Raw genomic sequence first — 72,089 nt, 5'->3', positions numbered from 1 at the left:
ATTGCAAGACTAAATAAAAAAATGGATTATCTTATGGAAATTAAAGAAACTGTTGACCAAATTAAAAAGATTCTGGACACTCATAGTACAGGAGTAGAGGAAGCTGAACAACGAATCAGTGACCTGGAAGATGACAGAATGGAAAATGAAAGCATAAAAGAAAGAATGGGGAAAAAAATTGAAAAAATCGAAATGGACCTCAGGGATATGATAGATAATATGAAACGTCCGAATATAAGACTCATCGGTGTTCCAGAAGGGGAAGAAAAGGGTAAAGGTGTAGGAAAAGTATTCAAAGATATTGTTGGGGAAAACTTCCTAAATCTTCTAAACAACATAAATACACAAATCATAAATGCTCCGCGAACTCCAATTAGAATAAATCCAAATAAACCCACTCCGAGACATATTCTGATCACACTGTCAAACACAGAAGAGAAGTAGCAAGTTCTGAAAGCAGCAAGAGAAAAGCAATTCACCACATACAAAGGAAACAGCATAATGCTAAGTAGTGACTACTCAGCAGCCACAATGGAAGTGAGAAGGCAGTGACACAATATATTTAAAATTCTGAGAGAGAAAAATTTCCAACCTAGAATACTTTATCCAGCAAAGCTCTCCTTCAAATTTGACGGAGAGCTTAAATTTTTCACAGACAAACAAATGCTGAGAGAATTTGCTAACAAGAGACCTGCCCTACTGGAGATACTAAAAGGAGCCCTACAGACAGAGACACAAAGAAAGGACGGAGAGACTTGGAGAAAGGTTCAGTACTAAAGAGATTCGGTATGGGTACAATAAAGGATATTAATAGAGAGAGGGTAAAAATATGGCAAACATAAACCAAAGGATAAGATGGCTGACTCAAGAAATGCCTTCACGGTTATAACGTTGAATGTAAATGGATTAAACTCCCCAATTAAAAGATATAGATTCGCAGAATGGATCAAAAAAAATGAACCGTCAATATGTTGCATACAAGAGACTCATCTTAGACACAGGGACACAAAGAAACTGAAAGTGAAAGGATGGAAAAAAAATATTTCATACAACCTACAGCCAAAAGAAAGCAGGTGTAGCAATATTAATCTCAGATAAAATAGACTTTAAATGCAGGGATGTTTTGAGAGACAAAGAAGGCCACTACATACTAATAAAAGGGGCAATTCAACAAGAAGAAATAACAATCGTAACTGTCTATGCACCCAATCAAGGTGCCACAAAATACATGAGAGAAACACTGGCAAAACTAAAGGAAGCAATTGATGTTTCCACAATAATTATGGGAGACTTCAACACATCACTCTCTCCTATAGATAGATCAACCAGACAGAAGACCAATAAGGAAATTGAAAACCTAAACAATCTGATAAAGGAATTAGATTTAACAGACATATACAGAACATTACATCCCAAATCACCAGGATACACATACTTTTCTAGTGCTCATGGAACTTTCTCCAGAATAGATCATATGCTGGGACATAAAACAAGCCTCAATAATTTTAAAAAGATTGAAATTATTCAAAGCACATTCTCTGACCACAATGGAATACAATTAGAAGTCAATAACCATCAGAGACTTAGAAAATTCACAAATACCTGGAGGCTAAACAACACGCTCCTAAACAATCAGTGGGTTAACGAAGAAATAGCAAGAGAAATTGCTAAATATATAGAGACGAATGAAAATGAGAACACAACATACCAAAACCTATGGGATGGAGCAAAAGCAGTGCTGAGGGGGAAATTTATAGCACTAAATGCATATATTAAAAAGGAAGAAAGAGCCAAAATCAAAGAACTAATGGATCAACTGAAGAAGCTAGAAAATGAACAGCAAATCAATCCTAAACCAAGTAGAAGAAAAGAAATAACAAGGATTAAAGCAGAAATAAATGACATAGAGAACAAAAAAACAATAGAGAGGATAAATATCACCAAAAGTTGGTTCTTTGAGAAGATCAACAAGATTGACAAGCCCCTAGCTAGACTGACAAAATCAAAAAGAGAGAAGACCCATATAAACAAAATAATGAATGAAAAAGGTGACATAACTGCAGATCCCGAAGAAATTAAAAAAATTATAAGAGGATATTATGAACAACTGTATGGCAACAAACTGGATAATGTAGAGGAAATGGACAATTTCCTGGAAACATATGAACAACCTAGACTGACCAGAGAAGAAATAGAAGACCTCAACCAACCCATCACAAGCAAAGAGATCCAATCAGTCATCAAAAATCTTCCCACAAATAAATGCCCAGGGCCAGATGGCTTCACAGGGGAATTCTACCAAACTTTCCAGAAAGAACTGACACCAATCTTACTCAAACTCTTTCAAAACATTGAAGAAAATGGAACACTACCTAACTCATTTTATGAAGCTAACATCAATCTAATACCAAAACCAGGCAAAGATGCTACAAAAAAGGAAAACTACCGGCCAATCTCCGTAATGAATATAGATGCAAAAATCCTCAACAAAATACTTGCAAATCGAATCCAAAGACATATTAAAAAAATCATACACCATGACCAAGTGGGGTTCATTCCAGGCATGCAAGGATGGTTCAACATAAGAAAATCAATCAATGTATTACAACACATTAACAAGTCAAAAGGGAAAACTCAATTGATCATCTCAATAGATGCTGAAAAAGCATTTGACAAAATCCAACATCCGTTTTTGATAAAAACACTTCAAAAGGTAGGAATTGAAGGAAACTTCCTCAACATGATAAAGAGCATATATGAAAACCCCACAGCCAGCATAGTACTCAATGGTGAGAGACTGAAAGCCTTCCCTCTAAGATCAGGAACAAGACAAGGATGCCCGCTGTCACCACTGTTATTCAACATTGTGCTGGAAGTGCTAGCCAGGGCAATCCGGCAAGACAAAGAAATAAAAGGCATCCAAATTGGAAAAGAAGAAGTAAAACTGTCATTGTTTACAGATGATATGATCTTATATCTAGAAAACCCTGAGAAATCGATCATACAGCTACTAGAGCTAATAAACAAATTTAGCAAAGTAGCGGGATACAAGATTAATGCACATAAGTCAGTAATGTTTCTATATGCTAGAAATGAACAAACTGAAGAGACACTCAAGAAAAAGATACCATTTTCAATAGCAACTAAAAAAATCAAGTACCTAGGAATCAACTTAACCAAAGATGTAAAAGACCTATACAAAGAAAACTACGTAACTCTACTAAAAGAAATAGAAGGGGACCTTAAAAGATGGAAAAATATTCCATGTTCATGGACAGGAAGGCTAAATGTCATTAAGATGTCAATTCTACTCAAACTCATCTACAGATTCAATGCAATCCCAATCAAAATTCCAACAACCTACTTTGCAGACTTGGAAAAGCTAGTTATCAAATTTATTTGGAAAGGGAAGATGCCTTGAATTGCTAAAGACACTCTAAAAAAAGAAAAACGAAGTGGGAGGACTTACACTCCCTGACTTTGAAGCTTATTATAAAGCCACAGTTGCCAAAACAGCATGGTACTGGCACAAAGATAGACATATGGATCAATGGAATCGAATTGAGAATTCAGAGATAGACCCTCAGATCTATGGCCGACTGATCTTTGATAAGGCCCCCAAAGTCACTGAACTGAGTCATAATGGTATTTTCAACAAATGGGGCTGGGAGAGTTGGATATCCATATCCAAAAGAATGAAAGAGGACCCCTACCTCACCCCCTACACAAAAATTAACTCAAAATGGACCAAAGATCTCAATATAAAAGAAAGTACCATAAAACTCCTAGAAGATAATGTAGGAAAACATCTTCAAGACCTTGTATTAGGCGGCCACTTCCTAGACTTTACACCCAAAGCACAAGCAACAAAAGAGAAAATAGATAAACGGGAACTCCTCAAGCTTAGAAGTTTCTGCACTTGAAAGGAATTTCTCAAAAAGGTAAAGAGGCAGCCAACTCAATGGGAAAAAATTTTTGGAAACCATGTATCTGACAAAAGACTGATATCTTGCATATATAAAGAAGTCCTACAACTCAATGACAATAGTACAGACAGCCCAATTATAAAATAGGCAAAAGATATGAAAAGACAGTTCTCTGAAGAGGAAATATAAATGGCCAATAAACATATGAAAAGATGTTCAGCTTCACTAGCTATTAGAGAGATGCAAATTAAGACCACAATGAGATACCATCTAACACCGGTTAGAATGGCTGCCATTAAACAAACAGGAAACTACAAATGCTGGAGGGGATGTGGAGAAATTGGAACTCTTATTCATTGTTGGTGGGACTGTATAATGGTTCAGCCACTCTGGAAGTCAGTCTGGCGGTTCCTTAGAAAACTAGATATAGAGTTACCATTCGATCCAGCGATTGCACTTCTCAGTATATACCCGGAAGATTGGAAAGCAGTGACACGAACAGATATCTGCACGCCCATGTTCATAGCAGCATTATTCACAATTGCCAAGAGATGGAAACAACCCAAATGTCCTTCAACAGATGAGTGGATAAATAAAATGTGGTATATATACACGATGGAATACTACGCGGCAGTAAGAAGGAACGATCTGGTGAAACATATGACAACATGGATGAACCTTGAAGACATAATGCTGAGCGAAATAAGCCAGGCACAAAAAGAGAAATATTACATGCTACCACTAATGTGAACTTTGAAAAATGTACAACAAATGGTTTATAATGTAGAATGTAGGGGAACTAGCAGTAGAGAGCAATTAAGGAAGGGGGAACAATAATCCAAGAAGAACAGATAAGCTATTTAACGTTCTGGGGATGCCCAGCAATGACTATGGTCTGTTAATTTCTGATGGATATAGTAGGAACAAGTTCACAGAAATGTTGCTATATTATGTAACTTTCTTGGGGTAAAGTAGGAACATGTTGGAAGTAAAGCAGTTATCTTAGGTTAGTTGTCTTTTTCTTACTCCCTTGTTATGGTCTCTTTGAAATGGTCTTCTTTTGTATGTTTGTTTTCTTTTTAACTTTTTTTTTCATACAATTGATTTAAAAAAGAAGGGAAAGTTAAAAAAAAAAAAAAGAAAAACAAGGAGAAAAAAAGATGTAGTGCCCCCTTGAGGAGTCTGTGGAGAATGCAAGGGTATTCGCCTATCCCACCTCCATGGTTGCTAACATGACCACAGACATAGGGGACTGGTGGTTTGATGGGTTGAGCCCTCTATCATAGGTTTTACCCTTGGGAAGACGGTTGCTGCAAAGGAGAGGCTAGGCCTCCCTATAATTGTGCCTAAGAGCCTCCTCCCGAATGCCTCTTTGTTGCTCAGATGTGGCCCTCTCTCTCTAACTAAGCCAACTTGAAAGGTGAAATCACTGCCCTCCCCCCTATGTGGGATCAGACACCCAGGGGAGTGAATCTCCCTGGCAACGTGGAATATGACTCCCGGGGAGGAATGTAGACCTGGCATCATGGGACGGAGAACATGTTCTTGACCAAAAAGAGGGATGTGAAAGGAAATGAAATCAGCTTCAGTAGCAGAGAGATTCCAAAAGGAGCCTAGAGGTCACTCTGGTGGGCACTCTTACGCACACTTTAGACAACCCTTTTTAGGTTCTAAAGAATTGGGGTAGCTGGTGGTGGATACCTGAAACTATCAAACTACAACCCAGAACCCATGAATCTCGAAGACAGTTGTATAAAAATGTAGCTTATGAGGGGTGACAATGGGATTGGGAAAGCCATAAGGACCACACTCCACTTTGTCTAGTTTATGGATGGATGAGTAGAAAAATAGGGGAAGGAAACAAACAGACAAAGGTATCCAGTGTTCTTTTTTACTTCATTTGCTCTTTTTCACTCTAATTACTATTCTTGTTATTTTTGTGTGTGTGCTAATGAAGGTGTCAGGGATTGATTTAGGTGATGAATGTACAACTATGTAATGGTACTGTGAACAATCGAAAGTGCAATTTGTTTTGTATGACTGCATGGTATGTGAATATATCTCAATAAAATGAAGATAAAAAAAAAGTATACATATTACATTTAGAAAATCTGAACATCGACTGGATATTTGATGATATGAAAGGATTATCATTAATTGTTACTTTTTAAAGGGATGATGCCTGTATTTTAATAGTGTTACTTAAAAAAAGTATTTTAGAGATAGAAACTGAAATATTTTTGGATCAAACAATATCTCTAGAATTGACTTCAACATAATCTGGGCTAGGGAAGTGGCAAAGGCTTATAGCATACTTCCTCCTTTTGTCTGTACTTGCACTATCCCTTACTGCAAAGTTTAGAGTAAGCAAAAACTCTCTTTGTCCCTTCAGGGGTGGCCCTGGCCCTGCCAGTGGCTCAGGGTGCGGTTCCCACAGCCATCAGGGAGCTCTCCGGGTTTGCTCTTGGGGGTGGCCCACCTCGCCCTCCTGCTGGCTTCACTTCCCAGGAGCAATAGCAGGCTGTGAGGCAGGAGACCCAGGTCCTGGGACCCCTGAGGCCACCCAGGCCCAGCTGATGAGATGAACAGCACCTGGCCATGTGGGATAGTGCCCTTGGAGCATTTGATCACCTGGTCAACAAAGAACATCTCACTCTTGTTGGAGGCGGAATGGCAGAACTCGTAAAGGGAGGAGTTGGCCGAGGCCGGCTTGAGGAGATAGATCTTCTCACCCTGCCAACAAGAGGCCATTAGCAGTGCCCCCATCCTGGGGATGCTGGGATCTTAGAAAGCTTCTAGGTATACGTGACCCCAGCAGGAACTGGGCAACACCCCATAATCACACATGCCCACATTTCTGCAGCCCTCCAAATGGACATGTGCCCCAAAGGGGTACATAAACTCTGTAACTGAGGGAGTTATAAGAAGCTCCACTTTTTGGAACTGTTGTATCTTGGTCTGGGTTAAGGATGGCCACTACTTCCATGGTCAGCATTTGCCAGGCCCCATCATGCTCTACACCCTCACAACAGTGAGATGCCACCCAGTGAGATGGGCCCAGAGGGTGGCCAGGGTGACCTGCTCAGAGCCTTGCAGAGTCAGGATCAGAAACTGAGCCCCCAGTTCACACACCATCTATTCTGGAGAAAACCAGTTTGGGGCTGGTTGAACCCCAGACTTTGGGTCTCATCCCCCCCACCCCCAAGTTTTTTCATCCTGTTGCTATTTACATCACGTTTTTCCTTCTGGCCTCCCTAATTTTGCCCCAGTGATGAGCCTCTCAGCTCTCCTCTGATTTGTGAGTGTCCCCAGCATCCCCACCTGGCTGGTATCTCTAGCACCGATGCCACGTTTCCTGGATGTGGCCCTTGCATGCCCCTGGGGGGAATAACACCTTGTCCCCACTTCCAGGAAGTCTCCCCAACACCCTCCCTTGGGTACTTGGTCATTTCTCAAGAGGCTTTCACCAAATCATCGCAGGTGCCTCTGTCTCACTAGATGAAGGAGAAATGGCATGTTCTTCTCTGGTCTGGGGAGGCACCCACCCCTCCATCTACAAAGGACTCCCTGCCATCCCCAGTGCCTGAAATTCCAGTCCCTCCGGTGGCGTAACATCCCATCTTAGGCCCCACACATTTAGAGTACATGTGGTCTCCAGACCATCTAGTGGTTGGACTATGGGCTTGCTGAGGGCCTGGGCAGGCCAAGGTCCTGAGGCTCACCTTGAGCACGTGGAACCAGGCAGAGACACCTCATGAACCGATGAGGAAGTCAGTGTAGCTGTCCTTCATACACATAAGGCCGGACTTGGGCACTTTGGGTTTAGCCAGCAAAGCATCATCAGGCCAGTAGTTTTCTCCCCAAGGCTGTTTTTTACAACGTCAGGAGGTTCCATGAAGCTGGACCTTCTGGTCATGGGGAGAGAGACAATGGTCAGTGATGACAAGAATGTTTACCACCGTTTTGGAAGCAATGGGATGTGAAAGGTACTCTATGAAGTCCTTCCTGCACTTTACGTCACTGCCTGGGAAGCAGGTGCCATTGCTTCCGCTTCACAGATGAAGAGACTGAGGTTCTGGGAGGGCAGGAATGAGCCAGGCCACAGAACTGACTGTTGGCTGATGGATACAAAGCACAGAAGACCAGATGAGGAGAAGCCTAGAGAGCCCAGCTCTGGGCTCAGAAGAGAAAACAGCCATCCCAGAGTAAATGTATCCTTTCCAGGTAAACCAGAAAGCAACCATTTCCAGGGCATCCTCCATGAGTGTGATGGGCAATTTGCACTAAAAGAGAATATTGTTTCTCCTGCACAACACAAGCACCTCCCAGAGTCTCTGCAGCAAAAGTCGCTGCTCCCCAGGGGACACGGCAAGGTGTACACAACTACCACCTCCGTTCACTCTCAAATCCACCAATCCACCTCCAGGGAGGATGGAAAAGGTTAAGGGGTCTCTAATTCAATGAAATGCCACTGTCTTGGATGAAATAGTTTTAGTGGCTGAGAGATTTCAGACGGAGTCGAGAGGTCACTCTGGTGGACATTCTTATGCACTATATAGATAACACCTCTTAGGTTTAAATGTATTGGAACAGCTAGAAGTAAATACCTGAACTACCAAACTCCAACCCAGCAGTCTGGACTCCTGAAGATGATTATATAATAATGTAGATTACAAGGGGTGACAGTGTGATTGTGAAAACCTTGTGGATCACACTTCTTTTATCTAGTGTATGGATGGATGAGTAGAAAAATGGGCATAAAAACTAAATGACAAATAGGGTGGGATGGGGGGATGGTTTGGGTGTTCTTTTTTCACTTTTATTTTTTATTCTTATTCTGATTCTTTCTGATATAAGGAAAATGTTCAGAAATAGATTGTGGTGGTAACTATATGATTGTACTGTGAACAGTTGGTTGTATACCATGGATGATTGTATGGCATGTGAATGTATTTCAATAAAACTGAATTAACAAAAAAAATCCCAAGTACTGCATTATAAACATTCAAGTCAGCAATACCTGTGGAGAGACCAACTGACCATGGCTGAGAATCAGGTCTCAGTGTCCTCGGGCAAAAAGGACACTGGCAGGTCTCAGCCTCCACTCCAGAAATTATGGTCACCATTGGTCAAAACCACATCAGCTCAGGCAAGACAGTGAGAAATCAAAAGCCAGGACCTGGCCCCCCCGTAACCCCAGCAGCCTCAGGTACAGCCACTCTTCATTAAAACATCTGTAGGTTCCCATCTGCTGTCACTCTCCCTCCCCAAGGAGCCCACATCTACCCACGATGTAGCCTTGTGGCCCCTCCTTCCTCCCATCCATCCTGGAACCCCCAAAGGCCCCAGAAGAGAAGAGAGTCCACCTTCCCCAGCCAGCCTGGCACCCTCACAACGCAGCCACACCCTGTATCCTCTCCCATACTGTAGACCCCTCACAGAGACCCCAAAAACCCCTTCCCCTGAATCTGAGTCCCTGCCTGGACTGCTCATCAGACATCAAAGCCAGCCTGTTCTCCTGTGCACATGCTGCTGCTCCCTGCACCCTCCAACAACTAGGAGGGTCATCTGCCCATCTGTGGAAGTCATCCTACGTTTCCTGACCTGCACCAATCCCACTGCGCATAGTCAGGGCTGGAGGTAAAGCCACAGGGAGTTGAGCATGTGGAGGAGGGAGACACCCTTAATGCTGTGGGGACCACACTGGTCCCTGTGGGTCTCCCGCAAAGCAGCAGTGCCCAGGAAACTCACAGCACTGACCAACAAATCCCCATCCCCATGGGAGGAATGGCTCTGATGAAGGAGAAACACCCCCCACCTGACGTCAGATGATACTAACAGAACCCAGAGAGGTTCCTGCTGACCCTGGCACTAGCCCGTTTAACTGGGCATAATTGTGAGTAAGTGTAAAACCAATGCTGTAACAAGGCACTCTCAGAGTCTTCCAACTAGACCAGGAGACCCAGAAGGCATCATGAATTCTGCTGGCCACTGGGTGGCAGGGAGAGGCCCAAAGGAAAACAACAGGCCAAAAAAGTATCCCCCTTTAGCTTCCTTAAACAGGCACCTGTCTGTGAAGGCCTCTCCTTGGCAATGTAGCATATAAAATTCATGTTGACATGATCCAGTGTGATCTCTGGTATCAAAGCAACACAATCCTCAGAACTCAGCCTTGGAGAAAATCCATCTCACCCACATGCAGGCAGGCTTGCTCTCATCCAACACCATAATTCATCCCATTTCCCTTTTTTCCTTCACTGCCAGGATGCTCAAACAAAATCCATTGCCCAGGTACACTATCTCCTTGTGACTCACTGTGGGTTTTGATAGCTCTTTTACTTTTTGCCTCCCTGGCCTTTTGCACAGGAGCTTTTGTTAGGTCAAGTGGTTGTGGGAAGTAGGCAAGGTGGAAAGGATCATTGCCAGCCACTGAGTGTCTCTGCCTTTTACCAAGCAATCAGCCGACTGGAGCAGGGATTGATGGAGATGGGGCAAGAGGGACTCGGGGCTGGTGCAGGCAACAGGGGCAGGTCAGATGTGAGAGGTAACAAGGGCAGGGCCTGCTGTCCTGGGGAAGTAGAGAGGAGTACCAGGGGCAAACTGCCAAGCTGGTGGCAGCAAAGCACATATCCTCATCAGTGGGATGAGAACCTGACATCGGACTGACCTTTGACACAGAAGAGCCACACACCCTACTAACAGCAGGGACCATGATGCTGATACCAAAAGGCAACACTTTTCTTTTCAGAATTAACTAGTGCTGATACCAAGAACTAAATAAACCAAGACCAGGAGACCACACAGCCTGAATCCCATGAGTGAACAGTGCAGACGGCCTGAACCAGAGGAAAGGCTCAAGTCTGGTAAGTGGCAAAAAGCTGATTGCAAAGAAACTGGAATGGTGTGGTAAGATTCCCATTTCTTAAAGGTACAAATTAAAAGGATGAATGTGAGTGTGTTTAGGTCTGTGAGTGAGTGCATGTAAGTGTGAAAGTGTGAATGTGTGTATGGGTGTTAGCAAGTGCATAAGTGTACATACCTAAGTATGTGTGTCAATGTGATGCAGGGCAGTGTGGGAGCATGTATGCCTTTGGGTGTGTGTAAATGTGAACAAGTGGCTGTAAATGCATGACTATGTGAAGGTGGCAGTATGTCAGTAAGAATGACACGTGAGCATGCAAGTGCACCACTGAGCCTGTCATGTGGGTATCTGAGTGTGCCCATGTGTGTTTGTGAAGGTACCGGTGTTTTGGTGTGCCAGTACGTCAGTGAGTGTGCTGGTTTCAGTGAGTGGGAGTTTGTAAGAGTGTCACGTGCCAGTGAGTGTATTAATCTGTGTCGTGAGTTTTGGTGTCTCAATGTCAGCAAGTACGAATGTGTTGGTGAATGTGTCAGAGAGTATGTGCCATGGATATGTTGGTGTGTTTGTGAATAAATGTGTCAGCGAATGTGAATGGGTTGGTAAGTCACTCTTAGTGAGTGTGTACAAAGTGTCATAGGAATGTGTGTTGAGTTTGTCACAGTGAGTGGGAATCTGTGGGTGTATCATGAGTGTGTCTGGGAGGTATTGCCACTTGTGTGTCTGTGTCTGTGAGTGTGTCAGTGAGCGTCAAGTATGACACGTCCATAAATGAGTGTAAGTGTGGGTGAGGCAGTGCCTGAGTATGTGTCAGGAAGGTGTCAGCGAGTTTGTCAATGTCATGGTTGTGACAGTGAGTATGTCTGTGAGAGGCAGTATCACGAGCATGTCAGTGAGTGCACGGTGAGTGGGTGTGAGCATGTGTACTTCTAGAAGAGACCATACTGCACTGCTATCAATGGTTCTTTCTGGGGAGTGGCTAGGGAAACAAGCCAGAGGATTTGGTTTTCCACTCCTGATTTTTGTTTGTATTTTTCACAATCTATCACGTTTACAGATTAAAAGGGAACCAGCAGGAGCTTGGGCAAGATGGCAGCATAAAGAGGAGTGGAAGCTAAGTAGTACCCCTGGAACAACTAAAATAAACCAGAAACAACTAGTAAATAATACAGAATAACTGCGGGGGGACAAACGAGACCGTCCACTCATCATACACCAAACTGAATCGGGAGGAATGCCCAAGATCACAGCATAAAATCTGTGAGTAAAACCTGCGGATCCAAGTCATGAGACCCCCTCCCCCACAGCCCGAGCTGCAAAGCCGCGTGGTGCCACAGAGAAGCTCTCTCCCAGAAAGCGAATATAGCTCAGCTGAGCTCCAACTGGGGTTTTAAGTAGCGAGTGTGAACTGCTCACTACAGGTACGAATCCCCAAAAAACAGAGAGAGGCTTTGGGTGAGGACTGACCTGGGAGAGCCAGAGGGTCGCCTTGGACTAGGTCTGAAGGGGACTATCCACTTCTTTTTCAGCTCAGTGGAGAAAGCCACACTCATTTTCAGTTTCCAGGGCTGTGACTCAGAGAAGGGTCGAGACCGCACAAGCAGAGAGAGAGACCAATGAAATGCTAATGACCTCCCCCTAGGGGGTCTGTCTTCTCTAGGAGGAAAGGGGTGGGGCCCTTTCCATTCAGAACCAGACCCCAGAGCCTGGGGGAACACGGCCATACCTCCTCACACCAGTCAAGAATTATAGGCTAACAGGCACCACCTGCTGGGCAGAAAAGCACAGTGACCTGAGGCATCACAGGGTGGAACAATTTTCTAACACACACCCTCAGGGAAACCAGATACTGAATATTTCTTCCCTCTGGGACCTGAGCCTGTTCTGCTCTGGGAAAACCTGATTTGGATAACCAAGGAACAATGCCTAGATGACAGAAAATTACAACCTACACTAAGAAAAACAAAGTTATGGCCCAGTAAAAGGAACAAACATACACTTCAACTGAGATACAGGAATTTAAACAACTAATGCTAAATCAATTCAAAAAGTTTAGAGAAGATATTGCAAAAGAGATAGATGCTGTAAAGAAAACACTTGACATACATAAGGCAGAAATCGAGAGTTAAAAAAAACAACTAGTAGACTCTATGGAAATGAAAGGCACAACACAAGAGATGAGAGACACAATGGAAACATACAACAGCAGATCTCAAGAGGCAGAAGAAAACACTCAGGAACTGGAGAACAAAACACTCGAAAGCCTACATGCAAAGGAGCAGATGGAGAAAAGAATGAAAAAATATGAGCAATGTCTCCGGGAACTTAAGGATGAAACAAAGTACAATAATGTATGTATCACTGGTGTCCCAGAAGGAGAAGAGAAGGGAAAAGGGGCAGAAGCAATAATAGAGGAAATAATGAAAATTTCCCATCTCTTATGAAAGATATAAAATTACAGATCCAAGAAGCACAGCATACTACAAACAGAAGAGATCTGAATAGGCCTACACCAAGACACTTAATAATCAGATTATCAAATGTCAAAGACAAAGAGAGAATCCTGAAAGCAGCAAGAGAAAAGCCATCCATTACATACAAAGGAAGCTTAATAGGACTATGTGTGGATCTCTCAGCAGAAGCCATGGAGGCAAGAAGGAAGTGGTGTGATATATTTACGAAACTGAAAGAGAAAAACCGCCAACCAAGAATCCTATATCCAGCAAAGCTGTCCTTCAAATATGAGGGAGAGCTCAAAATATTTTCTGACAAACAATGAGAGACTTTGTGAACAAGACACCCACCCTACAGGAAATACTAAAGGGAGCACTACAGGGTGATAGAAGACAGGAGTGCGTGGTTTGGAACACAATTTTGGGAGATGGTAGCACAACAATGTAAGTACACTGAACAAAGATAACTATGAATACAGTTGAGAGAGGAAGGTTGGGAGCATGTGAGACACCAGAAGAAAGGAGGAAAGATAAAGACTGGGACTGTGTAACTTGGTGAAATCGAGAGTGTTCAACAATAGTGATAAAACATACAAATATGTTCTTTTACAAGGGAGAACAAGCAAATGTCAACCTTGCAAGGTGTTAAAAATGGGGAGGCACTGGGGGAGGGATGTAATCAACATAAACTAGAGACTGTAACTAACAGAATCATTGTATTATGCTTCCTTTAATGTAACAAAGGTGATACACCAAGGTAAATGCAGATAAGAGGGGGGATAGGGGAGGCATGTTAGACACTTGACATTGGTGGTATTGTCTGATTCTTTACTTTGATTTAAGGTTATTTTTCCTTTTGCTTCTTCCTAGCTGTCATTTTTTTTCCTCTTTCTTTTGCCTCTCTACCTTCTTTGACTCTCCCTCCTGCCTTGTGGAAGAAATCTAGATGCCCTTATATAGATAGTGGTGAAGGTGGTGAACACATAAATATGTGACCATACAGAGAACCATCGATTATTTACTTAGGATGGAATGCATGGTGAGTGAACAAAACCATATAAAAAAAATGGGTTGATGACAAAACCTTGAGGGCAATATACTGAGTGAAATAAGCCAGACACCTAAGGACAATTACTGCAGGGTCTCACTGATAGGAACTAATTATAATATGTAAACTCATAGACATGAAATATAAGGTATCAAGATACAGGACGATGCTTAAGAATGGGGAGCGGTTGCTTAGTATGAGCAGAATGTTCAACTAGGATGAACTTAAATGTTTGGAAATGAACAGATATGTCGGTAGCAAGATGTGAGACTAACTAACAGTGCCGAATGGTGTGTGAATGAGGTGGAAAGGGGAAGTTCAGAGTCATATATGTCACCAGAAGGAAAGTTGGAGGTCAAAAATGGGAATGTATAAAACTGAATCCTATGGTGGGCAATGTCCATGATCAACTGTACAAATACTAGAAATCGCTTCCATGAACCAGAACAAATGTATGACAATACAATTAGAAGTCAATAATAGAGGGGCATACAGGGAAGAAATACATATCTATTGCAAACTATATACTACAGTTAGTAGTATTTCAACATTTTTTCATAAACAATAACAAATGTACTATACCAACACTACGAGTCAACAATTGAGGGGGATTGGTTATGGACAGGGGAGGATTCACGTTTCCTTTTCTTTTTTTCTTTTTTCATCTTTCACTCTATTTCTTGTCAGGAGTAATGAAAAGTTTCTAAAAATTGAACAAAAATTAAGTGTGGTGATGGATGCACAGCTGTATGAGGGTATCTAGGGGCAAGTGATTGTACACTTTGGATCTTTGGATAATTGTATGGTATCTGAACAATTCCAATAAAAATTAAAAAGGAAAAAAAATGTACACTAGAAAAAAAAATGGATTAATCATGAAATTGAGGAACAGCCCCCCTACACTCTATAAATTATGACCTCTATAAATTATGATCCTGTGGGAATTCCATACAGTAAAAGCCACCCTTGTTTCACACACACATAGACACAGAAATACAGTCAGGTTTTCAATATATGTCTTAATATATATAAATGATAAAAGACAGTATCAGAATATAAACTGTTTTTATACAAAGTGAAGAAAAAAAAAAAGGCAACCAGCAGAAATAAATCTGTGCCCGTGTACAGTCCCTGGGACCCTTGGCACATGTTTCCTCAAGGACAGATGCAGCCCGACAGCAGCCCTGCTCCCCATTCAACCCGCACCCCTGTGGCCCCCCACCAGCCTGGCCCCTGAGGCTTGGAGGGCAGCCACTCACCTGGTGTCACAGAACTCGAGGCTGGTGAACTTGAGGACCCGCTTCAGGTTGGTGCTGTAGCAGTAGTGCAAAAACTAATTCAGCTTCATCTAGCAGTCCTTCTGCTTGGTGATGTCCATCATGTCCACACTGTGCTCAGGTCCCAGGGAAGCTGGCGGGTGGTGCTAAACCATTCCTGGGGTAAGCTCACCGGGCCGCTCAAGGGGGAGCCCCGTGAGAAGACGACCACAGAGAGCAGGTGCGCGAGGGCAGGGCAAGCACACTCGTAGCCGCTGGGTTCCCAGGCTCCAGGTCCCACTTTCCAGCTTTCTCCAGTGACAAAGCATTTTACACCCTACCTCCCTCAGACTGCCATGAGAACCCCATGATGTAGGCACAGTGATGAGACTGGGCCTCAGGTGGGGGCCACAGATGACCAAATAAAAACCCAGGATGCCCAATAAATCCAAATTTCAGCTCAATGACAGTTTTTTTTTTCTGTTAAGTGTGTCTGAAATAATGCATGGCATAAACACTTAAAATCTTTCAAAAATAACCCTGCAATTCTAGGGCACTGACTCATTATTCTGAAAATGGGTAAACTGGTACATAAAGGAAAAAGCACTTATCCTGCATTTTCTGCAGCTGATGAAGACAAGTTCAAGATAAAAACTGCTGAGGAAAGAAAGCTCAGAATAGCTAAATGAAAAAGGAGGAAAAGTTCTTTTTACAAGAAGAAAGAAGGGGACAGTCCTTCGGCAAGGATCCTTGACGGCTGCTCTACGTGATGCTTGAAAGGTTGACGGGGACTCTGCGGACAGGGGAGGCTGGGCCACTGGCCCAGGGACCCATCTTGACATCCCTGAGAGAGGGTGGTGGGGTCCTGTGGGCCTCCTTATGGAAGGAAGCACCCAGCCCCTGTGACAGAATGCTGCCTGAAAAATGAACATGAATCCAACCAAGCCGCTAACTGCCTGTTTGCAGGAAATAACAGGACACCACAGAGAAGCCGTCAACCAAATCCAGTGTGTGGAAATGAAAACCGTGTTTTCCCAAGAAATCAATTGAATGAAAAAAGGCAGGGGCATATGGTTAAAAGATCAGTTGTTGCCCTGGGTTTCGGGGAAAAGAGAAAGGGACAAGAACGGGAATACAGGGCATTTTTAGGCCAGTGAAACTATTCTGCATAAAACCACAATGTTACATCAGGACGTTTGGCATCTGTCAAAACCACAGAACTGTACATGCAAAGAGTGGCCCTACTGTAAGCTATGGGCTTTAATTATAATAATGTCTCGGTGTTGGGTCATGATTGTAATGAATGTACCCCACTAATTTAAGACCTTAATAATCGGGGACACTGTTTAATAATTGGGGGGAGGGACGAAGGGGCTGGAGAATGGGAAATCGCAGACTTTGTTCTTTCTGAGCAATTTTGCTGCAAATCAACCTGCTATAAACAACGCACTATTTGAAAAATAACGTGAGGTGTTTAGCACGTAAAAGAGACTAAAGAAAGATAAAAACAAAACGTGGTGTGCAGCTCTTGTTTGCATTCTGATTTAAACAACCAAAGGCAAAAAAGATATTTTTGAAGTACCTGGAAAGAATTATGCTAGGTCTCACATGATATTACAAAATTATCATTAGGTCATAGAGTGTAAGAATGGAACTGTGATTATATTTTTAAAAGTATACCAGAATTTTTTACATTCTGATGAAATGATGTATGCACTTGAGATCTGCCTTAAAATACTCCAAGGGAAAATAAAAGGTGGGGGAGGCAGCAAAATGGCAGGAAACTGGTGGCCTCAGCTCCTGGTGAGGGTGCAAAGGGGTTCACTGCCTATTTCTCTCCTTGTTTGAAAAGTTCCATAATAAAAAGTAAAATGGAGAGGAAAAAGAAAGAAAGTAAAAACTAAAAGCCTTGCGTCACTTCTTCCCTGACGTAAGAAGGTGTTCCCCTCTACCATAGGGCCAACCGTAGTGGAAATGGGGGAGCACGTGCCACCCTGGCCCAGCCACTGGTGGCTGCAGGGCCTGGAGCCTCAGGGGCAGAGCAGGGTCCGCACCCCCCAGGTCTGTGACCAAGATGAAATCAGTTCACATGTGTGAAGAGCTTAGAAAACTGCCAGGTGCTTCACAGGTCTCCTAGAAATATTAGCCATCATCATTACTGCCACAGGCCTGGGGGACATGGGCATCTGCCCACTGAAAAAGTGAGTCTTAGTGTGAGAAAGGGAGAAGCAGCCCTGACAGCCAGGGCCTAGCTTCCGTGTTGTCTTGCTGACAGCCGTCTCACGGACCCAACCCAGACAAGGCCAGTCTGTGGCCACCACAATGGAGAAAGACAAAAACAAGACCCTCTATTATCATGTCTGAAAACAGACAACACAAGGACTGGATAAGCCAAACAAAGGACCTAGCATCCCCATCATGGCCACTGCTTCTTTACCAACCACGGCTGGAACCACACTCAAGCCTTCCCTCCTGCTGGATGAGCATCATTATGATACCCAAACACAGAATTACCCCACTTCCTGAGGGCAGCCAATACAGAGCACAGCCTCACTTCCTCAGAGGCCCCCCAAATCACCTAACTCCAGCCCAGATCCTGCAACAAGCCATTCTTTTTCTTTTTGTTAAACCTTACATATCAAAAAATTTAAAAACAAACAACAAAAAAACCACATTTCAAACAAAACAAAGGATTAAGAAAAACAAACAACCTAAAATAGCTGTATTGGAAAAGCCCTTTCTAACATCTCATCTGAGACGCCCTATATCCCTATGGTGTTGCTCTCCCTTGTTGCAACAAGTCGATAACCCTGCTCTGTTCGGCTCCAGAGCTGTTCCTGGAGGAGGATAAGTGGCACCAGAGAAGGAGTGGGGACCCATCTACAGCTGAAATGGGGATGGCAACTGTGAAGCGTCTCAGGAATACTGATGGCCCCTGTGCAGACTGCCTACTGTTTTCCTAGCAGCTTATCTAGACCCTTAATACAAACACACCCCTGCATGGGATGACAGATGAAGAGAGTCATCTGGTGGGAATGCTGGCCTCTCCATGACAGGCTGCCCTGCTGGTCACCCCCTAACACACCCCAGAAATATCCTGCATGTGTCCAAAGCACTAGCAGCTGGAAATGGAACACGAGATGGTGAGCTGCCAATGACACCACTTGCTCATGGGATCCAGACCAAATGCAGAACTAAGCTTTGGAGAAGGCAGGATCTGGGCTAAGAGGATGGGCCAGGAAGGAGACTGCAGAACCTGCCAACCTCGTGGAAGAGGACATAGGCCTCCAGGACTCCCTGGGCATGACAGGGTCATAGGACAACCAGTGGTGGTGGAATATATGATTAGCCAAATCAAGGGACATGGAAGGGGAAGGGGCTGGCCAGAGTCACACACTACTTTAGCAGGAGGCCATGTATAATTCTCTGCATAACCTGAGCATGGCTGAGCACCTTTCACAGACCATCATACCTAGCTCTGCTCCCTGAAACCCACATGCAGTCATTTCCATGTCCACCCTAAACTTGGAGGCAGCCGGAGCATTCTGGGATTGAGTCCCCAAGGCCACCCTAGCCTGGAGGTCTAAAAGCAGACCCTGGGCCCCCACAGCCAACAGAGGGCACTTACTCACGTAGTTCTTGATGTGGCTGATGTGGCTGATGAAGAAACTCCGTGTGCAGTAGTACCTGTGGCAGGAGGGGAACAATTTGGCCAGAGAAGAAAGATGGAAGGAGGGGCAGTGACAGAAGCATGAGAGATGAAACTGGAGAGGTGGATGGGGACCAGGTCACCCAGGCTTTATAGACCAGAGTAAACATCTTAGTCTTTATCTTAAAAAAAATTAAAAAAGTAGAAAAAACATTGGAGTGTTTTAAACATGGGGTTTTGTGACGGCTTCAGTGTTTCGAAAACATCATTTTGGATGCAACAAAGAGAATGGGCTGGGAAAGGCCGGGGCAATATGAGAAAACCACTTAGAAGGCCTTTGCCAAAGTCTGGGTGAAAGATGATCACTCAGCCTAGAATGGTACCAGTGGAGACAAAGAGAATTGGAGAGATTCAAGAGACAGTAAGAAGACAAAATGAATAAGAACTTTGGGGATGTTTTGGATACAGAGGATGAGGGAGGGGGTTATCAAAAAAGAATCCTAGGTTTCTGGTTGATTGGTAACACCACCACCTGAGAGATGAAATATTGGCTGAAGATTTGGTTTGATGTGCAGGGGGTGGGGAAGACCATCGGCTCTATTTTGAGGTTGAAGGGCCTTTCGAGACCTCTAGACGGAGAACTCAAGAGGCAATTAGATATAAGGATCTCGAGCTCCTGGGTGTGTGTGTCAGGGGGGAGAGGGGTTGGGCTGGAAATTGGGATTTTAGCATCTGTATTAGTTTCCTAGGGCAGGCATCATTAATTATCACAATCTTGGTATCTTAAAACAACAGAAATTTACTCTCTCACTGTTCTAGAAGTCAGAAGTATGAAATGAAAGTAAGGGCAGTGCTGTACTCCCTCCAAAGACTGTAGGGGGAAATCCTTCCTTGCCTCTTCCAGTTACTGGTAGCACCAGGCATCCCTTGGCTTGTGGCATCACAACTTCAATCTCTGCCTCCATCGTCACATAGCCTTCTGCTCTATGTCTGTGTCTTCTCCACTTCTGTTATAAGGATACCTGTCACCAGATTAGGGCTCACCTGGGTAATCCAGGACAACCTCATCTCAAGAGCCTAACTTAATTGCATCTGCAAGGACCCTTTTCCCAAATAAGGTCACATTGGCAGATTCTGGGGTTAGGACATGGACATTTCTTTTGCAGGGCCACCATTCAACTCATCAAAGCATCCACTGGAAAACAGATGGTATCTAAAGCCATGGGCTGGCTTACTGAGAGACTGCTGACCAAGAGAGTATAGCATGGAAGGAGGTGAGGTTCTAGGGCTGCACCATGAAAAATTCCAGAGATGTGAAAGGCAAAGCAGAAGGGTGTGTGAAAAAGAAACCAAAAGGCTGTTGGAACAAAAAGGGTGAAGTCAACAATGTCTAAGGCTCCTGAGAAGTCCAAAGGAGAACTGAAACATGTCTGCTGGATTTAGCAACATGGACATCATCAGTGACCCTGGCAAGAGTTCTTTCGATGGGTGAATAGGCGTCAAACCTAGCCTGGGGTGGGTGACAAAATGGAGATTTTCTGTTTGCTTGAACTTTTTACTTTGAAACAATTTCAAACACACAGGACAGTTGGAAAAATGATACAAAACTCTTACAGAGAACTCCAACATACCCCCTACCCAAATACTGAGATCCACCAACTTTCAATTTGCCACATTTGCCTTATCATTCTATTTTATCTATCTGTCTAGAAAGGAGAGAGTTTTTATACTCATTTGATCTTTTTTCTCCTTTTCTCAAGAGATTTGACTGGGAAATGGTAGCTGGAGAGGAGTAAGGGGGTCCAGGAAAGGGCTTTGTTTTTCTTTTAAGATGTGAGGAATCTGAACATATTTAACTGTGAAATACACAGTTGAGAGGAGGTAGCTGAACATTCAAGAAGTAGACAGAAAAATAGTGGGGTAAGGTTTGCTGAGAAGGCAAGTGGATGGGCTACAAAGCTAAGAAGCAGGGTTTGGCTTTAGGGGGAAGGAAGGAGGATTGAAGGGCGCAGATGTAGTTGAATGTCTTGCTAGGTAAGGGAAGCTGAAGAGTTTCTAACGGAGGTTTTTATTTAACCAGTGAAGTAGGATAGAGGTGGAAGGAGGTTGGAGATTTGATAGGAGTGGGAGAGTGAGTTGACAGGAGAAATGCCCGGCACTGTTAAGGGCAAAGTGTAGTCTCATGAATTTATGGTGATCCCCAGGTATCCAGTGGATGTGACTTTTGCCATCAGTGTCCCATAGTTATTGTGTAGGCAGAGAGACCAGATAGTGGGATTAATCCAGGGGTGGGGGTGGGGATGGGGGTGATGAAAAGACAGAGGAGCAAGGAATTGAGGGTACTGTCAAGAATATCATTGAAATGGTGCCTTGAGGAATCTAAGCTGGATAGGGAAGGCCAAAAAAAAGATGGCTGATGGACTAGGGAAAAGTACAGGATGAGGACTCAGCAGGAATTCATCTCACTTCCTCTGTGAAAGCTTCCCCAGTTATTCTAGGGGAAAGTGATTATGCCTTCCTTCTGACTCTTAAGGCATCCATGCGTATATATCCCTTACCTTATATGATAGTCGTATTTATACCACTTAACAAATAACTTATTGAGCCTACTCTCTGCTGTCAAAGAATATAACAAAGCTTATCAGAGCCAAACATAAATAAATATAAAGATAATGATGATGATTATAAAGCTGAGTTTATTTATTTGCCAGGCAAGGGAGCACTCCAGTGAAGAAGTTCATCAAGATATTTACTGGGAGGAGAAAAGTCTGGTGTTTTTTGTTTTTGTTTTTGTTTTTGTTTAAGAATTAGGAAAAGAGGTTTCATGGTAGTTATGCTACTTAAGGACTGGCAACATGTACTCTGGTTAGGATGGAATGAGTCCTTAGGACAGTACACAGCTGGTTGAAAAAATTCCTGTTGCTCACTGGTCACAAAAGAGTCTTCAGTGAGGTCCAGTGTGGATTTAGCATCCAGGTCACCGCAGGTGGTTAGAACCAGTAGAGGTGAAACAGTGTTCAGTTTTGATATCTCTTCAGCAAGTGCTTCTCCAAGTGAAGAATTTTCCTTTTGCAATGCTATGCATTGTTCTAGGCCCTTGATAGTAAAGATGAACAAGATGGACAATTCCATCCTCCCTGGAGCTTACAGCTCAGCATGGAGGGCAGAAATACAATCAGAAAATGACAAAACAGTGCAATAGGTGGGGTGAGGGAGAGGTCCAGGTGCAATGAGAGCCCACAGGGAGGCATCTGACCTGGACTTGGAGAGTCAGGCCTCCCTGAGAGCCCCATAGTAGAATGAAGAATTCAAGACTAGTGTGTGGGGAGAGGGGTGGACTGTTTCAGGCAGAGGACACAGGGGGTCGGCTAGTCTTGAAACAGGAGAGAGCCTGGCCTCATAGGAGAAAGACTTGGATTCTGAGATCATGGCAGCCAGGAAGGCTAAGAGCATGGACTCTGGAGTCAGACTGAATTAGAATCTTGCTCCCCTGCTTATTTGCTATGTGACCCTGGGAAAGATACTTAACGTCTCCAAACCACAGCTCCCTCAATTGTCAAGGGGGAATTATAAATATACTTATTCATAAGGGTGTGGTGAGTTCAAATGAGATAGTTGGTTTAAAGCTGCTTAGGACAATGCTAGTCATGTCATAAGCATTCAACAAATATGAACTATTATTATTTGGAATGAAAGAATACAAGTGAAGGAAGGAATTTTGCATAACATTTAGTTCTACATCCTTATTTCACATGTGAGGAAGTTCATTCCTAAGAGATTAAGCGACACTCCAAAGGGTGCTGGTTTCTAGCAGAGCTGGTCCTAGAAACTGTGTGTTCTCTTTTTTAGTCTCCTTCTGATCATAAAGAGGCAGTTATGCTTAGTACTTAAAAGCAGGATTTGGAGTCAGACAATCTGGGTGACTCTGTCACTTACTAGTGTCTGATGATAGGCATGAGAGCAAACCTGCCTAAGCTTTTGTTTCCTCCACTGTAACATGGTAAGTTGTTCCTTGGTAGGTTGTCATAGGGATTAAACAAGATGAGATGACACATGTTAGAAACTCAACACATGGCAGCTTCATAATGCTCTTTTCTGCTCATCTTTCCTCTTGTTTGCTACAACAGAATCTCAAAATGAAGGCATTGCATGGGAGCTAGGGCTTAGGTGACCATGTACCCCATGGTGAATAGTAAAGATTGGTTCAGGGCAGTAACCTTGGAGAGTCTGCCCAACTCAATGGGTACAAATCCATAGCTACAGAAAGCTGTGGGAGTAAAGGCAAACAAAAGTACAGGAGGCAACTTCAGAATAGTGAGCAGTATAGCTAGATTATGGCAGAAGGATAACAGGAATTCAGACTGAAAATGTGGGGCTTGGTGACATGCAGTGGTCATCTTAAATGGCCTGCACAAGGGTCTGGTTTTTATTTGCAGACAATGGGGAGCAATGAGAGGCTTCGGAGTGAGGGAGTGACAAGATATGGCAGACTTTGCAATTATCTCTCTGGGCTTCAGAAGAGATAAAGCATCAAAGGCAGAGATGGCAAACTAGGGGAAGTGACTGTCAAGCAGAATGGAGATGGGCCACCTGATTCAGATGCAGAACGGATGCAGCCTGAGTGGATGTGGGGGCTAAGAATGGAACAAGGTGAAGATTATGCTGAGATTGTGAGTCTGTCATCTTGCCCAAATACAGTCCTCACAGTCTAAGATTTATTTGATAAGTATGCCTGAAGTCTAGAGGACCTTGTGTGGATCAGTACCTATACACCCAATTCTTTATAATTCTCATTATGCAGTGAAGACCCTGGTAGAAAAAGGGGCCCCTGATATGATTCCTTCTTTCCCAGGGTCTCTCTTATTGGTACTTCCTGTCAGATCCCACTGGCCTCAGTGAAGCTCCAGCCTTTATAAATGACCTCCCACAGGTCACAAGAGCTTCCACGTGGTTTCTCTTCCTCCATTTTCCCTCCAATTTTACCTATACTATGTGCCACCTCTAGGAAGTATAGAATTCTATAACTGGTCATTTGTTGTACAACTTTGCTATAGAACTACACCTCAGCAATTCTCAGCAGTGCTTTTCAAACTATCTGAGCTGAAGGACCAATTTTCTAAAAGTTGTCCAACCCGTTATGGGTAAAGAGTTTTGTAAAATACAATGAAAATACAAGCCCTGCCCTGATAAAGACAGTGGAGTGAGACATTTCAGGGCTCTGAACAACCAGCAAGAACTGGCAGAAACACCTTTCTCAAAGCTCAAGAAAACAGTTAAAGGACTACAATTAAAGGACTGCAGTAACAGGGGGAGTGCAGAATCAAGAAAAAGGCATCTTAAAGCCATAGGACCCCATGGTACCCTGGTTGGTCCCTCCCCAACCCCTTTCTGGCTTGGCACCAGTGTGGATCCCTGATCCCAGTTCTAGACGAAGCAGAGTAAACCTTATGCACATACTGGGAGTATGTATGTCTGGCCCAATCTGGCCCAGAACTTGCCCTGCATGTAGAAGGCAGCTCACAGAGCTCTCCTACAGAACACTGTGGGAAAGCAGTCAAGTGGCTGCCTGGGCAAGGGCTGTAGGACACAGTGCAGATCCCAGACCATGAAGAAACTATTTTCTAGGGAAGAGGGGACATTCATATGTGTGTAAACAGGGAGTTCCCAGGCCACACTTGCATGCCCAAGACAAGATGCATGTGCAGAAAGGCTCAGTGTGGCCCCTACATTTTGGCCTTGATCTATTCTATAAACTTATTGTATGGGAAAGCCTTGAAGGAGGGCACTCACACAGGTTAATCTGCAAAGACTGGGAAAAGTGTCATCATCTCCTCTACTTCCCCCTCCTCATCATTCTTCTTTTTCTGTTATCTCCTGGCATTCAAGGAAAGCTGTGTCATAACACTTGCTGGATACAAACTTAAGGAACAGAGACCTCAGAGTCTAAATTCCAGCAATAATACATTAAAATATCAAAATGTCCAGGTTTCAACAAAATATACACAACATACAAAGGAACAGGAAGTAATGGCCCAGGTAAAGGAGAAAATTAAGGCCTTAGACAACATCAATGCAGGGGACCAGACCTGGAACACACAACAAATTTTTTTTTAAAATGGTCCTAAATATGCTAAAAGAGCTAAAGAAAAAACAGGGACAAAGAACTAAAGGAAATTAGGAAAGCTGAACATAAAGAGATTATCAATGGATAGACGGAAGTTATGAAAAGGAACCAAAGAGAGCTACAGACCATCATCATAGAAATTAAAAATTCCCTAGAGAGGCTCAACAGGAGACTGGAGCTGGCAGAAGAAAGAATCACAGAACTTAACGATAAGACTGTTGAAATCACTTAGTCTGAACAGCAGAAGGAAGAAAGATGAAGAAAAGTGAACAGAGCCTGAGGAACTTGTGGGACACTGTAATGGTTTGAAGCCATATGGACCTCAGAAAATCATGTTCTTAAATTTAATCCATTCCTGTAAGTGTGGACCCATTGTAAGTAGGATCTTTTGGTGAGAAGGATCTTAAGATGTGACCCAATTCATTCAGGGTAGCTCTTAATCCTCTTACTGAAGCCCTTTATAAATGGGATGAATGGATAGAGAGAAAGCCATAGAAGCTGAAAGCAACAAAACTCAGAAGAGAAGGGAGAGACCAGCAGATGTCACCATGTGCCTTGCCATGTGACAGAGGAGCCCAGGATCGCCAGCAGCTGGTCTTTGGGGAGAAAGCATTGCCTGAGAATGCCTTGATTTGGACATTTTCACAGCCTCAGAATGGTAATCTTTTAAGCTAATAAATCTCCATTGCTAAAAGCCAGTCCATTTCTGGTTTATTGCATTTCAGCAGCTTTAGCAAACTAAAACAGACACCATTAAGCATACCAATACTTGCATTTTGGGACTCCCAGAAGGAAAAGAAAGAGAGAAAGGGACATAGAGAATATTCAGAGAACTCATGGCTGAAAACTTCCCAAATTTAACAAAGACTTTAACATACACATTCAAGATGCTCAATGAAATCCAAACAGGATAAACCCAAATAGACCCATGCCACAGCATATTATCATCAGACTGTTGAAGGCCAAAGACAAAGAGAGAACTTTGAAAACCACAAGAAAGAAGCAACATGTTACATACAAGGGAGCCTCAATAAGATTAAGTGCTGATTTCACATCAGAAACCATGGAGGCAAGAAAACAGTGGGATGACATAATTAAAGTGCAGAAAGCAAAAACTGCCAGCCAAGAATTCTGTATTTGGCAAAAGTGTCTTTCAAAAATGAGGGGGAAAAGACAAACAACCCAATTTAAAAATGGGCAAAGGACTTGAATGGATATCTTTTCGAAGAGGAAATACAAAAGGATAAAAAGTACATGAAAAGATGCTCAACATCACCAGCTATTAGGGAAATGCAAATCACATTGAGATATCATTTCACTATTAGAACAGCCACTATTAAAAAAACAGAAAATTACACATGTTGTAGACAATGTGGAGAAAAAAGAACACTCATTCATTGCTGGTGGGAATGTGAAATGGTACAGCCACCGTGGAAGACAGTTTGGTGGTTCCTCAGGAAGCTAAGTATAGAATTGCCATATGATCCAGCAATCCTGCCACAAGGTATATACCCAGAAGAACTGACAGCAGGGGCGCAAACAGACATTTGCACATCGATGTTCAGAGCAGCATTATTCACAATTGCCAAAAGATGGAAGCAACCCGAGTGTCCATCATTCGATGAATGGATAAACAAAATGTGGTATATACATATGATGGAGTATTATTCAGATGTAAGAAGGAATGAAGTCCTGATGCATGTGACAAATGGATGAACCTTGAGGAAGTTATGCTGAGTGAAATAAGCCAGACACAAAAGGACAAATATAGTGTGATATTACTAATATGAAATAATCATAATGAGCAAACTCATAGAGTCAGAATCTAGAATATGGTCAGAATCTAGAATAGGTTATAAGGAGATAAAATGAGGATAGAGAAAGGGGAGCTGATGCTTAATTTGTGCAGAATTTCTATTTAGGTTAGTTGTAAATGTTAGGAAATGGACAGTGGTGATACTAGCACATTACTGTGAATGTAATTAACAGCACTGAATTACATTGGTGAATGTAGTTGAAAGGGGAACTTTTGGGTCATGTATGTTACTAGAAGGAAAGTTAGAAGATAAGACATGGGACTGTATAACACAGTGAGCCATGTTGTGGGCGATGGATTGTGGATAATAGTACAAATATAAGAATTTTCTTTCATACAAAAAATGTAATGAGGAATCAGTGGTTTTGGACTCAGAATGTCTAAACATGTAATTCGTGACAAAAACTACATAAAGGTAGGGAGTGGACAGGGTAGTGAATCTCCCTGGCAACGTGGAATATGACTCCCGGGGAGGAATGTAGACCTGGCATCATGGGATGGAGAACATCTTCTTGACCAAAAGGGGGATGTGAAAGGAAATGAAATAAGCTTCAGTGGCAGAGAGATTCCAAAAGGAGTCGAGAGGTCACTCTGGTGGGCACTCTTACGCACACTTTAGACAACCCTTTTTAGGTTCTAAAGAATTGGGGTAGCTGGTGGTGGATACCGGAAATTATCAGACTACAACCCAGAACCCATGAATCTTGAAGACAATTGTATAAAAATGTGGCTTATGAGGCGGGACAGTGGGATTGGGGGGGCCATGGGGATCACACTCCCCTTTGTCTAGTTTGTGGATGGATGAGTGGAAAGGTGGGGGAAGGAAACAAACAGACAGACAGACAAGGGCGCCCAGTGTTCTTTTTTACTTTAGTTGCTCTTTTTCAGTTTAATTATTATTCTGGTTATTTTTGTGTGTGTGGTAATGAGGGTATCAGGGATTGATTTTGGTGATGAATGTACAACTACGTAATAGTACTGTGAACAATTGAATGTACGATTTGTTTTGTATGACTGCGTGGTATGTGACTATATCTCAATAAAATGAACACTAAAAAAAAAGGTAGGGGGTGGAGGGGTATAGGAACATAGTTCACTATTGAATTCAAGTTGTTTATCAAAGCAAACAAGATTGTTACAGATTTAGGATGTTAAATTTAAGCCCCATTATAACTACAAAGAAAATATTGGAAAATATGCAAACTCATAGAAACAGAAATTACAGTACAGGTTGCCAGGGGTGGGGGCAGGGGGAATGAGGAGGTAATGCAAAATGTGCATAGGGTTTCTGATTGGGAAGATGGGAAAGTTTTAGCAATGGAAGGTGGTGAGGGTACCCCAATATTTTGAATGTGATTAATCCCACTGAATGGTATTCTTGGGAGTGGCTGATATGGGAAAGGATATGTTGCATCTATGATCCCACAATTTTTTTAAAAAAAAGAGTAACTAAAAAGACTATGACAATTCAAGGCAATATATGATCCTGGACAGGATCTAACAAGGGAGGAGAAGAGGCTCAAGAGGACATTACTGGGACCTATGAAAAAAATAGAATTATAGACTGTAAGTTTTACATCAATGTCAAATTTCTTGAACTCTGTAACTGTACTTAAGGTGGATACCTAAGTGAATATCCTTGTTCTTAGGACATGCACATGTTGCAGGAGTATTATGTATATAATCTATACGCAGGTGCTCAGAAAATGGATTGATTGATTGATAGGCAGATAGATGGACAGACTGAGAGACTGATGGATAGAATGATACAGTGAATGTAGCATTACGTTAAAAATTGGTGGATCTCGGTATCTGGGGGCTAAGGGTATGTTGGAGTCCTCTATATGGGGTTTATATTACTTTTGTAACTGTTCTGTAAGTTTGAAAGTATTTCAAAATAAAAGTTTAAAATTAAAAATATATATACAATGAAAGTGAATTTCCAGAAAAAAGAAACAAAAACTACATAAAATACCAGCCTCAATTATTTTATTATTAGATTCAACAGACATTACATTTATTCTGTCAAACCACTTTTTTACTCTGAGTTTCCTTACTTCTCATGGCCAAACACACACACAGTTTGCAGAGCAGCACCTGCCGCAGACCACATCTGGAGCAGGGCTGGCACCAAGATGACTAATCTAGACTCCTCAGTTCACATTCAGAACCACAGCCTGAGCAGCCCTGCCCTCCAGGCTCACTGAATACTCTCATCAAAACTGTCCACTTCTGTCAACCTGGTTCACTCACTGTCCCTCAAACTCATCTTCAGCCTTCCCATGCCATTTTGCCCTCCCCTTGGCTCTAGAATGGTCCCCTTGGCTCCCAACACTCAACACCTATCTAAATCCTAGCAACAACAGCTGAATATTGAGCATGTACTAATTTCCAGGCACTGTGGCAGGGGCTTTTACATGACTTCGTTGCATCTGTGTAACAACTGAAATGCTAACGTTTGTAATTATTTTCATTGTTTGTAGAGCAGATCCAGCATCATCCTTATAACAACCGTCACTGGATAATGAATGGTCACCTCTTCTGGCCAGTGAGAGTTCAGCGCTGGATCTTTGCTGGAAGCTGAGCTGGTCGAAAGTAAATCTGGAAATGCCTGTGACCATATTCGTCACTACAATGGGAGACAGTGTCTGACAGTGACGACACCCAGATGAAAGGAGAGCCAGGAGACAGATGGACAGTCCCCCACCTCTTTTCCCAGCTCCTAGTCTTCCTTGGTAATGACAGTGGATGTTGAGATGTGTCACCCAGGTTCTCACTAAGGATGAAGACCTTGTTCCGCAGCTTCCGGGAGTGCTGCCGGTAGACAGCCCTCAGCTGTCAGCCCTCTCTGGAACGGGCTAGGCTGAAAAGAACAACCCTGCCCAATGTCATGCCCTTTTCCAGGACAGCCCATGTCCAATGACAGGATGACATGAGGGTAAAATGTCATGGTCCCTTTGCCCCAACTCAGGACAATTCTGGAGGTTCACTGCGGCTTCAGAGTTCCCTTCAGTTCTGAGCTGAGCTCTTCACTGCAAGTGCATCATGACTCAACTTCCCCCTCCGCCCCAACCTGATGCAATAATCAGTCTGTTCTGAACATCATCAGCAAGGGGGAGAAAAGTAAAGTTTTCAGATGGAAGAATGAGCCATCGGGGTGTTGAGTGGAGCAGAAAAGTGAAAAGAAGGGGTTATAGGAACATGGTGTTGGAAGGAGCTTCAAGAGCTCAATGGGTCCAGAGCAGGATGGGGAGAGCATCAAGACTTTCCACTTGAGGGACAGTTGAAGCAACCAAAAATATTAAACTGGAGAAATGAAGATTTAGGAAAAATATGAGAGCAGTCTTCAACTATTTGGGAGGCAGTCAAGTAGATCCTGGATTAAAGTCATTCTGCTGGGTCTCCAGCTTCTGTCTTGCCCTGCTATAGTTCAGTCTCACACCATTTAAATCAGGTCATGCCACCCTCCAGCTTAAAACCCTCCAATGGCTCACTGTAGCTTGAGTAGAACCCAAGAGTCATGCCATGACCTGAAAGGTCTTTCATAAGCTGGCCCTTGCCTCTCTTTCTAACCTTATCTCCTACCACTCTCCCCTTCACCCACCCTTCCAGCCACCCTGGCCTCCTGCTTACTTTTTCTTGAATACGCCAGCCAATTTCTACCTGCTGCACCCATTGCTTGGAATGTTTTCCTGCAAGCTCTTCACTCGACCCTTTTCTTTTTGCTGTTCTGTCTCAAGTCAGAAGTCATTTCCTAAGACACGCTCCTCTCCTATGATGCTCTCTCTCACAGCCCTGCTTGCTACCTAAAATGGTTTTGTGCCTTTGTTTATTGTTTGCTTTGTTTCTTGACTACCTCCCCCCACAAAGAAAGTGACCCTCACATGGGCAGGGACATATCTGTCCTGTTAACCACTGTAACCTCAGCTTGTGGTATGGTGTTTGGCACACAGCAGATGCTCAATAACTATTTGTTGCATGAAAGAATGAAAGAGCACAGGCCTCAGAAGGGGCGTTAGACCAACAGGTGGACAATTCAGAGAGCAAATGTTTGGAGCAGCAGTCCACAGCTTGGCACCTTGCTTGTCCCTGGAGGTATAACACGGAGGCATGACTACCTCTTGGCAGGAAACAAGCAGGTCAGTAGGAACATGGGTTTGGGGATCAAATAAATCAGGTTTCGAATTTTGGCTCTGCCACTTCCCAGCTGATCAAGTTATTTGATGTTGATAAGCTTCAGTTACTTCATCATAAAAGTAGGAGTATGTAGATTTGGCAACTGATTCTTAGAAATGACACCAAAAGTAAGAGCAACAAAAGAAAAAATAGATAAATTGTACTTTATCAAAAGTAAAAACATTTGCATATCAAAGGACACTATCAATAAAGTGAAAAGACACCCTAAAGCATGGGAGAAAACAGTTGCAAATAATATATCTGATAAAGGTCTAGTGTCCAGAATGTATAAAGAACTCCTAAAACTCAACAATAAAAAGACAGCTAACCCAATTTAAAAATGGGCAAAGGCAACTTGGCAGATGAAATCACTGCCCTCTCCACTATGTGGAATCTGACACCCAGAGTAGTAAATCTCCCTGGAAACGTGGAATACGACTCCCAGGGAGGAACCCAGACCTGGCATCGTGGGATGGAGAACATCTTTTTGACCAAAGGGGGATGTGAAAGGAAATGAAATAAGTTCAGTGGCAGAGATTCCAAAAGGAGCCAAGAGGTCACTCTGGTGGGCACGCTTACGCACAATATAGACAACCTTTTTAGGTTCTAATGAATTGGAATAGCTAGCAGTAAATACCTGAAACTATCAAACTACAACCCAGAACCCATGAATCTTGAAGACAATTGTATAAAAATGTAGCTTATGAGGGGTGACAATGTGATTGGGAAAGCCATATGGACCACACTCCTCTTTGTCCAGTGTATGGATGAATGAGTAGAAAAATGGGGGCAAAAAAAAAAAAAAAAAAAACCCCAGTGCTCTTTTTTACTTTAATTGTTCTTTTTCACTTTAATTTTTATTCATATTATTTTTGTGTGTGAGGTAAGGAAAATGGTCAAAAATTAATTTTGGTGATGTATGCACAACTATATAATGGTACTCTGAACAACTGAATGCATGCTTTGTAGGACTGTATGGTATATGAATATATCTAAATAAAATTGAATTTTAAAAAAAATGGCCAAAGGACTTGAATAGACATTTCTCCAAAGAAGATATTCAAACGGCCAATAAGCACATGACAAGATGCTCAACATCATTAGCCATTAAGGAACTACAAATCAAAACTACAATGAGATACCACTTCACACCCACTAGGATGGCTACTATTTTAAAACCGGAAAAGACCAAGTGTTAGAGAAGATGTGGAGAAATTGGAATTCTTGCGCTTTGTTGGTGGAAATGAAAATTGTGCAGCCACTATAGAAAACAGTTTGGTGGTTCCTTAAAAAGTTAAACATAGAATTACCATATGACCCAGCAATTCTACTCCTAGGTATATACCCCAAAGAAGTGAAAATAGGGGCTCAGACACTTGCACACCAATGTTCATAGCAGTCTTATGCACAACTGCCAAAAGGTGAGAGCAACCCAAGTGGCCATTTACAGATGAATGGAGAAACAAAATATTGTATGTATACATACAATGGAATATGATTCAGCTGTAAACAGGAATGAACTTCCAATAAGTACGACGACATGAACGAACCTAAGTGAAACAAGCCAGACACAAAAGGCCACATAGTGTATGATTCCATTTATATGAAATAGCTAGAATCAGCAAATTCACAAGAGACACAAAGTAGATTAGAGGCTACTAGGGGCCAGGGAGAGAGGGGAGAATGGGGAGCTATTGCTTAATGGGTACAGAGTTTGCGTCTGGGGTGATAAAAGTAAGTGTCTGAAGCCCTTAGTGTGTGCTGGGCACTTAGCAAGTACTAAATAAATGTAGGCTCCTAAGTGTCAGCTGCGTGAGTTTCTGTCTCTGAGAAGGTTGCTGGTTCTACCTCCACTATCTAAGTGAGGCCGCTGAGGTCAGAGGAGCTTAAGGAAGGGCCACACAGCTAGAAGGACTGTCATAAGCAACTATTTCTTTCCCTGTTGCACTAACCACACTGACAGGAGAGGAAACAAAGCAGAAGTGACCTCAGTTCAGGGGGAGTGGGAACAGGAGTAACTCATCATCCAGACTGCTACTTCTCAACTTCCTGCCGATGACACAAACCAGACAGGACCTTCTTGGGCTGGAGCCAGGTGATGAAACAGATGACCACTGTTGTTTACCAGGATTTAGAGCATTCACAAAATCGGGGATATCCCACCCACGACTCAAGTCTGCAAAACTGTTTGAAATCAGAGTGTGTTTTGTGAAGGCAGCAAAGGAGAAATCACAGTTAGCAGGCAGCAAGCAGCTCCGCCATGGGGCAGTGGGGGTGCAGAGGGGAGCAAGAAAGTTCCATGTGCAGGATCATGTGCAAGGCATCCACCTCCCTCAGGGGCTGCACCTGCTTCTGTCTCTGGCTAACACCCGGGAGATGGGTTTCATGCACATTGACCTCATCACATTGTAAATGGGATTTAACTGCACAATTGGCAAATACAGCCGAGGACATCGATTCTAATGTCCCTGCAGCATTCTCTCTCTCTTTCTAAAAAAATTTAATTGAAATAACATAAATACATATAATTTTCCATTTTAACCATTTTAAGTGTGCAATTCAGTATCAATAATTACCTTTACAATACTGTGCTACCATCACCACCATCCATTACCAAGACTTTTTCATGGCCCCAAACAAACTCTGCACCTATTAAGCAATAACTCCCCATTCTCCCTCCTCACATTCCCTGGTAAACGCTAAGCTACTTACTATCTCTATGAATTTGCTTATTCTAGATATTTCATGCAAGTGGAATCATACAATATTTGTCCTTTTGTGTCTGACATTTCATTCAGCATAATGTCTTCAAGGTTCATTCAAGTAGTGGCAGGTTTCAGAACTTCATTCTTTTATGGCTGAATCATACTCACTTGCTTGGATATACGACATTTTGTTTATCCATTCATCCACTGACGGACACTTGGGTAATTTTCTTCAGCCCTCTTTTGATAGCCAGAGAACTTTCTTCTTTCTGTTTGGAGAAAAACAACAGTTGACATTATCCATATAAAAATGATGCAAACATGTACATAGCGTGTGCTTACTACATGGCAGGCACCATTCCTACATGCTTCAGCTACATTGCTGTACTATCCTTACATCAACCCTACGGAGGTGGCTACAAGTAGGAGCCCCACTTGACAGATGAGGAAACTGTGGTTCAGAGAGGCTCAATAACTTGCACAGACTTGCACAGCTAGTAAGTAGCAAGGCCAGGTTTGGAGTCAGGAAATCTAGCTCCAGAGCCTGTGCACTTCACCCCTTTGCTAAGTGGCCTCACTCCAAAGGCGAGTGGTTGGCCTTGTGGGTGCTGGGTAACCACGATAAATAACTAGACAGAAGTCTCTTCGGTATAGTTCGTGTCCTCTGTGTTGGGCTCTGAGCATCTCATTTCATCCTCAGGACCCCCCTGCCAGATGGATGGAACAATCACTGTTTCACAGATGAACACATGGGGTTTAGAGAGATTAAGTAACTGGCCCAAGATCTCCAGGCTAGTTAGGGCTGGAGCTGGGAATCCAGTAGGTCTGCCTGACCCAAATTCTGAGCCTTTAACCTCTCATTGGGGACAATGTCCAAGAGATTAAAGTTGCAGAAGGGTTGGGTTGGACTAGATGATTTTTACAGTTCTAGCCAATCTGAGATACTGAGTATTGTAGTTTCCTTGGGTGCCCAAGCAAATACCAGGCAATGGGTTGGTTTACACAATGGGAATTTGTTAGCCCACAGTTTTGAGGCTAAGAGAAAGTCCAAATCAAGGTATCATCAAAGTGATGCTTTCTTCCTGAGGACTGGTGTTTGGGGGCTGGCTGCTGGTGATCCTTGGTCCTTGGCTCCTCTGTCACATGACAGTGAACATGGTGGCCTCTCCTGGCCTCTCCCTTTGGTTTTTGGGTTCTGTTGAATTTCAGCTTCTTGCCTCCTGTGACTTTTTACTGTCTAAATTTCATTCTGCTCATAAAGGACTCCAGTAATAGGATTAAGACCCATCCAGATTGAGGTGGGCCACACCTTAACTGAAGTAACCTCATCAGAAGGTCCTACTTACAATGGGTTCACACCCGCAGGAACGGAGTAAAGTTTAAGAACATGTTTTTCTGGGTATACATAGCTCCAAACCACCACAGTGGGGGATTAGCAATTTGAGACATAAATGGGCAAACCCTTGAGTGGAGCTGCCACAACTAGTTGCTAGGCCAAACATATAAGTCATCACATTGCAGATTTTATACTTAAGGAAATATGTCTCTTCCTAGGCATTATTTTTTTTTTAACATTTTACAGTATTTCTTCTGAAAAACTGCATGAGGAGCAGAGTTAAGTGGAGTCTGTGCCACCTCAAATGGTCTGCTCTCTCTGCAGTGGTTATCAACCATCTTTCCTGATGGCACCATCGCCTCCCCTTGTCCAGCTTCCCCCATATGACATCATCCCTGACCCTAAGAACCAGTACCCCAGATCCCAACCACTAAACTCAGCAGTTTTCAGTTCTCATCTTGATCGACCCATCTGTAGCATTTGGCACTTCAATCACCCCTGCTCCTAAACTCATGGTTTTCATCCAATTTTTGTTCGCCATCCCTCTTGGTTTCCAGACTACCCCTTCCTTGGTAATCTCTCCCAGTCTCAAGGCTCAAAACAACTGAGGTTTATCCACCAAAGTTTTCCAAGGCTCCTCCAGCATGGACTCTCCTCTGAACTCCAGGCTTGAATCTGCCTGCCTGACAGTCACTTGGATGTCCAATGGACATTTCAAACTTAGCATGTCCCATAATTAGTTCCTAGTCTTCCACCTGTTCCCAGTATACCCCCTTCTTGGTCTTCTCCATTAGTTGAGGGCAACCACATTCTTCCCTAGCCTTTGAATCATCCGTCACTCTCCTTTTTCACACACCTCACTTGTCAGAAAATCCTATGAACTCCACCTTCAAAATACGTCCAGAATCCAACACTTCTTATCACCTCCTTGGCTACCATCTCTGTTCAAGCCATCACCATCTCTCAGTAACCTCAGGGGCATCTGTCCTCTCTCCTCTTGGGTCTCATCTGAACACAGTAGCCAGAGTAATCATGCGGAAACACAGGTCAGGTCGTGCCCTTTTCTTTCCAGTGGTTTCCTTCTTAATGGAGTCAAGCTGAAACCTTCCACAAGCTTCCAGGCCCCACACCTGCATCCTCCCATCCACAACCTTGTCTCCTCCCTTTTGCGCCCTTGCTAGCTCTGATCCAGCTACAATGATCTCCTGGCCCTTCCCCCAACATGTCACACACTCCCACCTCAGGGCCTCTGCACTTGCTTTTCTCACTGCTGAAAACATTCTCCCAATCTCTGCTGGCTCCTTCCTCACGTCCTCCAACTCTTTGCTCAAATGTCACTTTCTCAGTGAAGCCTCCCTGACTCCTCTATTTAAATCCCCCTCCCCAAAATTCCTGGTCTTCCTTTCCCATTTTGGGTTCCTCTATACCATTTAACTGCCATCGAACAAACTAGATCTATTATTTATCTCATTCGTTGCCTCTCTGTTACAAAGTAAGCTCCACAAGGGCAGTTTATCTGTTTTGTTCAAGATCCATCCCCAGTTGCTTAGGACAGTGACCGGCACATCGTAGGTGCTCAATAAATGTCGTGAACAAAATCAGGGCATGGCCAGCCTTAAGGCCGCACCTCTCTGGCTGCAAAGCAGTCAGGGATGGGCTATGGAGCCTCCAGGCCCCAGTGTTACCACAAACTAGCCGTAGTGTCCAGGAGACACCTCCATGTCTCTGCCAATGTTTTGTTTTATCCTCTGCAAAAATGCAGGTGTCAGACTCGGCAGGTGAACTCGCTGTCCTCCCCACTACGTGGGACCTGACTCCCAGGGGTGTAAATCTCCCTGGCAACAGGATATGACTCCCGGGGATGAACCTGGACCCGGCCTCGTGGGACTGAGAACATCTTCTTGGCCAAAAGGGGGATGCAGAATGAAACAAAATAAAGTTTCAATGAGACTTCAAATGGAGTTGAGAGGTCACTCTGGAGGGCATTCTTATGCACTATATAGATATCCCTTTCTAGGTTTTAGTGAATTGAAATAGCTAGAAGTAAATACCTGAAACTATCAAACTCCAACCCAGAGGCCTTGACTCATGAAGATGATTGTATAACAAGGCAGCTTACAAGGGGTGACAATGTGATGGTGAAAACCTTGTGATTCACACTCCCTTTACCCAGTGTATGGATGGATGAGTATAAAAATGGGGACAGGAACTAAATGAAGATTGGGATGGGATAGGGGGAATGATTTGGGTGTTCTTTTTTACTTTTGTTTTTTATTCTTTATGGCGTAAAGAAAATGTTCAAAAATTGATTGGGGTGATGAAGGCACAGCTATATGATGGTACTGTGAACAACTGATTGTATACCATAGAGGACTGTATGGTATGTGAATGTATCTCAATAAAACTGAATTTTTTAAAAATGCAGGTGCTAGAAAGGAAGAGCCCCTTTTTTGTACCCCCCCCAAAAAATTATTTTACTGTGGTAACATATAACAAAATTTCCCATTTTAACCATTTTAAGTGTATAATTCAGCAGCATGAATTACATTCACAATGTTGGGCTGCCATCACCATCCATTACCAAAATATTTCATCACCTCAGACAGAAACTCTGCACACATAAAGCAATAACTCCCCCTTCTCCTCGCCCCCCAGCCCCTGGTAACCTCTAATCCACTCGGTCTCTACGCGTTTGCTTATTCTAGATATTTCATGTTAAGTGGAATCATACAATATTTGTCCTTTGGTGTCTGGCTTATTTCATAAACTCAACATAATGTTTTCAAGCGTCATCCACGTTGCAGCGTGGGTCAGCACTTTATCCCTCCCGACAGCTTTTAAATTAAAGGACTTTCGAGAGGAAGAGGCCTGAATTAAGGATTCGCACATGGGCATCGAGACAGGGGACTCCACTTCCGAGATCAAGGCAGAACCAGCAGGGCCCCCAGGGGGCAGCGGCCGCCAGCGATGCGCGGGACGGGGTGGGTGGGCCGCGGACTCCCGGCCGCCCCGGGCTGCGGGGCTGGCTGCTTCTCTCCGCTGTGTAACACGTAAGCTTGCTGAACTTCTGTTTTCTATTTTGAAAACATATATATATATGATTGGAGAGAGAGAGGGAGATAGAGAAAACGATTAGGAGAGCAAGGTGAAGAGAGAAGAAGAAGATAGGGAGAGAGAGGGATATAGATGATAAATATGAGAAGATAGGTAGGTAGTGGAATGATAGAGGGAGGATAAGGAGGCGATAGAGTGATAGAGGAGAGGAAAGAGAAAATATAGCTATTAGAAATATTAGATCATATTAAATATTGATATTTATTATTATATATAAACATATTATATATATATAAACATATTATATATATATATATTATATATATATATATATATATATATATATTAAATCACGACTGTACCTCAGGCAGGATTGTGGCGGGGACTGCAGGAGATAACGTGGGCGGCCCGGCGCGCCGCTCCACAAACGCAGACGACTGTGCTCCGCCCGCACGGGGGCGTGTCGGGGCGACGGCGGAGGAAGTCCCGGTGGCGGCGGGCGCGGGGCCGAGTGCGCTGCAAGACCCGGACCTTGTGGTGAAATCCCAGGGGGCGGGGCGGGGAGCGCTGGCAGGGCCGAAGCGCGGGGGGCGGAGAGGGGCGGAGAGGGGCGGGGACCCGGCGCCCGTAGGCTCCCCCTAGACGCACTACGCGCGGCCCCGGCTTCGGCCAGTTCCGTTGCTAGCGGTGCAGAAACCGCCGCGCGCGTCGCTCTGTCTTCTTGCCGCGCTCCCGCCGCCCGCACCTGCCGCCCAGCGCGCCGCAGCCCGGCCCCAGCATGACGGACCAGGCGCCCTTCGACACTAATGTGAACACCCTGACCCGCTTCGTCATGGAGGAGGGCAGGAAGGCCCGCGGCACGGGCGAGATGACCCAGCTGCTCAACTCGCTCTGCACGGCGGTCAAAGCCATCTCCTCCGCGGTGCGCAAGGCGGGCATCGCGCAGCTGTGAGTGAGGTCTCCGGCCGCCTGAGGCTGCGTCCTGTCTGTCTGGGGATCTCCGACCTCTGGCCCTCTGGCCACTTGCTGTCAGCCTTCTGTTTGATATCTCAGAGTCCCTCCCTCCCTTCCTCCCTCCCTCTCTCTCTCCAGAAGCCTGCCTCCTGCATCCCTCTTACCTGGACTGAGCAGTCTGCCTTGGCAACATCTCTCACCTCCTCCAGGTAAAACTGGCTGGCCAGGATGGCACCGTGGCCTGCCCGTCATACCCCATCCTAGCCTGGGGTCACCCCCTTCAGGAAAGTGTGGAGTGGGCGCCTTCCTTCCCGTTCTCTTTTTGGTCCTCCTTCACTCCCTTTGGAATTGGAGTCCCAAGTCAGGTCTCCAACCCAGTATCTCTTTGACTCTGCACCAGCAAGTTGATAATCCAGGCAGGTAGGGAGGGAGCCTGCAAGCCCAGAGCTGTGAGGGGCAGTACTGTTTTCCTGCAAAGTGCTCTGGAGGGCTGGCCGTGCCTGGGACAGTTGCTGTGTTGTCCCACAAACAGAAAACTGACCCAGAGAGGTTAAAAACTTCTATCCGTCTGCAGCAATGGAGTATGCAGCCCTTGGCCAAAAGCTATGTGTAAATGAAATGGTTTTAAACGAGCTAGGCCATGCACGCACCTCAGTTGTTGGCATGCACGGGAATCACTTGGGGATCTTGTTAAAATGTGGCGGGGGTGGGGCCTGAGATTCTGCATTTCTAACACTTCCCAGTGGTGCAGATGTTGCCTATGAGGCCACACTCTGAGAAGCTAGGACTTAGGGGGCCTGGGGACTCAAAGGGTACCGAAGCTTTCTGTAAGTCACACAAAAACACCCTTCAATTTATCCCTGTGTGCAAAAGTACTTTATAATTAGACTGGCCCTCGCTATAACTGAAGGGTCCCTGGGTTTTCAGATTGTGCACACTGCTTCCTAACATTTCTCACTTTTGTGAGCACTATTTTAAAAATGATGCATGGTGCTCATAGCTGATCTGAAAAAGTGTAACCCTGCTACTTTGGAATGCATTTTCTCTGTTTTTTAAAACGGTTCCTCTCCCCCTCCTCCCAACACATACACACATATACTTCCTGTGACCTGGATTGCTTTTCTGGAAGGCTGTTTGGCTTCTGGTCCCAGAGTATGGGCTGGAGGAGCTAACCCTTCAGAAAGGAGCACATCATCACGTATTTATTTTCAGATGTCACGCAGGGGTGGGCCAGGAGAGAAATTGGGACAGGTATAATAGAAAGGTGTGGCCCCCTTACTAATCTCACCTTTGACCTTTCTTAATAACATATATCTAAGGATTCTTTGCTTTAGGAAACATGCTCAGTTAAAATCTCTCTTCACATTTCGTTTTCATGTGTTGGTGGCCTCATGGCTTTGAGAACAGGGAGATTTAAAAAAAACACACACATTTCTTATATTATTTTTTTAATGTGTCGGTACCTTTCACAACCCCAAAGCGTGTCAGAAACTCGAGATCTGTTTTAAGGTGTATCATTCCCACCTTCTAAGTAGCCTCCGTGTTTTCTTTTCGGCTTAATGTTTTTATGGACTATGAACACTTGGAGAGAGGTATGTTTTCCCTGATCAGATAATGCCTTCATTGTGTGATGACTATGGAAATGAGTCCTAGACAAAGGGTGCTCATTTTAGCTGCAAGAAATATGTGTATTTTTATAGTAGATAGTTGTGCACACCAGGGTGTTTTTAAAATTGTAAACTAATCAAGAAATTGAATTCACTGACAAAAATTCAAACCATTCAAAAGAACACAAATGAAAAAGTGAAATCTGCCCTGTATCCATTCCCTGGGCTATCCACTGTTAACAATTTACTGGTTATTTTTCCCAGATATTTCTTTATAATCAGGAAAATGTGTACGTGGACATAAATTTACATATGCCTACACGTAGAAATCAAACGAAATGGGATCACACATAACATACTTTTCTGCAGTTTGCTTTTATCATTCAAAAACAAAATATAATGAGCATCCTTCAGTGTCAGGACGTATAAATCTACCTCCTCTTTTTTAATGGTTGTGTAGTATTCCACTGCATGGACCTATTGCAAAGTTATCTAAGTCTCCCTATCTTTGGGCATTTAGGTTTTCACTGGTTTTTGCCTGTTACAAACAGTGTTGTACCCTTGGAACTGGCGTTGAGACCTAGTCATGAGGGTGGGGGTGGGGTGGGGGACCTGAACCCTGGACATTTAAGTATTCCTGTGAAAGGAAGAATTTGGCTTCTCTCAACATGACACATAGTAACCAGGCAGGCAGCAATGAAACAAGATCTGAAGTCAGGCCTCTGAATTACATTCATCACAGGCTTTGCTATCCCAGATGAAAAGTCCAGGGTGCCTGCCAATAGATTGTTAGTGCTGAAGACTTATTCCAGAAGGACAAGCACCCGGGGGCAGAGGATGACTGCAGATATGCAGTCACTTCACAAGAACACGTTTGGGAAGCTCTGCAATGACAACTCATCGAGGAAATTTCAGGAATTTAAGCATAGAGCCAGATTTCCTCTCCCTCCATCTCTTTTTGCCTACAGTTGCTATTGTAGCCACTTCTGGAGCTCCTGGTAAGATGGTCATGGAATGCTAGAATTTTTAGATGAACGAGTCTTAGAAGTCACCTAATCCAATCCCTCCTTTTGCAGTCGAGGACACTTGAAGGCCAGGGAAGATGAGGTGACTTGGCCTATGACCCAGGTCTCCCACACCCCAACTCAGGGCTCTTTTTGCCACACTACACATCTCTTCCTTTGTTTTTTAGAAATTACTGAATACTCACTAAACTCTAAATCTCATCCATTAATTACATTTTTGATGTGAATTCAGAACTGTTTCCCAAAGAGTCATTGCCTTTTGGCAAACACGCTCTGGAAGGCTTATCTATGTGCCCCTGGGCTCTCCCGCCCACTTTTCAGAAAGAACATATCAGATCCAGGGCAAGGGTCAGCCAGCCTTCTGGTTCTTTCCTGAGAACACTTAGAGCCCATAAGTCGAGCTAACAAATTCATGACTCATATGTCAAATTCTGGAGTGTTCCCCCACTTCTTCATTTTTTTCATTGCTTTGGGGTAAAATGGTTCTCCAGTGGCTTAAGCTTTTGCTTTAGGGTTGTGGAGTTGACTTTCCTTTCTACATGTTTCTGTATGTGTCTGAAGAATTTGGTGGTTCCATTCAATTCAATAAAATGTTATTGAATACAACATACAAAGTTCTAGAAGAGACTGAGAGATGAGGATGCAGAGCTTACTCTGTAGGAAAAATCAGATGCAAAATTAGTTAGGAAACACAATAGAGATTCTGATAGATTCTCTATCTAAGGTGCCAAAAAGACTCTATCACGGAAGTGTCCAAAATATTATGCAGGTGCAAAGGATTGTGGAGCATGGAGAGGTGCATTTGAGAGGGACAATACAAGGTGGTCATAAGGCCTGATGGCTAGAAAGCATTTCAGGCTGGGAGTTGTAAGAGCAAAGGTAGTAAGTCGGGAATGATTGTTTCTGGAAGAGTTGCTCATCCAGGTTGAAGCATAGGGTGCATGTGATGAGGGATTTGGGGGTGTTAAATTGTGGGTGTATTGGGGGAGCATCAGATGGCAAGGGTGAATAATTTATACATTTTGGGAGGTTTGCAAAGGGGAGAGAGCAAAAGTTTTGAAATAGGATAGTGGCATGGTTAGAGATTCATCTGGGGAAGATATGACAGGAAGTATAAAGAATTGGAAGAGCAAAAAATAAGACTTGGGAAAAAACAGTTGAAAAAGAGCAGCTGTGTTAGAGAGGAGGAGGAGAGGCCTTGGAGAAGCCTAAGCATGGATGGGATGGGAGGGACAGTGAGGGAGGTTCTCAAAGAGCTGGTCCTAGCAGTTGAGAGAAGGGTCATTAAAAAAACGAAACAAAACAGAAAACAAAAACAGAATTCAAAAGGAGGAGCAGGTTTGGGGAGGCTAGGGAAGAAGAAGTTGCCAATGTTTTGGAAAAGTTGAACCTGAGGTGTTAGAAGGCTGTCCAGTTGGAGATGATGTCCTGCAGTTTGTCATGCCAGCCGGAATTCGGGCATGAAGAACTAAAGGTTTGGCCCCTGGATTTAGACATATTTGCCCAGAGGTGAGAGGAAGAAGAGAAAAAAATCAGGACTGGGTTTAGAGGAACAGGACATTGCAGGGCTTAGGAGCACAAGTGTCAGAGAGAGATGGATCTGAGCTCATGTTCCCATCTCTGCCATTTGATTTCCATGAGGATTTGGGCAGTTGGCATAGCATCTCTGAGCCTCAGTTTCCCCACTTGTAAAATAGAGATAACTGTATTTTCAACCTCAAAGAGCTGTGAGGATGAATTGTGTTTATTAAACAGGTACCACATCCTCACCATCACTATTTTGCTAGGCTGAAGGTGACTTTTTTTTTTTTTTTTTTTTTGGCAAACTGATAGTTCTTTTGGTAATATGTTGCTTTTCATTCCATAATAGCATCCCACATGCATATCAGCAGGGAAATAGTTCAAATTAGAACATTATATATTCAAATGATATTGCATCAACCGGTTGATTAGAAAACTTCCCCCACTTATGCTCACATCGTGTTCAGAAAAGTTGCATTTAGATATGGAATCCTCTTGGCAGTCTGACAGAAGAAAATAAGAAGTAACTTTAGTTTTAATTTTAGAATTAAGGAGCAGCTAATATACGTTTAAGTTTATCTTCAAATTTTGTAGTTTATGATAGCATGAGAATTTTAGAAACTTTATCAGATTTATTTTATATTTCTTGAATTCTCTTCTCCATGAAGAGTGAATTGTAACTTCCTTTCCATAAAATAAACCCAACCAGCCACACACCATTCTATTTGCCCGTTTTCAGCCCAGTGAACACAACCAAAGGCTGGGGTTTGTGACCTTTGGAAGCAGCTGTGGTTGGTGCCTCTTCTTCAACGTATTTCTGAACTGACCCTTGGACATTCAGAGCTAGGTGAATAGTTGGTCATTTACTATGAAATTATCAATCAATAACAAGTGAGAGGCCACTTTTCAGTGCTATTTGAGTCATAAGGAGTGTATAATAACTTGCCTCCCTTTTTCTTTAGTCAGGTGTCATGAAAAGGAACTTTCCAACTTGGTTCTTTTGCCTACTTCAGCTTTGTTATCTAGACATCAGGAGGAAATGGGCTCCAAAGTCAGTTAGCAATTAAAGAAGTCACTTGAAGGTTCTTCCCTAAATGTGGCAGCCAATCTAATCTTTATGTCAAGTTCTGTGCTTCAGAAATGTTAAAAACAGCTTTCCCCTGACCATTTTATATCACTATGTCAAGTATCACAGATTTTGTGGCTGTGACATGACCCATTCCATTGTAGGTTTCAGAAATCACAGGCAAATTAGAAAACCAATGCTAATATTTAATCTTCATTTTCAGGGATTTAAAAACACTTGCCAAGTTAATTTATCCTTTTGATGAGTTCCCTATCATGTGAATTAAACTGAGTTTATAGCTTTTTCAAAATTTCATTGAGGTTCACAGTAAAAGAAGAAATATTATGGACAGCTTCTTAAATTAATTTTTGCTCCCCAAATTCTAGAAAGAGAATTTTTATGTCTCTGGGGGTTTAAAAAGGAAAGATCCTAACAGGTAGTTTTCCCCCACTTTACTTGGGCTGCAAGTTTAACTAATTTGAAGTGAAATGTCATTTGCGTCTCAAATCAGATAAATCTTCAGTGAGATTTTAGTCAAATGTAAACTTTGAGCACTTTTTCTTTCTTTCCCGATGACCTGCGACAACACTTCTGCCTTGGCTGTTTTCCCAGAAGTTGCCAGCAAAACTGGTTTAGCAGTTCTTCTCCCCCCTGTGCCACCACTGTCAGTCAACACTTATTTAGATACCCGTGGGGCTGTCATTTAGGGGTGAGACTGGGTACGCCAGGTGTATCACGGGCCTCCTACAAGACCTGGCTAGAAACAATCAATCTGGGAAGTCAGGCGACTTGATGGAAGTCATGTGGTTGCTAAGAGGGAAAGGTGGGATTTGAACCCAGGTCTTTTCCGGTGCTTTTTCTTACCAGGACCCTACCTTACTTCCTAACATGGTTGTATTTATGCCCAGGGAAGATGGAACAATAACTGACATTTCTTGAGCACTTTTCTATTTGCCAGGCACTATTCTAAGCCCTTGACCTGTATCAACTCATTTCTCCTCCTCTTTGTAACTTTGAAGTGCTGTATTATATTCCCATTTTACAGATGAAGAACCTAAGGTCAGAGATGCTAAGTGACATGCTCAGGTCTACTTAGCATGTGGCAGAGCTAGGATTTGAGCACCAGGGGTCTTGAATCCGAGCCTGTGGCCTTGACCATGATACCCTGGTCTCCTGGTTATCTGGCTGGAGGGACAGCTATCCCTCTTGTCTTGACACTAAGTCTGCATAGCAAACACATTGTTTTATCCAGGGGGTGTGTTGAGATGGGTCTTAGATGGTGGAGATTATGAAGGGGCCAATACCAATTCCAGGGAGTCAACAGTTTACAATCTTAAGAATTTGAATTCCTTTATTGCTCTCTAAATTCATTCATTCCCTCAAGAAGTGTTTATTGAGCACTTACTATATGTGGGCCTTGTTCCAGGTACTGAGGATATATGGTAAGCAAAATGTCATTCTTTCTTCCAGCTCAAGAACTGACAAGTCTTTGTTCCTCCAGAAACACATCCAGATGACCCCTGGGTGCTCAATAATTTCAGTTCTCTCAAGAGTTTATGTCACCTTTAGCTAGCACCCTGGGCCTTAGCTTCAAACGTCACCAGAAAAAGTTGGGCGGCCTGTAAGCATGTACGTCAGTCCTCAAGTCGAAGTGTGTATGGGAGTTTTCATCTCCAGGCTGGCCCAATGGGTGAGGTGCCAGAACCCAGAGCTCTTTCTGCACCTGGCATTCTTGTGCAAAGTCTGTGGGCAAACTCCTCTGATATCCAGGTTTTAGGTGGTGTTCTAGTTTGCTAATTCTGCTGTTAAGCAAAATACCAGAAATGGATTGGCTTTTATAAAAGGGGTTTATTTGGTTACAAAGTTACAGTCTGAAGGCCATAAAGTGTCCAAGGTAAGGCATCAACAATAGGGTACCTTCACTGAAGGATGGACAGTGGTGTATGGAAAACCTCTGTTAGCTGGGAAGGCATGTGGCTGGCATCCGCTTGCTCCCAGGTTGTGTTTCAAAATGGTGTTCTCCAAAATGTTGCTCTTGAGTGTTTTGTCCTCTCTTAGCTGCAGCTCCTCTTAAAACGTCACTCTTAGTTGCTCTCAGGTCCTTCTGTCTGTGAATTCCTTTATATGATTCCGGTGATCCAATTGACACCTATCTTGAATGTGCAGGATAACACCTCCATGGAAATTATCCAATCAAACATTTCACTCACAGTTGATTGAGTCACATCCCCATGGAAACACTCAGTCAAAGAATTCCAATCTAATCCATACTAATATATCTGCCCCCACAAGATTGCATCAAAGAACATGGCGTTTTGGGAGACATAATACATACAAATGGCACAGGTGGCATTTCCAGGGCTGTTGGCCAAAGCTGCTCCCTCCCTCCCAGTGGCTCCTGGAAAAGGGTGGGCCATCCCTAACAAGATCATGAGGAAAATGCCGCTGTGGGCTCTCCTGGTCCTTCTCTGGCTGGGAGTCGGGAGAAGAGAGCCTTTGAGTCACATGACATCGATGCCTGAAAGCTTCACCTCTGCTTCTGGCCTCCTGGAGGCCTTCCTGGAGCCTGAGGGGCTTTCTGCTTCAGGTTCTGTTCCCTGAGTCATTATCCCTCCGCAGCCCTGTGGAAGCAGCCAAGTTAGTTAACAGGTTTGCATTTCCTAGGTCAAGATTGAGAGGTGGATTAATTCCTCTAACGCTTTGGTTTTATTTCCAGAAGCTGCCCCAGGTCAGCAGAAGTGCCCATTAACTGGCGATATCTATATCAGGATCAAAAAAAGAACCCATTATAATCAGCTCTGCTTATTCTATGGGGGAAAAAAAACCAACCATTTATTAAAATTACTTAACATGTTATATCTAATTATTTTATTTTTTTACAAACTTAAATCAAGATACAATCTAGAATGTGATTTCAAAAATATAAATTTCTGTGACATTAGTGTCTGTATTAGGGAAACAGAACCAACCAAGATTTTATAAAAGTATTTCACATAACTGTGGGGATGCATGAGACCAGATTCCGTAGGGCAGGCCGCAAGCTGGCAACTCTGATGACAGTCTTCAATGAGTTCCCCAGGAGAGGCTGGCTGACTGAAGAAGAAGTGAAGTTCCTTTCTCTTCTCCCTTAAAACTCTTCAGTTGGTTGGGGTACATCCAACTGATTGATTGGATTATCTCATTGCGAAAGATACTTACTTTGTTGATTGTAGGTGTAATCAGCCACAAATGCAATCAATAGACTGATGATTTAATAAACCAGGCTTCCAGTTTATTAACCAGCCAAAAATGTCCTTGCAGTAACAGTTAGGCCAGTGCTTGCTTGACCAGACACCTGGGCACCATCACCTGGCCAAGTTGACACAAGAACCCAACCATCACAGTATCTCACCATCATTTCTCTCTTTTCTCTTTTCAAGAAAATTTTAACTTTAACTTGGATATATGGCAACCAAAGATCCTGGATTTTCTGGAATAGTACAATTTAAAAGCATGTCCTAGAAATGCCAACTTTTTAAAAGCCAACTGTAACCCATACATACTTTTTAAAGTGGCATGAAATTTATTTGACATCATGCCCTGATTTGGGGTTTTGGGGTTCCTGCACTTGCAGGCAGCCCATATCAGCTACTTGCAGGTTGCCCATATTAGCTACTCCCATCTCAGCAGGTCTTTCCGTCTGTCTTTCCATCTATTGCTTATCAGAGGAAGCCTCACACTGTTTCCTCTTTCTATCCCTTATGCTCTGACATTTCTCCTTTGAGGCCCCAAAGAGAAAAAGTGGAGAAAAGCTCATGAAGTTGCCTTTCTCCTCTATAATAACTTCCAATTAAGAAAAATTTCCTTGTCAGGCCAAGTCTAATCTAATCTAAATCTAGATGCTCTGCCCCTGTGTTGTCAGCACCAAACTGCCACTGGGGAGAGGGAGCTAAGCTTAGAGGTTTACAGCTTGCTCAGGTCAACCCATTTCTTCAAGGTTTCAACCTGTTTCTCACCATTCATTGTAAAGTACCCTGGCTCCAGGAGAAGGCTTTTTTTTCCCTTTATGACCATACAAGTATTTATTGAGTCTTTTTTTTTTAAGTTTTATTCACACACCATACAATCCATCCAAAGTGCGCAATTAATGGCTCTTGGTATAATCACGTAGTTACACATTCACTACCACAATCAACATAAGAACATTCTTATTTCTCCAGGAAAGAAAAAAATCCCATACCCCTTATACCCCCTTTCCCCCATTATTGATGCTTAGCTTTGGTTTAGTGCCTTTGTTACAACTGATGAAAGAATATTACAATGTCACTGTTAACTACAGTCCTTAGTTTGCATTAATTGTTTTTTTCGCCATATATCATCCTATTATTAACACCGTATAATAGTGATGTATCTAATTCATGTAAGAACTTTCTGATATTTGTACAATTCACCACAGTCATCATCCACTATAGGTTTCGCTATGTTTTACAGTCCCATGTTTTATCCTCTAGCTTTCCTTCTACATGACCCTAGACTTCCCCTTTCAACTATACTCACACTCAGCACTGTTAGTTACACTCACAGTATTGTGCTACCATCACATAGTATTATACTATTCATTTCTGAACATTTACAACCAACCTTATTAAACATTCTTTACAGATTAAGCATCATCTGCCCATTCATTCTCTCTACCCTCTTTCTATCTCCTGGTTACCGATACTATAGATTTTAACTCCCAGAGTTTGCTCATTATGATTAATTCATATTAGTGAGACCATACAGTATTTGCCCTTCTGTGTCTGGCTTATTTCACTCAACATAATGTCCTCAAGGTTCATCCACATTGTTGCATGCATCAGGAGAGAAGGTTTTTTTTGCCAGGCTTGTACAATGGTTTCCCCCATCCCTTTAATCTCATTAGCTGCCTTATTCTGACCCCCAGGAGCAGCAAATTGGGAGTTAATCTAAAAGGGAGGCAAGTGACATGAGGAGGGTTTGCTCAAGCCCTGTTGAGGGCTGGTTGGTGCCCATCCTCTCTTATTCATGACACCAAAGCACTTTCCAAACCAAGACAGGGCTTCTGGCTCCTGTTGGGCTCTCCTGAAGTCTAGCTAGAACTTCAGTTTATGGAGAACAGTTGATTCGTTTCCTGAGCAAAAGATTCCCAGCCCTGGTTCAACAGATCAAGCCAAGGCATTGGCCGTCTTGTCAGGAGCTAAGGCCATATCTGCTGTTGATTCTGTGGGCAGTTGTTCTAGTTTGCTAAAACTGCTATTATGCAAAATACCAGAAATGGATTGGCTTTTATAAAGGGGATTTATTAAGTTACAAACTTACAGTTCTACAGCCATAAAAGTGTCCAAACCAAGGCCTAAACATGAGTATATCTTCACTGGAGAAAGGACATTGGCATCTGGAAAACCTCTGTTAGCTGGGAAGCCACGTGGCTGGCATCTGCTTGCTCCCAGGTTGTGTTTCAAAATGGCATTCTCCAAAATATCTCTAGGCTTAACTTCTCAGGACAGACTCTGGGCTAGTATCTCCAAAGCGTCAGCAAAATTCTGCTTTCAACGGCCGTCTCCACAATGTCTCTCGGCTGCAGCACTGAGCTCTTTCTGTCTGACCTCTTATAGGGCTCAGGTAAACTAATCAAGACCCATGCTAATAAATGGGCAGGGCCATACCTCCATGGAAATTATCTAATCAAAGGTTTTACCCACAGTTGGGTGGGTCACATCTCCATGGAAACAACCTAATCCAAAGATTCCAACCAAATCAACACTAATGTGTCTGCCCCGGCAAGATTGCATTAAAGAATATGGCTTTGGGCAGGACATAATATATCCAAACTAGCACAGCACTGCCGCATCCACGTGGACATCAGAATACATACTGGAGGCTCTCGTTGATCTATCCTTCAGGGCCTTTGAAGAACAATGACTGGTCAAAATTCAGAAATGTACTGTTTCTAAGGGGTTTTCAGAAAACTTACAAAGAAAATAAACCCCAAGTGCTCTTCAGCTAATTAGTACCTGGGGAATATTTCTGAGGGTTTTTTTTTTCCCTTCTGCCCAAGTCACAAAAACCTTGCCGGCTTCTGGCTTTTCATTGTTGACCTGTGGAAACGTTACCTCAGAGACTTCTCACCACCTTTTTTCGGGCCTCTCCTGAGGCATGTTGTGAGAAGCTTGACTGAGCATTTGCTGGGCCCTGCCTCCTCATCGTGGCCTTGCATACCTGCCTCAGGATAATGCAGGAAGGCGTGAGAGATGTGGGGTACAGCTGTAATGTGCCAGATGTGACTCAAAGAACACCCAGTGAGATTATTACATAAACCTGGATATTATTACTATCAACATGACAGTATCGTTGGCTGACAGATTGAGAATTCATTCTCCCAAACTCTGTTTTTATCTTAAAGTCACTTTTCTGTGCCTCGTTGAAGGTTCCCTTTATACCTTAATACTCATCAGGAGAATCTCTCTTTCAAGGATGGTGTTCCAGTTTGCTGAAGCTGCTTTTATGCAAAATACCAGAAAAATGGATTGGCTTTTGTAAAGAGGATTTATTAGGTTTCAAATTTACAGTTCTAAGGCCATGGAAGTGTCCAAACTAAGGTATCACCAAGAGGGTACCTTCACTGAAGGAAGGCCAGTGGCATCCAGAACACCTCTGTCAGCTGGGAAGGCACGTGGCTGGCGCCTATTGATCCTTTGCTCCTGGGTTATGTTTCAAAATGGCTTTCTCCAAAATGTCTCCCAGCTTCTGTCTCGCCTAGCTTCTCTCAGCTCTCTGCTAGGTTTTCCTGGGACATTTCTCTCTAAGCATCTGGAAGTCCTCTCTTAGCTTCTTCGGGGCAAACCCTGGGCTTCATCTCTTGACTTAGCATCTCCAAACGTCCTTCTGTGCATCTCCAAGCATCTCCAAACATCAGCGTCTGTGTTGGCTCTTGAGCTCTTTTAAGTACTCCAGTGAACTAATCAAGACCCACCTGAATGGGTGGAGTCCACACCTTCATGAAAATAATTTAATCAAAGGTGTTACCCACAGTTGGATGAGTCACATCTCCTTGGAAACACTCAATCAAAAGGTTCCACCCAACAAAATTGGATTAAAAGATCATGGCTCTTCTGGGGTCCATAACAGTTTCAAACCAGCACATATGGCTTATAAGAGTTATGGAAATACATCAATTTTGAGTTTGAGAGGCCCAAAATAATCTATCTCCATGTTTTTTAATACTTCAAAAATAACTAGAGGTACACCAAAGTTCATAGCAGCATTATTCACAACAGCCAAAAGGTGGAAACAACCTAAGTGTCCATCGACCGATGAGTAGATGAACAAAATGTGGAATATGATGAAATATTATGCAGCCATAAAAAGAAGTGAAATTCTTATATGTTCTACAACATGGATGAACCTTAAAAACATGCTAAGTGAAATAAGCCGGACACAAAAGGACAAATATTGTATGATTCCACTTATATTAAATATATAGAATAAACAAATTCATAGAGACAATGTTGATTAGAAGTTACCAGGGGCTATGGGGAGGGGGAATGGGGAGTTAAGGCTTAATGGGTACAGAGTTTCTGTTTGGGGTGTTGGAAAAGTTTTGGTAACGGATGGTGGTGATGGTAGCAAGAAATTGGGAATGTAATTAATGCCACTGAATCTACCTCTAAATATGGTTAAAATGGCAAATTTTATGTTATATGTGTGTTACCACAATAAAATTTAAAAAACAGACAAACCCTGGAGGATAGTTGGAGAACGATTCTTTCTGCTGGAAGATGGAAGGGACCCTTAATGGGATAGTGAGACGAGGAGGAAGAGAAGGGTGAGAACGAGCTGAGCACATCACTCATTGCCCAACTGTATAGTAATGGAAACCCCAGAGGGAGGTTGAGCCAGAGAAGTGATTAGGTATCTGCGGTGATTTGGCAATGAAACAACCATTTCAGCACAGTGTGTGGTGAGTGTCCCCTGTAGTGCCCATCCCTGCAGCTGGTCACTTGCCCTACACGGCTTCCATCACGGCCAGGATGTGGCCCTCTGGGACCCTCTACTTCTCTGTGCATTGGCCATTCTGTGACCCAAGAATAGGTGCCTCTTTAGAGTCCTGGAGTGGCAATGAAGAAACATGGCTGGAAACTGTCTTGGTTTCCTGTGGTTGCCATCACAAAGTACCACAAACTGATGCCTTAAAACAACAGAAATGTATTCTTTCAGAGTTCTGGAGGTGAGATGTAAAGACCAAGGTGTCAGCAGGTCATGCTTCCTCTGCAGTCTGTTGGGAGAATCCTTCCTTGCCCCTTCCTGGCTTCTGGTGTTTGCTGGCAATCCTTGGTGTTCCTTGCCTCTAGATGCATCACTCCAGTCTCTACCTCCTCCATCTTTACATGGTGTTCTCTGTGGTGTCTGTCTGTCTATGTGTCCAAATTTCCTTTTGTCGTAAAGACACCAGCTATAATGGATCAGGGCCCACCCTAAACAGTTTGGCTTCATCTTAACTAATCACATCTTCAATGACCCTATTTCCAAAGAAGGCCACATTCATGGGTCTGGGGATTAGGACTTGAATATGTCTTCTTGGGGGGTGGGAGTGGGGGAGGGAAATGTTTTAGTTTTCTGGCTGTCAAGGGATTGGCTTAAACAACGAGAATGTATGATTCATGGTTTTGAGGCTAGGTAAAGTTCAAATCAAGTTGTCATCAAGGTGAGGCTTTCTTCCCAAAGATGGCCGTTTTGGTGCTGGCTGCTGGTGATCCTTGGTCCTGGGCTCCTCTGTCACATGGCAATGCACATGGCGGCCTCTCCTGGTCTCCCTGTTCTCTTCCAGGTTCCACTGACCTTCAGCTCTTGCTTCCCATGGCTTTCTCTGCATCTGTCTGAATTTCATTCTGCTTGTGAAGGACTCCAGTAGTAGGTTTAAGACCCATCTTGATTGAGATGGGCCACAATTTAACTGAAGCCGCCATGTCAAAACTTACTACTTACAGTGGATTCACACCCACAGGAATGGATTAAGCTTAAGGATCTGCTTTTCTGGGGTATGTAGCTTCAAGCTACCATACGGGGTGAGTAAGGGGCTCAATTCAACCCATAACAACCACCAGCTGTTGTATCCTCTTGCAGCCTAGGACTTAATCTGGGGGTAGAGGAGTTGCTTCTCTCTTCAATTTGGCCAGCTGCTGAGTCTGCAAGCTCAGAAATTACGATCCTGTGCAACAGGAATGCTCTTACTTTGATTCAGTCTCACTAAATAGTGGGTGACTGTGGATGGGGGTGGGAGGGACATAGTCACAGGGCCTCTTGTCTCTCCTTGGCTGGCTGGGCTGGCCCTGGAGTACCACAAACCAGAGCTGGCCTTGGGCCGGCTGAGCCTTCCCAGGCCCCTTGTCCTTGTATTTAGATGCTCCCTGGATCCAGACCTCATGGGGAAAAGACCCCAAGTTTTTAAAAGTTGCTCATATAAATGTGCACGCAGTATACCCCCTCCCATTTGCAAATATATGAAAAGCAAACTTAATGTTTTCTTTGGATAAATTATTAACATGGAGCTCTTCTTTGGAGTCATTACTGGCTAACTTACTTGGATTTCTTAAGAGCTTTTTCATATGCTCCCTTTTTAATGAAAAACATTCAAAATATCAATCAGCCTAAATGCCCTCTCTGTAGTGTGGCCTTCCTTGACCATCTAAATTAACCACTCATTCTGCTGTCACTTTGTCACCTTGATTTGTGTTCTCAGAGCACCTGACCCTATCTGACATGACCTTATTCATTTGCGTGTTTGTTGTTTCTCTCTCTGCCTTGGATTATAAACTCCCTAGGGGCAGGGATCTCATCCAGCTTGCATAGCACTGAAACCCCAGCACCTGGAACAAGTCCCAGTGCACAACAGGTGCCCGATAAATACTAGTGGAATAAGTGAAAACTCAAACAGACCTCTAACAAGGCTTCTGATATGCACCCTTCTCACTGAGGGAGATTCCTGAGCAGGTGGAAAGTGGGCTGAAGCAGAAAATTGGCCTTTTTTTACCAGCCTTAAGTGCTTCCTGCATTCCTGAGGCGATCCCTCAGTCCCTCTGCCCCAGTGCCCTAGGCTTCCCTGGAGCTCCCCACACAGGCCTGCCCCATGGGTCACCTGCGTCAATTTCTTCCTTCACACACCGAGGTCTGGAAGTACCTTAGAAATGATCACTCTGAGACTCAATCCGTCAAGGTCAGGTTTCTGTTCTTCTCAGTGTATGCCTTTCATTCATTCATTCAGCAAGGATTTATTGAGGGTCTCCATGTGCTGGAAGCTGGGGACCCAATGGGGAAAACATCTCCATGGCTCTTACCCTCATGGAAGAAAACATAAATGACCCATGCTCATTTGATGGTAGATCAAGCCAGGGTGATTGCGGAGACCCTCCCTTCCTTCACCTGCAGCATATGGAAATCCTTGAGGAATGCTGCCCTTGTAGATGAAAGAAGGGAAGTAACTTTTTTACCTCACCTGTTAGGTGCTAAGCAATCCCAGGAGGCAGGTACTATTAGCCTCACTGGGAACAGGCAAAGAGAGAGGCTCCAAGCAGGTAAGGGATGTTCGGAACTGAAATCTGAACTGAGTCTCTGTCTAAAAGTCCATGATCTTTTCCAGTAACACTGTTCTCCTTTCTTGATCAATTATGACTTCAATGGTGGAAATCTCAGGCGAGGAAGGTACCTACATTAGTGTCCATGAGGGATATATAAGTGAGCTGGTGGGCCCTGCCAAGCCCATCTAGTTCCGCCAAAGAATTTAGCTGCCTACTCCACCAGCAGTGGCCTCACAATTGAGGTCAGAAGAGATGAACTGGGAAGAGAACTAAAAGTCCAGAGATGTGGGCTATTGCTGCAACTCTGACAGCCCTTGGGCTTTTACTCATGAAATAGAAGTGACAAGGTACAAAGAAAGAAGCAGAGAAGAGGGCTAGAAGGACGAAAAGCTGTTTTCCTTTCCATTCCAAAGGCAGTGATGCCCAGATTGGTCTACACTGAAGTAGTGGGCTTGATGAGACGACCAGAGTTACCCCATGGAGAGCCAGGCTAGACGAGGCATTTGGGTTTGGAAGATTTCTGGTGTTGGCTCAGCTTTGCCCAGCCAGAGACAAGCAATTTATGTTTAGATAAAATGCCATTTTTAGAAATTCAAGCATTGGATACCATGACAATGAGTTCCCAAACCAAAACCCGTAGTAATCTTGGCCCAGGGTACAATCCTACCCTTATCACCCACTTTCAGCTGCTTGGCAGTGTCTTCAGATGCTCCTTCTCATTCCCTTCCCACATGGGCTCTCTTATCTGGTTCCGTGCATCCGTCCTCTCAAACATTTCCCCTCCTTTCTGTGTCCACATCCAAGCGCAGGCTGTGATGACCTGTCTCTTTGTAGAATTCTATCAAACTAGGCAGCGTTTAGGTCAAGCCAGTTGGATTCTGGAAAGTTACCTTGAAAATAAAGTGAAAACTCCAGATTGCCCACTCCCTCCATCCCCTGGAATCCTGCCAGGGGCAGGGCGATGTCTCCAAGAGAGCCCGAGCCTGGAAGTCAGAGCAGGGTGCTCACCTCTGCCTGCCTCTGTGCTTGGGATAAGTCCGTGTGTGTGTGAATCTGTGTTTCCCCCTCTAAGGAAAGGAGGTGGTAGGACCAAGCAAGGCAGGATTTTTTCACTATAGAACCATAGACCCCTTAACTCGTGTATGTAGGCTGACTCCAACCCAGAAGGTTTCCTTGCTTGCTGTGTCTCTTAATTGATTCATTTAACCCATGAATTCAGGAGCAGAAATCAGTTTGGGGGAGGGGGGGGGGATGTTCTAGTTTGCTAATGCTGCCAAAATGCAAAACACCGGAGACGGATGGGCTTTTATAAAAGGGGGTTTATTTGGTTACACAGTTACATTCTTCAGGCCATAAAGTGTCCAAGGGAACACATCAGCAATCGGGTACCTTCACTGGAGGATGGCCAGTGGTGTCCAGAAAACCTCTGTTAGCTGGGAAGGCACGTGACTGGTGTCTGCTCCAAGTTCTGGTTTCAAGATGACTTTCTCCCAGGACGTTCCTCTCTAGGCTGCAGTTCCTCAAAAATGTCACTCTTAGTTGCTCTTGGGGCATTTATCCTCTCTTAGCTTCTCTGGAGCAAAAGTCTGCTTTCAACGGCCATCTTCAACTGTCCCTCACATGCAGTTCCTCTCTCAGCTTCTGTGCATTCTTCAAATTGTCCCTCTTGGCTGTGGCTCCTCTTCAAAATGTCACTCACAGCTGTACTGAGTTCCTTCTGTTTGTCGGCTCATTTAGATGGCTCCACTGATTTAATTTAGACCCACCCTAAATGGGTGGGGTAACACTTCCATGGAAATTATCCAACCAGAGTCATCGCCCACAGTTGGGTGGGGCACATCTCCACAGAAACACTCAAAGAATTACAAGCTAATCAACACTGATACATCTGCCCACACAAGATTGTATCAAAGATAATGGCATTTTGGGGGCATAATACATTCAAACCGGCACAGGGGGCAAAAAAAGAATCTTAATTTTTTTATGTATAAACATAGATATACATATACAGTACATAACAGATACATATCTTTGCTTTTAAAATTTCATGGGGGAGTGAGATTAGGGAAAAAATGTCTAAAAAACTCTATAGGGGGCCATGATGAACAATAAAAAGTTAAGAAACACTGATTTCACCAAAAGGGTGTGCTGGGTACCACAATAAGGATTGGACCAAAGGTGAAGGGCCTGTTTCCTTCTCTCCAGTGGGACATCCATCCTTCTTGCTTGTTTGTTTCTTTTCCTCCCAAATAATGTGTCTTCTTTCCATTCTTCTAAGTCCTACTCAATGCTCACTTTCAGTGGGTTTACGGATTCATCTGCAAGTTCTAGGGACCAGGACTGATACTTTTGTGGTTTCCCCCCTTTAGGTATGGAATCGCTGGCTCAACCAACGTGACTGGTGACCAAGTGAAGAAGCTGGATGTCCTCTCCAACGATCTGGTTGTCAACATGTTAAAGTCATCCTTTGCCACCTGTGTTCTCGTGTCGGAGGAAGATAAACAGGCCATAATCATAGAGCCTGATAAAAGGGTGGGTCTGTACTTCCACTCTCAAGGGTTTGAATGTAACCGTTTTCCTTCCTAGCTTCATAAATGACACCATTTGTTCACCATGCTGGATTCCTACGAGTCACCTTAGATCCCTCCTGAACCACGTCAGTCATTATTTCACAGATTCCACTTCACACCCAAATCTCAAAGCTGTCCTCTCCTCTCCAGTACCACCAGCACTAGCTCCTACCGCTGGCATCCCTCCCATGGACTCATCTCTAATCCTCTTTATTCTTGAGTTTAAAGCTCTTCAAAGCCTGGTTTCTGTTTTCTGCTTTGCTTAATCTCCATCCTCCAAACTCCCAATGTTCACACCTGACCCTCATGCCAACCGAAACTGCTCACAATTTCCATCACTGGAACCCATTGGAAGCCCTGTTGGTCTAATTGCTTCTTGCCTGATATCCAGTCTTGACATTATTAAGAAGATGGGAGTCATGTTTGGTTAATTTGTTTTATGTTATTCCTAAAATACATTTCAGACTCAAAGCTCATGTTTTTCTCTGCTGGACTTTTAAGGTATTTGGCAATTTTAGGCATGTGGATTGAACTCCTTGTTTCATATTCTCTACCAGTAGCCCCAAGCTTCCCTGACTTCATTGTGCCTTTTTTTAATAGGCATTGTTCTAGTTTGCTAATGCTGCCAGAATGCAAAACACCAGAGATGGATTGGCTTTTACAAAAGGGGGTTTATTTGGTTACACAGTTACAGTCTTAAGGCCATAAAGTGTCCAAGGTAACACATCAGCAACTGGGTACCTTCATAGGAGGATGGCCAGTGGTGTCCGGAAAACCTCTGTTAGCTGGAAAGGCACATGGCTGGTGCCTGCTCTAAAGTTCTGGCCTCAAAATGGCTTTCTCCCAGGACATTCCTCTCTAGGCTGCAGTTCTTCAAAAATGTCAGTCTCAGTTGTACTTGGGGTATTTGTCCTCTCTTAGCTTCTCTGGAGCAAGAGTCTGCTTTCAATGGCCATCTTCAAAGTGTCTCTCATCTGCAGCTCCTGTGCTTTCTTCCAAGTGTCCTTCTTGGCTGTAGTAAGCTCGCTCCTTCTGTCTGATCTTCTATAGTGCTCCAGTAACTTAATTCAGACCCACCCTGAATGGGCGGGCCAACACCTCCATGGAAATTATCCAGAGTCATCACCCACAGTTGAGTGGGCACGTCTCCATGGAAACACTCAAAGAATTAACACTGATAAGTCTGCCCACACAAGATTACATCAAAGATAATGGCGTTTGGGGGGACATAATACATTCAAACTGGCACAGGCATGGTCTCATTTTTCAGATTACAGCTTCTCCTACATTAGTCACGAGGGTGATGTCTTAAGAGCAAGAGGTCAGGGAAACATCTTAATGTGGTACAAAACATTTTAAAACCACATCTTAAAGTGGTTAACTTGGAGATGGAAAATCCCTAGTGGTGTTCTGATAAACTAGCTTTCAAGACAAACAAACAAACAAAAAGCCAACCAAACAATCAATTAGCATGAGCTGATTCCTCTTGTGTAAATTCTCCCTGTAGCTGATTTCAAGCTAACAACATCACTGAAAACAGAGCTGGGAATAGACGTGCACCATTGACAGCCTGTGCGGGCGCACCCCAGCCAGCTCCAGCACACACTGAAAACCCCATTCAAAGAATGAATCCTTGGAACTCTCACTACAACAGAGGATTGCTTCTGTTGGGGAATTGCAATAGGGATATTGCTGAGAATACTGTCCAGTGCAACTTCAAGTGTCAGCCATAAGACTTACATATAAAGAAGTTTCTTGTAGATTTCAGTACCAGGAAAGTCTTTGCTTCACCCAAGAAATCGTTATGTTTTTCTCTTATAAATAAAGAGAAATAAGGAACCGTGTTTCTCTTTTTCCTTTGGCTGCCAGGAAACTCAAACAAAATTATGATATAACAATATCAACTAGGTAGAAAATTATGATTTATTTATCTGTATTTCACCATCTCCTCTTCTAAGTTGTATTTTCTCTGCCTTAAGATTTTTTGATATAAGTTTTTGTTTATCTATGTGTGACACCTCATATTTTTCATGACAGAGCATAAATGAATAAGACCTACATTTCTTGAACTTTTCCCTAGATTCCCATTTTTACTACTGAGTATATATTCTGTATCTGATTACAGTGTGTTTATTTTTAAAGTACAACTGTATTTCTTTTCTCTTTGCTGCAGGGTAAATATGTGGTCTGTTTTGATCCCCTTGATGGTTCTTCCAACATCGATTGCCTTGTGTCTATTGGAACCATTTTTGGCATCTACAGAAAGGTAAAATGTCATATATCAAGCACCTGGTTTTGAAAGAAAAGTGGAACTTGAGTTTCCAGAATGTGTACCATGAAATTCTGTGAGGTTTGAAATAGGTTTATATCTCAAGTTCTCAATTTTCCGGCTTAATTGTGGAGTGAAGACCCATTAATTTGTTAAAAGAAAATACAGTAATAAAATGTGGGTGGGAGGAGAAGGATATTTCATTCTTTTGACTATACTTTGAGTACTTTTATGATAGGAAATGATTTTTTTAAAAGCACATTATAGGGTAGTTATTGTGACAATACTATCTGAATTGAAAATTGTGCTAGTATGGCAACAGTTGAGATTATTTATATAAGAATTGTTCTTTAAATCCCCCAAATCAGGGTATGGCAAACCGTGACCCGTGGGCCAAATTCACCCCGCTGCCTGATTTTGTACAGCCTGTGAGCAAAGAATAGCACTTTGAATTTTCAAATGGTTGATAAAATATCTAAAGGGGAATAATATTTCATGACCCACGAAAATTGTATGAAATTTAAATTTCAGTGTCCAGAAATAAAGTTTTCTTGGCATGTGGTGACACACATTTAAGTATTGCCTGTGACTGATTTCACGCTATCATGGCAGCACTGAGCAGTTGTGGTAGAAACTGAATGACCCATCAAGCCTAAAATATTTTCTTTCTATTTGTGGAAAAAGTTTGCCAACCCTGCTCTGAGTCCTAGAAAGAGAAAGCACACAGATTCAGGATGGAAATCCAGACTCTTCCTGGGTCTTCCAATTGCATGACCTGGGCAAGGCCTTCTACCTCCAGAGCCTCTCTTTCTTTCTTTTCCTTTAAATGTGATCTGTGTGTGTGTGTGTGTGTGTGTGTATGTGTGTGTGTGTGTGTAAAAGAGAGAGATAGGGAAAGAGCAAGCTCACAAGTACATAGACCAGTGAAAGGTGGAATGAGTATCTGTGGACCCATCAAAAAACTTTATCAAATCGAAAATGTCATTTTGGCTCCAGCCCTTCTTGCTAATTTTAGAAATAAAACCTCCCAGATACAGTTGAGGCGAACCTCTGTTTTATCAAAGACAAAAACTGCCCCAGACAGTGTTAAATGGGTGAAGATAACTTTATTCAAGACCTCCTGCAGTAGAGAAGAGAAACTAGAACTCAACTTCGTCTGGGCAGAGGCCAGCGGAGTTTTTAAGGGCTGGGGTGGGCTAGTGACAAAGTAGTAGAGGATGTTAAGACGGGTCGAACATGGAAGGGTAAGCAATGTGCTGACTTTGCAATTACAGCCATTTGGTTGGTAATGTTTTCTTTAGAAGGAGCTTGCAAGGTCTGGGGCAGAGGAAGATGGAGATGAGGAATTTCCTAATTAGGAGCCTCTCAGGTACCTGGCTAGTATTGGGGCTGGGGTGAGCGGGATGTCACATGACAGGGGGAGCATCTGATCTAAGCAGATTCCAGGACCCACCCTTGGAGATTTCTTACTTAATAAGTCAGAAATGGACTCAGCATTTTATTTTAATACATATCCCAGATGGACCATGCCACACTTGCAAAGGTTGTAAGAAGAAGTTACCTGGAATTCTCTGCTGGGAAGACATCTCCAGCTTTGTTATACAGATGCCATTACTTATTCTTGGCTGCTGGGAATTTGTGGTTGGGAAGGAAGGAATGAAATGGGGGGAGGGAACAGGGACACTTTGAAGAAAGCACAGGAGCTGCAGAAAAGAGACAGTGTGAAGATGGCCATTGAAATCAGACTCTTGCTCAGGAGAACCTGAGGGAGGACAAACATCCCAAGTGCAGCTAAGATTGACATTTTCGAGGAACTGCAGCTTAGAGAGGAACATCCTGGGAGAAAGCCATTTTGAAACCAGAACTTTGGAGCAGATGCCAGCCACATGCTTTCCCAGCTAAAAGAGGTTTTCCAGACACCATTGGCCATCTCCAGTGAAGGTCCCCAATTGCTGATGTGTTAACTTGGACACTTTATGGCCTTAATACTGTAACTGTGTAACCAAATAAACCCCCTTTTATAAAAGCCAAAAAAAAAAAAAAAAAAAGAAATGGGGGGAGGGGAAAATGGCCCATCTTCGTTTCTGTTGAAATTCAAGCAGAGAATCAAGCTGAAAGAGTTGTTTGGGGGCTGTTTGGGGGATTGGAAAAGCCAATCAATTTTAAAAAAGAAGGTACTTAGTAGTGAACGGTCACTGATTAGGAATTATCTCCTTAAAGTGTGCCCTTCTCTAGTTTTAGGCAAACTGTGGGTCACACAACCCAGTGGGCTGTAAAGTTAATGTGGTGTGTTGCAGTCAGCATTCTTTTTCTAATTGCAAAAAATAAAAATAAAATATTACAGTGCCTCTCATGTTCTATGTTAAGTGTTTTGTTAAATTTTTTGTACTTTGTGTGTGTGCGTGTACCCGTGTGTGTGTACGTGTTGGTGCTGATTTGCAACATACAACGTATTTCTTACTGTAGGTCATGTACCAAAAATTTGAAAGCAACTGCCCTATCCCTTAATGACTCTGGGGAGATATCCTAAGATTCTGTATTTCTGAGAATTTCTCAGCTGCAAGAGTGATGTGAACAACTCGTTTCAGTGGGTATGTGCTGCAGCTGGCAAGAGCTCATGAAACTGATTTCCGCACCAGACTCTGCCCTGCGGCCCAGTGCTAATTTGTTTGAATAAGGATGGAGAAGGCAGGTGGAAGACATCGATGCCCCTAATAAGATTAAATCAGTGGGAGCTGGCAAAAAGGCATGATCTTTTTTGGAAGCGATAATGGAGAAATAAGGGAATATCAGGTTAGGAGAATTGGAGGAGGATCCTGATTGGAAAGAAGGATCCAGATGCAGGAAATTTGGGTTCTGGCGGGAAGGCTGCTGTGGTAATAGAATCAGGAAGTGTATTTCTGACGTGTGAGTCAGTCCCCCCTGGGGAGATGGCCTGCTTCATTAGAAGGGCACCTCGATAAGGCATCCTGATGACAGTTTGATGGGAAAGAGGAATCACAAAACAAAATAAAAAAACTGTGTGTGTCTCTTTCTTGCTCTAGACCTCCACGGGTGAGCCTTCCGAGAAGGACGCTTTGCAGCCGGGCCGGAATCTGGTGGCAGCCGGCTATGCGCTGTATGGCAGTGCCACCATGTTGGTCCTTGCCATGGACTGTGGTGTCAACTGCTTCATGCTGGATCCGGTGAGCGGTCTTGGGAAGGGTCAGGTGCTTGACTGGGGGCTGTGAGCATGTGTGAATGTAGCACGTGTGAGTGTGTGTAGTGTATGAGTGTGAGTGAGAGTGTACGTGAGTGAGTGGGGCGTGTAGAGTTGAGAAATGAGGTCCATGGAAGGACCAAGATGATGGGGTGGGGTGTAGGGAGAGGGACAATGTGTGGGTCCTGAGGAGATTGTCAAGGAGAGAAAGAATATCTATCCAGAGCATAAGAGAGTCTTTGTTCCAAGATGAACTCTTTGGAACAGACTCAAATGCCCACAGAGGCCGGGTGGGTCATATAAATGACGAAGGGTGCTAAGGAAGGCCAGGGGCCGTGGCGGGGACTGGGGGGAATTGACAAGGTCCAGCAAGTGGTACTACTCAGGAATGGGGGCCCAGTATTGCCAGGGCTCCCCGTGTTTCAAGATACCCTGGATTTTGAAAAATGCAATATTTCTAGATTTCTGAAATGCCGTGTTAGCCAAGTAACACACATTTTTGTACCAGACGGGGCCTGTGGGTGATCTGCTTGCCACCCCTGCTTCGACTGTATCTACTTCTTGACTTTCTTTTTCAAGAAGTTATTTTCCTGAGGTGAACAAGTGTCTCAACTGAAACAATGGTCTGAACTATTTCTTCAAAGATAGCTATCAAATTTATTTGGTGTTATGCATATGCACACAAACCTTTGGTTAATGCTTGGAGAGTTGACAAAACGGAGCTCAAGGAAATGAAAATAATGAAGGAGATGAAGATAATTTCCTTTTCCGCCTTACAAAGAAAAGATACCTTACTACTGAGAGACCCCCAGGTGCCATGAAAAATGTTCATTAACAGTTTTAATTTGTGGATCACTTCTAGATGTTTGTTTGTTTCTTAGGTTCTTTATTTTTTTGAAATGATACTTTCAACAGAGCAGATAAAATGGAGGGGGGATCTCTTTAAATATTTGGTGTGACTTGTGGCTTCTAAACCCACCACTAAAACATATGCTCCAAGGAAAACTCCTCAAAACATTGGCTTGTGGGTTATTTGTTGGGTCCAAAGTCCCAAGGGGAAAAGAATTGAGTATATAGACTCATTTTAGTTTAAGAAATGTCCTTGTATGACCACATGAATGAAACACTTTATTTATACAGCGCCTTTTGACGACAAACAGAACATGAGGTACAAATAGTGGCCTTGAGTCCTCTGTGAGTGGCAGGTGACCGCAGGTAAGCTGCACAGGCTCGTGGGTGACAGGCAGGATTTATCAGCACACAGACTACCGCTGTCCCACGCACTCTTACGTAATTGGACTTTCACCTCCTTGCAAGTACTGGCGCTTAGTAAGTAAACAAGGGTAGGGTATTGGCACCCGTGAAAGCCCCCAAATGAGGTGATCTCACAAGAAAACAGGAGCAGAACCAGAGTGAAGTTGCATCAGCTCCCCAGGTGCAATTTCCGAAATCACTGGTGTTGGTGGATTTACCGCCTCGCCAGACATTTACTGCTTCCCCAGACTTTCTTCCCATGACTCCTCTGTTACTTTGAGCTGATGGATGTGTAGAAAAAAATAAATCTTTTCTTGTTTCCAGATTGCAGACAGGCGTCTCCGGGAGTACGTTTCTGTGTATGTGATACTCTTTTGCCCTCCTCAGACTTAATGGCCATTAAATGCTTGGAAGAAAAATGCAGGCTTGCTGTAGTACTTCCCGCGGGCCGTCATCCCTCAATTTGACGAAAACCATTCCGCTTGCTGATTCCTGCCGCGATGCGCTTCCTACCGGGGAGACGCCAAGTGCTTTCTCTTTATTTGGGCTTGCTGCAAGGACAGGCTGATGATGGTCTCTGCTAAAGCAACCGCAATAGCTATATCTGCATTTCTAGAAGGCTTTAGCTTTAGCTTTGTCCCTGAGTACAGGATATTTCCCTCCTCTGAGCCTTGCGTAATCTGACTAGTGACCCCAGAAGGTGTCCTCCAGGCATGGCTTCTCAGCTCCGCATGCACCGTGTGGGACGCCTGCATTTTCCAAACCCTTTTGTAAAGGCATTTATTTGGTTAGCTTTACTGATTATAAAAGAATATTTCTACATATTTGTGGTCAAAATTTTGGGAATTATGAGAAAGCATAGAAGAAAAAAAAATCACTCACATTGATTCCTTTAATTCTAGCCTCTTTTTCTCCGTTCCTGTCTTCTCTCCCACCTTCCTCCCTCCTGCCACCTTTTCTCCTTTTTCCCTCTCTCCTCCCTGTCTCTTTCTCCCTCCTTCCTGCCTCCCTCCCTTTCTTCCAATTTAAACACACTTCATATTGGCAGGAGCCAATCTTTGCAATCGGATGAAATGGCTGAGGTGGGATGTGTGGATGGAGCGTCCCTACTTCTAGCTCTTGCCTCAATGGAGCCACGCCCCTCCCCTAAAGGGCGGAGCCTCAATCACCCCTTGTCAGCACTACATGGGAGCCTATAACCATCCTTGGTCTAGAGCAAAAGGCGTTATGTGACACTTTTATGACATGTTATGTGAGCCCTAAAAGCATAAGCTTAGCCCTTGGGGTTGGGAAGGGGTGGGATGGCTGTGGAGGACACCAGCCTCTTTAGAGAAAAACCTTGGATCTCCATGAGGAAAGGTACTGGCAGTTATATATGCTGTGATGCAAAATTTAGGGCACCACTTTTTCTATAGCAATATACAAACAGCAAGCTCTTTTTCATCAAGATGGCAATCTAAACCAAGAAAAGTGCAGAGCTCTTTGGCATAACTCAGACTGTAACACTTTGGTCACCCAACTCTGCTGATGTCCCACCTCTCAGCTGCACCAACTTTTTGTCTGTGTACATGCGTAGACACCTTGGATTGCTTTGAACACACGATTCTTACATATTTGTGGTTGTTTGTTTTACATATTTTTGCTCTATTTTCCTCCCTCCCTCCTTTCCTTCCTTCTTTCCTTCCTTCCTTCCTTCCCTCCATCCCTAAAAATGCCCTGTGCTTCACTGATTTATCCCTGCCCCACTCCTAACTTCTGGCAACCACTGATCTTTTTACTGTCTCTATAGTTCTGTCTTTTCCAGACATGATTGTACTTTTTAAAAAGAATAATTTATCATATAATATATATACAACTCAAAATTTCCCATTTTAACCACTTTCAAGTGTACAGATCAGTGGCAGTAATTACATTCAAAATATTGTACTACCATCTCCAACATCTGATACCCAAACATTTTCATCCCCTCAATCAGAAACTCTGCATCTATTACACAACTCCTCATTCCCCTCACCCCTGGCCCCTGATAACCTGTAATCTACTATCTGGCTCTGTGAATTTTCTTCTTCTGAATATTTCATATATGCAAGGTCATACAATATCTGTCTTTTTGTGCCTGGTTTATTTCACTCAACAATGATGTCTTCAAGCGTCATCCATGTTCTAGCATGCATCAGAATTTCATTCATTTTTAGTGGCTGAATAATATTCCATTGCATGTATATACTGCATTTTGTTTATCTGTTCATCTGCTAATGGGCAGTTGGGTTACTTCCACTTTTTGACTATTGTGAATAATGCTGCTGTGAACATTGGTGTGCAAGTATCTGTTCAAGTGCCTGCTTTCAATTCTACACACACACACACACACACACACACACACCCAGCCCACTCCCCACCTTACACCTCAAAGAGGCTCCCAACCAGGCCTGGGAGAAATTGCTCATCTACCTTTCCTTCCTTGTTTTAAAGTCCATCGGAGAGTTCATCTTGGTGGACAGCAATGTAAAGATCAAAAAGAAAGGAAACATCTACAGTCTCAATGAGGGCTACGCCAAGGACTTTGATCCTGCCATCACCGAGTATGTCCAGAGGAAGAAGTTCCCCTCAGTAAGTGAGGCAGGGGGTGGTGGCATCTCTCGGACTCCAGGTGGTTCCATGTCCAGGCACCTGCCAGCACCTGGGTGGGAGGAGGGTGTCTCCTGAGAGGATCAAGAAAGGCCCCAGAACACCTTTGGGATTCGTAAGTTATGTAGAAGTTTGTTGATTCATGATTTGCCCTGGTGACGATGGGAGGCAGGAATAGAAGTGGGTGGATTTCACATCTGCACTGACTCCACGGTTAAGTACTCATCTAGGAACCGGGAGCAGGAATTCCTACCCAGAGAAGTCAAAATTGGAGTGTCCTTTGCCACTTTCCCTTGGCAGAAGAAAATCAAGTTAATAAGGTCGACCAGATGAATGAGTTAATGACAATAAAACATTTTCACTCCTGTGATCCGTGATCCCAGATGGTATAAAATGTGGCTCTCACCCTCCGGACCCATCCTTCCATCAGTCTTCCAAAGATGGGTCTCAAGTGTCCTTGTTGCTTCCCTAAGGAGCTTACAGATGACTGAATATGTAGAGAAGAAGTGGCTGTTTATAGAGCTGGTTCAAAGTGGGCATATCTGATGTTGTCAGACGCTTGCTTAAGTGCGGCTGATGGCTGCTTGTTTCCTGAGGGTGAAGCCCAATTGTTAGCATGACACTCAGGCCCTTCAAAGCTGACCCCACGCTATCACTCCAGCTTCATTGTCTCTCCTTCCACCGAGCCCTAGATCTACCCCCTCACCTCCCCATACACACATACACACCCCCTAATTCCACCAGGTTGCTGCCCCATTCCCAGTGTAGAGAGTATTTATCTCTCAGCATGGCTTGTGAAATACACACCCCACCCCCGCCCAGCTCCTTAGCACTGCAAAATCCTTCTTGACCTTGAAGCTTCTGGTAAATGATACAGTTTTTGTGGTGCCTGCCCCAACCCATAGTCAGAGCTAACCACATACTCCTTGGGACATCTGGGGCAATTTGACCTTATCTCAAGATGTGTTAAGAGCCTGTCGACCATTTTCTGCTTCTTGGGAGCAGAATTTTCATCATGTTTCTTAGACCAGCTCCAAACACACACTTTGTATGTGCTTGATGAATGAGTGTTGACTCCAATAAACATAAGGAACACAAAGAGAACTTCCTTCCTTTATCTTCGGCAGCACTACTTATTTCCTGTGTTAACCTCGCAGGATAATTCATCACCGTATGGTGCCCGGTACGTGGGCTCCATGGTGGCTGACGTTCACCGCACTCTGGTCTACGGAGGCATCTTCATGTACCCAGCTAACAAGAAGAGCCCCAAGGGCAAGGTAAACGTGTCCGCCTGAAAATGGATTGAAAAGCAGGGGGTTTAATTTTCAGCTTGGGCAATTTGACTTAAGGAAAAAAGAAAGTTTGTGATAACTGTTTCAGCTCTCTGGTAGGTTGCTAAGGATGTCTGTGGCATATTCTTCTCTAGATTAAAGGTTGTCCTGGTGAAAGTCAGGAGATAACAACTAAAAATGGCCCCCTGAGAGCCCTTCCATGGCCATGGCAAGCGGTAATTAATGATTTCACGGTCAGGAAGGGATCAAAGTGCTTAGACTTCCAGTGGGTGCATGGTTTGGCTCAGGTAAAATGAATTCCATTCATGAAGTGAAATGAAACAGGTCAGTCTCACTATCAAGGCAGCAAATATGTATTCCAAATAGAGGCTTTCTTTGATTGCTTTCAAAAGATGTAGAATAGAAATAACTAATTAGCTGACATTTGCTGCTTGGAAAATGCTACCTTTGTAGGGAAGGAAAGAATCTGTGGGAAACCTATAGCTTCTAGCAAAGCTGTGATCACTGACCGTACAAAAAAATGTCCACGGTGTTCCCAGTCAGCCACAATGTGGGCCATGCTTTCTTATCATGGCTAAGAGATCTCCTACTTTTCTTCTACACAGGTGACAGAGTGCTTCTTTCCAAGGTATCATCCTCTTTATTTTTTCCAATGGACAGATTGTCTTCTTTTCAAAATGTGAGAGAAGGCATAGGAAGAGCAAATCCCTTTAAGATGGTTAGAGAGCTATGTATTTCGGACACGTTCAAGTCTCTCTTACAGCACAAGGCGTTCAGTTCGCTGAAGGCATTTCTGCATACTGAAAATATCACTCTTTCCTGAGTCACCTCTGGCATCTCAACCTACGTGATTAGCCTGTTTTATTGTACTTTTCTCTAATGCCTAAAAAAATCATTCCTTAACCCAAATATTGGGGTGCCTCCTTTTTCAGTTTTGCAAATCTGGCCATCATACCTTTATAGAAATAGAGTCAGGAAACACCTGCAAAGAGCTGTTTGCTCAGTGGGCAGACTGCATGCAAAGGCATGTGATAAAAAAGTTAATATTTAAAAGTAAATTCTGTGATGTATAACATACTAAATCCCACCCCCAAGCCTTAGGAGAATTGTAAAAGGAATACAGACAGAGTTGCAAACAATATTATAGTGTTTAGAGGAGCCAGTCTGCTTTCCAGATGCCTGCAGCCAGACACTACCAGGGATTTTTTTTTTTTTTTTTTTTTTTAATGCTTTTAGACTAGGCAAAGCTCCATCCAAAACACACACACAGAATCACTTGTGAAGTCCAGTTTCTATGCTATGAAGAGAAGGGAACCATCATTTCTGCCAAAATGTTATTCAGTCCCTGAATCCAGGTGGTCTGTCTCACGTTTGCATCAGATGTTCTGGCTCTGGCTTGATGAGTATTAAATTAATGATCTGGTCTTTGATGCAAACTTGAAGGGAACTTTGGGACCTCAGAGAAGCAAAGGGAAAGTATGAGTTATCTTGGAAACTCCCATCAGGTCTGCACTATTTTGCTAGAGAACAAGCCCCCTCTCTGTGTCATATCTTCTGATGTGAGGACATTGCTCTCGGGTCTTGCTTTCCAGTTGAGACTTCTGTACGAGTGTAACCCAATGGCCTACGTCATGGAGAAGGCAGGGGGATTGGCTACCACTGGGAAGGAAGCCGTATTGGACATCATTCCCACTGAAATCCACCAGAGGGCGCCAATCATCTTGGGGTCCCCTGACGATGTGAAGGAGTTCCTGGAAATATATAAGAAGCACGCCGACAAATGAAGAGCTGGCCTTCCCCATGCCAAAAAAAAAAAAAAAAAAAAAAAATGCCTTTTATCTGGACCAAAGCTCATGCTGTGCTACCCATTCTGACTGTGCATTCCCAGACAGCAGAAATAAAAAGCATGGCTGTTTTTGCCATCAAACACTGTGTAATGCCTCTTACATATATTTTGATGGGGTAGGGGAGAAATATGTTCTTTCTTTAAAAAAAAAATAAGTCTTCATTGCCTTGGGTCAAATAATAATAATAGCTAATGCCTTCAATGTTAGATAACTCATTTAATCTTCACAGCAACCTTATGAGTTAGGTATTACTATTAACCCATTTTATAGATGAGGAAATGGAGGACAGAAAGGTGAAATACTCTCGCTGATAAGTAATCCACCCAAAAGTGGCAGAGCTGGGATGTGAACCCAGGCAGTCTGGCCGCTCACATCCGAGGTCCTTCTCTCTTCCTGTGTGTTGTCCACTGTAGGTCTGAGTATGCAGAATTAACCTTTACAAGTCTGTTATGTCCTAGAAATGGGAGAGTTAGTACAGGTGAATGGCCTCTTGGGTTCCCATACATGGGTGTAACTACCCAAATTACAAACGAAGGTTTTCATTGTTCTCAATGGTGACTTTTCTATAAAAACATAACACTCCATTGAAAATTTCACCGCCAGCCTAATTATCATGGTAATTGGGTATTGCGGGAATTAAGGTTAATTACCATAAGGAAAAGGATTCATCCTAAGAACAAGATTTAAGGAAATACAACCTGTTGCAAGCAAGCATGTTTCTTGGTAAGTTCTCTCTGTAAACAGTTTCCCCCTTGGCTAACCCTGGTTATACCTGGATCAGGATTCCAAGATGGCGGCAAGCTACATGAGGTGTTAAGAAACACCTGCGGCCTTTCTTGAGCTCTAGATTTTTTTTAAATATATTTTTTCACTTGTGAATGTTACACCAGTGTCTGTTTAGATCCTGATTCTTTCCCTCCAAACACTCTCCATTAATTCCATGTTTTTCCAACAGGAAGCTTAGTTCATTTAATCCTGCATCTTAAATCTGCGTTTATCCACCCACTGGACCCAAAGCCAATGTTTCCTCCCCTCCAGCTATGGCTGACTGTCTCAGGAAAGTGTCTCAACTCACAGAGCACCGTTGGATCTTTCATCTTCTTGTAATTTCAGTTGGCTTTTGGGTCTCAAAGCACCGAGGCAGATCCGGGGGCCCGGCAGCCACTTCTATTACTAAGAAAGCTCTATGGGAAATGATACATCTCCCACTACCCTCCAGGAGGAAACCAAAATAACAGAAGTTCCCTTTCCTTTGCTTTTTTTTCTATGTGCTGTGTGGTGACTCTTGATTGAGCTTTTGGTTTTAACTGAGAGTTTTTGGGTGATCTTTGTATTTATCGCTGAAGTATCCAGCCTTAGTCTTTCTCTGAGAAAACAAGACAGACAGACACAGAAAGATGGCTGCAGAGTGATTCTCCCCTGCTGATTCTCAGGATCTCCAAGTTGGATCAGACCTTGGCGTTCTGAGAGGTGAAGGTGAAGGTACCGTGTTCGCTGAGTGAGGGCCGTCACACATGGCCAGGCAGGAACTCAGGTCCACTGGTCTTCAGGCTCCACGATGTCACATTCTTCCTACTCCTAATCAAAAAAGAAGAGAAAACATGCCACCCCACCCTCCACCCCAACCACTCAAATATTTGTCTGCTAGGGATTTCCTATTGACTTCCTCGGAAACAGTAGTAACAGGATTTGTAAACAGTCCTCCCCTTTTTCCACCCACAGATCTCATTTTTGTTCTTAGAAGTCCCATAGCCATACCCCTCACTCTCCAAATTAAAACCATACTTGGCCTTAAGCCTAAATTCTAAATGTTTTAAAACTAGTACAGGAGTTTCTCCACACTGATGTACTTGGCTGCTGTAAGTCCTTTGCCAAAAGCTA

At 43.5% G+C, this 72,089-nt stretch overlaps 1 protein-coding gene across 1 annotated transcript; it reads left to right on the top strand.

Moving 5' to 3' along the window:
• The first annotated feature begins 39,055 nt into the window (after positions 1-39,055).
• FBP1 (fructose-bisphosphatase 1) lies at positions 39,056-70,210 on the top strand. Its single transcript, XM_037850918.1, has 7 exons — positions 39,056-39,350; positions 57,519-57,681; positions 59,893-59,985; positions 63,033-63,173; positions 66,914-67,051; positions 68,227-68,346; positions 69,954-70,210. The coding sequence occupies exons 1-7, from the start codon at positions 39,181-39,183 to the stop codon at positions 70,143-70,145; spliced, it is 1,017 nt and encodes a 338-aa protein (XP_037706846.1). The 5' UTR covers positions 39,056-39,180; the 3' UTR covers positions 70,146-70,210.
• The last annotated feature ends 1,879 nt before the right edge of the window (positions 70,211-72,089 follow it).

The sequence above is a fragment of the Choloepus didactylus genome, chromosome 10 (assembly GCF_015220235.1).
Source record: "Choloepus didactylus isolate mChoDid1 chromosome 10, mChoDid1.pri, whole genome shotgun sequence".
Lineage (NCBI taxonomy): Eukaryota > Metazoa > Chordata > Mammalia > Pilosa > Megalonychidae > Choloepus > Choloepus didactylus.
Note: the sequence above shows the minus strand (reverse complement) of the source record. Positions and strands in the feature narration are given on the sequence as shown.

What these genes read in the sequence shown, in the direction of transcription:
- FBP1 (XM_037850918.1), top strand. Translation starts at nt 39,181, where the DNA reads ATGACGGACCAGGCGCCCTTCGACACTAATGTGAACACCCTGACCCGC. An exon ending in ACTGCTTCATGCTGGATCCG is followed by an intron (nt 63,174 to 66,913) that starts GTGAGCGGTCTT and finishes CTTGTTTTAAAG; the next exon opens with TCCATCGGAGAGTTCATCTT. An exon ending in AGAAGAGCCCCAAGGGCAAG is followed by an intron (nt 68,347 to 69,953) that starts GTAAACGTGTCC and finishes CTTGCTTTCCAG; the next exon opens with TTGAGACTTCTGTACGAGTG.